This window comes from Zingiber officinale, chromosome 7B (genome assembly GCF_018446385.1).
Source record: "Zingiber officinale cultivar Zhangliang chromosome 7B, Zo_v1.1, whole genome shotgun sequence".
In the NCBI taxonomy this organism is placed as follows: domain Eukaryota; kingdom Viridiplantae; phylum Streptophyta; class Magnoliopsida; order Zingiberales; family Zingiberaceae; genus Zingiber; species Zingiber officinale.
Window position 1 is genome coordinate 56898444 of NC_055999.1, and position 72089 is coordinate 56970532.

General features: G+C 37.2%; 1 protein-coding gene and 1 long non-coding RNA gene across 2 annotated transcripts; one reads left to right on the forward strand and one right to left on the reverse strand.

Moving 5' to 3' along the window:
* The first annotated feature begins 25084 nt into the window (after positions 1-25084).
* Positions 25085-54857, forward strand: LOC122005758 (small ubiquitin-related modifier 1). The gene is made up of 3 exons (XM_042560947.1): positions 25085-25237; positions 54440-54589; positions 54678-54857. Exons 1-3 carry the CDS (start codon positions 25166-25168, stop codon positions 54744-54746), a joined length of 291 nt encoding a protein of 96 aa, XP_042416881.1. The 5' UTR covers positions 25085-25165; the 3' UTR covers positions 54747-54857.
* Positions 48544-48942, reverse strand: LOC122005760. The gene is made up of 2 exons (XR_006118510.1): positions 48871-48942; positions 48544-48669 (listed from the first exon to the last, which is right to left on the reverse strand). It is a non-coding gene; the product is annotated as an uncharacterized LOC122005760 (long non-coding RNA).
* Positions 54858-72089: the final 17232 nt, after the last annotated feature.

Genomic DNA, 72089 nt, shown 5'->3' on the forward strand with positions numbered 1-72089 from the left:
AAATACCGTAAACAAATAATAATAAAATAATAAAGTTTTATAGACGAATAACATTAAGGGAATTTTTAGGAATTTTTAGAAATTTTCTAGGAATTAATTGGAGCTCGTATGACGAGTTTACGAGGATGAATTAATAGGCTCAGAGAAAGCTTGTTTGGATATCCCATTTAAATTAGGAGTTGATTAAGATAATAAACCTATGTTTTCTATTAAAAACCTAGGTTTTCTTTCTCTTTTATTTCCTCGTTTCTTTTCTTCCCTTCGCCGATTATTTTCTTCCTGCTTCCCGATCCAGCAGCCATCGCATCCCTTACTCCTGATCTTCGCAAGCAAGACGCCGGCGACCTCCCTCTCCCTCTCATGTTGCCGCCAATCCCTCTCCGATCATCAACAAAAAGGTTACTGGTTTCCCTCTTCTTGTGAACCCTAGGCGAATCCATTCACCATTGCCGTCACCCATACTGCAAAATCAAGCTGCCACCGCTTGAGAACCCTCATCATCACGTTGTCTTGATCACCCAACGGATCGATGTCGTTGACTTGCCGCGCCACCAGTAAGTTCACTGCCGCCCTACCGTGGCCACCTCCCGATGCCCTAATGTCATCGCCGCCCCTCTACCCCGATTCACCACAGGAAACCGAATCTGAGCGCTTTCTCCACCCTTGATCTCTCCCTCTGCTCCGAAGTGAGGCTCCCGACAGAGTTGCTATTCCGGCTAGAATCCTTATGGGTGCTATTGATTTAAACATAATTTAAAGGTCAATTGAGGGTAAGATCTCTTATGTAATGGTTATGGAGTTAGATTTGGGTCTAATGCTCAGCTGTAAATGCATTGATGGTGTTTTAGGGTATTGATTTGGGAAATCAGCAACTCCACCTTGCTCTGACAACAGGTTCCGGCAGTAAGACCCCCCAGCCAAGTTCCCGACAACAAGCTTTTCTAGTTGTGAGTCCTCAACAGAGTAACTTGCTACTGACGATCACATTGGAGGTAACCACTTATTACTAGTGGATGATTCGGATGTATATCTATGGTTAATGCTGATTTTGGGGCATTGGATTGGTTGGACAGCAACTTCACTTGGTCCCAACCACTGTTACCAATAAGGGGATGCTCCGGTCGTGAGGCAACAGTAGTGTGCACTAGAATTGGGTGAGTTTTAGAGTTGATTTTATCCCTTCTTTAGATTTGCCAAATGATTCATGATGCTTAATAAATTAAGCTGTTAAGAGATAATGGATGGATTTAGTGAAGATAATTAAAGTTCCTAATTGAATTAGGAAGTTGGTTTAGATATTAGATACATGTTGGAGTAGCTAAATTATACGTTTGATTTGCAGGGCTTCGATTCGAGATGAGTGTCTCGACGTTAGATTGTTCAGCGCGATCTACAGTTAAAGACGGGTATCTCTTGACTTATCTTTTATGATATTGTTACTTTGATATGCATAGTAATTTATAGCTAGTAGCAATGATCATGCTTAGATTTGCCCTTGATATGTCACTATTTGATACCTATTGTATGTTCTGTTTGTTACCTATTATGTATCCATGTTTATATCTCTTGATTATTGCCATGTGAACCTTAGTTCCTAGAGGAAGTGACATACTAAGCTTCACTGAGTATAGGACTAGTTTTTTGGATTTTTTTTATCAGGCATATGTACTTAGATCTGTGATACCTAGGTCATAGTATGATTTATTATCCTGTTTGGTACATATTATGTGGAAGTGATTAGGGTTAGGATTTACATGCTTAGTGTCATGCACCATCTTGCATGATTGCATGCTGTGCGATTGTCGGCTCCATTATTGTTGAGCACATCGATAGTTACATTATCTACACACACAATAACTCATGGGTTAGTGGTATATCAGGCAGGGTGTGTGGTAGTTTTGCTCTGTTAGGCTCTGTTGGTCCGCTCATGGGTAGTGGTGACATAGCGTGGTAGCCGGCAGGGATCCCTCCTCTGGACTGTCTCAAGGAGATGAGAGCATTGCGCTCCCCCACTCTGTTTGGGGTAGGAGGATAGGTGTACTATGATAGCATCCTATCCACTCGATCACTCAGGAGCAGTGATGGCAGAGTACACAGTTGTCATAGCCCTACCCACTCGGTCTCACCATCGCATGTGAGATGGCTGACTGGCGTCAGGGGTGACACATGTCATTTTGCATTATATTGCATGATTGCATTTATTGATTATGATTGCTACATATTGGTTGCTGCATTTTGGTGTTTGCATATGATTGACATGCATACAAGAGACATGAGGTATTTGGTCTGACGATCGTATGTTCCGGATAGGACGCCCTGGTGAGTACAGTTTTTTTAGCCTTTTCAGTCTGCATTTCCTACTTTGTTCAAGAAACTGTACTACATGATTATTTCTGTTAGTTATATCTTACTAGGCATGTTAGCTTGATATCCGCTGAGTTCTTTGAACTCACACTATTGACTATTTTTATTTCAGGTAGCAGGTAGATTTTTGGAGTCGCTTAGAGTATCCTGTCTGTCGGTTCCCACGTCACATCCAAAAACTTATTTCTAATTTTCATTTGTACTTTATTTGGTCTATGTTTTTAGTTTTCTTAGCAATGTAAATTTAGGTTTTGGTTTTAGTTTTGGAGTGTTTTGATGTGGTGTTTTGTATTGTTTGTGGTGTTGTGTAAGTCTAGCCGGCTAGCGGTCTTATTTTTGGTTTGTAATGGTTTTTTATCATTTTCGTTATGTTTTTGCTATTTTGATCAAGCTGAGTGGGTCGTTAGATGTATATATAACTATGTGGTTATATTTATTGTTGTTACAGTCGAGTGGGCTGAATATAAACTGCGTGGTTATGCATATATTCCAACCGTATATGGCTGATGTATATCTGTAGATGTAGAAATGATTCAGATTGTCACTGGTGCAGGGGAGTTGCTGCCAGATTTTTCTCTGGCTGGGACTCCTCGGGGCATGACAATTTATTTGGTATTAGAGATACAGGTTTACAAGTCTTATTTCCTGTGTTTTGGATTTCATGTTTTGGTTTTCTCGATGTGACTTTTTTCGGTTTTTGGACCTAGCAGCAACAGGACATCTCCAAGCTATAGGAGGTATGTTAGTATATTGTTATCATACATTTCTGTTAGTATATGCATTTTCGACTATGATAGTTATGACATGTGTTAGTACTCCTTACCTGTCTAGTTGTTATAGCATATATTACATGTATTGGGTCAACCACTGATCATGGTCGACCTTAATAGAGATCAAGGATTACAGTTTCAGGTGATTTTTCATATCATACCACCGGTAGTTTTAGCTTCTTTTACTACTAGTTTGTTAGGAGTTGGAGGCACATACCAGTCCCTGCTATTATTAGCTGAGTAATAGAAGTAGAGTGCCGATTTAACTTAGTTAGTTTCATCAGTAGATAATTAATTTACTCTTGTTAGATCGATCAGTAGAAGACTGATTTACACTTGTTGACTTGGGTAGTCGTGGATCAATTTACCTTAGTCGCTTTGTGGAGGATTAATGTATTCTTGTTGGATTAGTTAGTCAATGACCGATCTAATTTTTTGTTGGTCCGATCAATAGGGCATCGACTTACTCTATTTTATAGAGATGTTGATCTTTGAGTTACTCGTGCTTAGTTAGATATTGTAAGCACATTTGAGTACATGGCTTGTATCGACGTGGAAAAGACTGAATTAGCCGTATGTCATTGTCGGCTTGGTCAGTGTATAGAGTATCGATGTATCCTATTCCATGACTTTAATCTTAGATTGTATGTACCTAGTTAGATAACTTAGAAGGTACATTTGGGCTAGGTGACCCCCACTGATGTAAGAAGGTATAGAGCTAATTGCTTAACACTTAGGAGATATAACCGTTACCAAGGTGTTACTTGATTAACACTTTTGAGATCCACTATTCCGAGTGGAAATATCATATGATGATCTACGAGGGGCAGAGTGTCAATTGACAGATATTTTAACTAGGTATTTAGTTATAGTGTTTCTCTATCTTGTGTGCATTGCTCGCCTCTAGAGGTTACTGAACCTCAGGTAGAGCAACCGTAGCATGAAGTGCTGCAACACAATGGTTAGATGGCTCAACTAATATTGCCTCTATCAAGTAGCTTAAGGCCTTGATCACTTGATCATTTACCATGGTCTTGAGGTCTATATGTCATATCAGAGAGTGTTCGACCTTTTGTCGACATTTGACGGAGGATATTTACAGTCACGACTATGAGAGTTCTAGAAATACACTCTTGATAGGTAGACTCTTAGTCAAGAGGTTGAGTGAACCATTAGATATAGTCTCTGTAGTGGTACGACATAGATGTGCAATGTTGAACCATGGCGAGTATTTCTTCCTTGGCCTATATTTGTTCGTTTGAACTTAGAGCATGGTTATTACTGGATGATTAGGTTGCCATATCTTGGATTATCTATGATTATTATTTTTTCTGCTAGATACTTATGCTTGATTTTTGAGGTATACCACTAACCCATGGGAGTAGGTAGCATAAGGTTTTGTCTGGTTGATTGGGTTAATATGCTGATTATGCATATCTATGTTTTGTGTACACATGATTGGTATATGTTGTAGGAGTCCTAGGATAGACTGTCCATTTGTAGGTAGTGTTTGTATGCATGTCCAGTTATGATTGTTGTAGGTTTCTTGTGGATTATACCTTTGTGGTTACGTGTACGTGTCTCATTATATTATTGGAAGTATCTTGTCGATTTAATCTGTGTTGTGATATGTGTACATGTGTTTGGTATATTATGGGAGATATCTTGTTGATTATATCTGTTCTGTGTGTACCCTCATGTCTATTATGATTTGTTGAAAGTATTACGTTGATTATACTCTTAGCGTATGTGTATATATGTTAGGTGAGTATTGTTTGAGGTGTATTGTCGATTATACCTACGTTGATATATGCGCACGAGTTTGGTATGTATTGTTGGAGGTATCATGCTGATTTATACCTGTGTTATGAGTATATTTGGCGTGTACTAATTGGAGGATTATGTCGATCATACTTATGTAGTGTATGCACATGTGTCAGGTGTATTATTGGTAGTATCATGATGATTCTACCTATATTGAGAGTCTACCATTATGTCTTTGGTTGTATTACCCTGTCAACTAATTCTCCTACTAGTGAGTGACCCACTATAATGTTGAGAGAGTTGGCAATGGATTTGATAGGTTTACTAGGTTGTTATAACCTTGGTTGCCCACACTGACCTGTGGTAGAGCAATCTTGTGTATTCTCTAGCTAGATAGTTAGATGTCTTAATCACGTATGGATTGTTTGTGGTGGAGCGTAGCTCCTGCTAGAGTGTATACTAAAAGCCTAGCTTTTTGTAAACATTTATTTTGAAATAAAGAATCACATTGGTTAAATGTCTACATTTATATGCTAAGTGTAGTTATTCAATTAATTTTTATTGTAGATAACATGGTGTGTGAGGTCACACACAGAAGATCATGTTATCAGTTCCTTATAAATTATAAATAGTAGCTCACAACTAAGATAGATAGGAACAAACCATTGGAATAGTCGTAGTGTAATTTGGTATCAGTTTATCTTAATTATAAAATTACACTAGTACACTCTGAGTGTATTGAGCAGGACCATTTGAGGTAGTTTTTTTTTATACTGACTATATAAAAGAACAATACCTCTGTTATTATAGAAGTGTGTACTCTTAATCATGATATAATAACAAGCACATATACTTAATACTTATTTCTTAAATTTATCAAAGGGTGTGATTTAGCTCGTTAAATCAATAGGTCCGATAAGTTGGGAAATGATATTATTTATATGGTGTGTTGTTGATTATAGAATGAATTTGTCTCCTAGTAATCTAGGTTGATGATGTCCCCTTGAGGAGTTCATAAGGATTGTCATGTAAACCCTGCAGGTGGACTTAGTCCGACATGACGATAATGTTGAGTGGTACTACTCTTGGAGCTAGATATTAATTAAGTGAGTTGTCAGTAACTCATTTAATTAGTGGGCATTCAATATCTTAAACACAGGGAGATTAATAGACTCATGATAAAAAGGAGCTCATATAGTAATATGGGATTGGTGCAGTAGTACAATAATAACTCTTTAGTGGAATGAGATATTATTGATGAACTCGAGTTGGGTGTTTGGGGCGAACATGGGAAGCTCAAGTTCATCGGGAGACCAAAATCAATTCCTCCTCTCGGTCCCTGTCATAACCTCTTATTTATAAAGTTTTATATCCATCTAAACCCACCTTCTTACCCATCCATAGGTGGTCGGCCAAGCCAAGCTTGGAGCCCAAGCAAGGGCCGGCTAAGATAAGCCTTGGATGGATCAAGTGGTGGACGACCCTAGCTTGGAGCCCAAGCTTAGGTGGTCGGCCACAATAAAAATAAAAAGGATTTTATTTTAAAATCTTTCCTAATGTGGAAGACATGATTTTAAAAGAGAGTTTTAAAATTAAATTTTACCTTTTATTGTTTCTACAAAGGATTAAGAGAAAGGTTTGATATCTTTTCTTATTTGTAGATTGAAATGAAGATTTTAATTTTGGAGAAAACTTTCCTTATTGTAATTATCTACATGTTTTAATAGAGAGATTTTAATTTATAAAAGTTTTTTTTTATAACCAACCATGAAGGGAATTTTTTAAAAGAGAAATTTTTATTTTAAAAAATTTCCGGAAACAAATTAGGAAGTTTTAATTTTGTGTTTAAAACTTTCCTACTTTGGAGGACTTGTAGGGGCCGACCATTAAAAGAATATAAGGAAATTTTAGTTAAATTTTCTTTTTGTTCATTGGTATAGGAAAATAAGAAAGTTTTAATTATGTTATAAAACTTTCCTTATTTGCCAAGACCAAAGAATATAAAAGAGAGGGTAGAGGTGTCTCATATTATAACAACATATCTATTTCTCTCCTCTCCTTTCCTTGGTGGTGGTCGGCCCTCTCCTCTCTTCTTTCTCTCTTCTCTTTTTGTTGAGGTCGACGGCACTTGGAGCTCTTATTTCATCTTGGTGGCCAGTTGCTTGTGGAGAAGAAAAAGAGAAAGAAAGCATCCCTTAGAGCTTGGTTGGTGGCCGAAGTTTTTCATCTCTAGGAGATTGTTGGTGGCCGAAACTTGCAAGGAGAATAAGGAGGCTTGGGTGGATTCTCATCTCGGTAGATCGTCGCCCACACGATGTCCAAGATAAGAAGAGGAATACGATAGAAGATCGTGAGGTTTATAAGCTACAAAGAGAGGTAGAACTAGTTGTCTTATTCCGCATCATACTAGTTTTCTTTGTATGGATTTTGAAATACCAAATACAAGACGCTAACGATTCTAGGTTTCGAATTTATGATTCGATTTTGTGTTTCTTTTATTTTTTGATCTTGTGATTCGATTGTTCTTAATGGTTAAACCTAGGGTTACTATAAGGAGATTAAATATTGAATTTCGTTGAAAGCCTTTGTTTAGGAAGTGGTGGATGATCTCATACCCAAGAAGGCCTAGTGCCTCGCCATGTTTAACCTGGAAGTCGATCTCTGAAATAAATATTTAATCGAATTTGTAACATGGGTGAATTTGGATTAATAACGTTAAGGATCGTTTGCGATCCAAGTCTAAACCTCTAAGAACAGATAAGTTGAATTTGGAATCAATAATGTTAAGTTCTGTTTGCGATTCCAAATTTAATTTCTAAAGTACATAATAGGTTGTTAGGAATGGTTCGGGACTTGTACAAAAATTTTGTACAGAGAAACCAGTACGATATTCCGATTAGCAACCAACAATTGGTATCAGAGCTAGGGTTTGCCTCTATGTGTTTGGTTTTCAGTTTAATTATGCACATGTCATACATATTTTAGGCAGGATAATAGTAGGATATGCAAATAGATTTAACTCTGTGGTTGCAAGTATCCTAGATCCAACTATTATGGCCCTAATGTGATTGTGTGTGATTGGACCCTCTGACATGTCGAGGGCATTTTATGTGTGTGCATGATTGTATGTATTAAATACAGCAGGAGCTGTATTAGTTTTAGGATTTTACATTTTTATTTCGATCTACATTACATGTGCATTCCTTCGTGGAATATAGGATCAATAAATGTAAAATTCTATTTTTGTCGCGGATCGTATCCTTGTGAGGCATGGTGATGTTTGAGGACCAGAGACGCAGCGGAAAAGGAAGCAAGATGGATGCGACGACTAGACCCGATTGCGGTGGCTAAAGATAGCAGCAGTTAGGGTTGGCAGCACACGGAGGACGGTGATGAAAAATGTTACAATAGTTGGAAAATTGTTTTTTCATATTTATTGCTTTATTTGCTGTGATGTGTGTGTGCATGATAAAATCCTCATCTTAAAAAACTAAGTGGGAGAGGGATTAGTAAAAAAAATTCCACGGTCTCCATTACTGGTTTGTAAGTAATGCAACAAACATGCGTGTTGGTTCTGAGTGCCTCCCTCCACAACGGATGAATTTGTTTGCAGATTACTAGATCAAACTTCCTAAATGGATGATTATAGGAAATTATTTAGGAGCGTGTGATCTTCTCCAATTGAAGGGGCACAATCTTATTTAATGGACTAAATATCAAGTAATGGTATACACTTAGGCATATTTAATAGTATCCTCCCCAACGGAGTCACTGTTATTATTTGTGTGACCAAAGGAATACCGACTATTAATTTTATTTGTCATAAAGTTAGGATGACAAGAATAAAATTAATGGGTAAAACTTCCTCTTACAAATGTTTGATTTTGTATACGTCCACACTAACGTGTCATGTAAAATTCACGATGTTTTGAGGTATTGGTAAATTTAAATAATATTGTTTGAGAAATCAATATTATTCTAAATTTAGAGTCTTGACCAAAAGTTTTTTTGTGATTCTTAGGATGACTTTCAACCCACTGGCTATTATACTGAAAGAGAACAAACTTACTGGTCTCAACTACATAGATTGAAACTGTTGAAGGCTATAAGTTTGTACTGTTAGAGGTCTGCCCTAATGTGCCTAATAGCGATTCTAGTGAAGAGGAGATTGAGTATCATAGGAAATGAGTCAAGGCAGATGAGATGGCGCGGTGTTACATTTTGGCTTCAATGTCAAATGTACTGCAACATCAGCATTAGGACTTGCCAACTGCCTATGACATGATGTACAATCTCAAGGAACTCTTCGGATACTAGAATCGGGCTGACAGGAAAGACTGTATGATCTCTAGGTACTGGACTAAAGGCAGGAATGAAGAAGCCGAAAGGCAAGTGCTTCATTTGCAAGTAGTCTGGACATTTGTAGGCGGACTGTCCTCGTAGGAAGAGTACAATATAGGTATATCTTATTCTCTAGCAGTTGGAACATGTTTAGTGGTGTTATCTACCGGTACCTGGTATGTAGATATGATAACCACTGATCATGTCTGCAAATCATTGCAGGAGTTCTAGGAAACCCGACAACTACACGAAGGAGAAATCACTGTTTACATGGGCAATGCTACAGAAGTAGCAGTTATTACAGTGGGAGATGTTTATAGGAATAAAATATTGGTTTTAAGAAATTGTCTTTACGTACCAAGTTTTAGAAAGAACTTGATTTCAGTTTCTAAACAATACAAGGATGGATATTCTGTCTATTTATGATAGCAAAGGTGTTATCAAGATAAATAGGGAAGTTATCTGTTCTGGTACGTTCGTTGGCAATTTGTATACTCTAAATCTAATAACTCCCACGATGCAACAAATGGAAATTAATAACACATCTTCTAAATCTAATAAGAGAAAGGAACTTTCGGAAATGAACTAAACATATTTTTGGCATCTAAGGCTTGGCCATATTAACTTGAGTAAGATTCAAAGGACTCTTGGGTTCATTAGTGTTGGAAAACTTTCCAACTTGCGAATCTTGCTTGGAAGGAAAAATGACCAAGAGACCTTTTAAGGCCAAGGGGTATAAAGCCAAAGATGTGTTGGAACTGATTCATTCTGATTTGTGTGGTCCTATGTCTATCCAGGGAAGAGGTGGTTTCAAATATTTTGTCTCTTTTATAAATGACTATTCGAGATATGGGTACATTTACTTGATGTGTCCCAGGTCTGAATGCTTTAATATAAATTAAAGAAATTAAAGAAATCATATTTTTTGATAAATTAAAGAAATAAATATTAAGTATACGTGTTTGTTATTATATCATGATTAAGAGTACGCACTGTAAGTTAGAGCCCTAGAGCCAATCATATGATAATTATTGTATGGACTCATTATATCATATTCCTATATATATAAAGACTTTTGTTTTGATTATTATACTTACTTGTATTGGTGTCAAATAACTAAGTATAATAGCGTCGTTGAGTAGAAGGTTCTTACCTATATCAATAGATTGGTTGAATCGATAGTGAGATGATATAGGGAACGCTACTCTTAATCATTCCTAGTTAAGTATTAACATTTAGGGACAATGTTAATGTGATGAGACTAGCATGTAGGTCAACTCGATGACTTGATCTCACAAGTCATGGATATAGAGATATCAAGTTGACACATGGGCATGCATTGGAGAAAGTATCATGGATCGTTATATGAGTGTCATATACTTTTTCATGTGGTTATTAGTATGACTACTAGTCCTTGGACCTGAAGTCACCATGGTTCCCTACATAAGGAGTTGCATACTTTGGCTTCGTTAAACATCACCTATAACTGGGTGGACTATAAAGGCGATTACTGGGTATGTAATAAATTATGTGGAGGGATGTGAGTGATGTAGATGGGATCTATCCCTCCTATATGACGGGAGTGACATCATTATTCTTGATAGAGTGAGACCACTAAGTGCATGGTCATGCCCAAATGAGTCAATATAAGATATTGAGCTCATTTAATTAGAGTGAGTCTACTTGGAGTTCAAGATTTAGATTGATTAGAGGATGACATAGTCTATGCCTCATATTGATCAATCTAGATGTCAAGGATAGAAGAACATTGTCATATATTGTGAAGAGTCACAATTAGTAGTCACAAGGTGATGTTGGATCTCAACATTCTTGTAACTTGGGTAATAATGATATGTTGCTAGATACCGCTCATTACTTATGCTTCTAAATGAGTTTAGGAGGATTGCCAATGTTACAAGAACTTATAGGGTCACACACAAAGGGCAATTAGATGGAGATTCGATTCATATGATGAACCAAGAGGATGGTTCATGTGATGAACCAAATTGGATTAAGAGTAATCCAAATTAGATTAATTGAGTAAGACTCGATTGAGTTAGACTCAAGTGAGGCTAGACTTGAGTTAGACTCAAGTGAGGCTTAATGATGATATTCATTGAATTTTGAATTCAATGATAAATGGAATTCAATTTGAATTCTAGATTCAAATTTCGAATAAGTTTCAAAATGGTCATTTAATGAGGAATGAATATTCATTAAATATTCATTAAGGATCATTAATGAGGCTCATTAATGGTGTTAATGAGCATTAAGTATTTTCATTAGATGAAAATACTTAAGCTATTTTTTACTCTTATTTTCATAATCGATCATTATTATTCCTCCTTTCTTCTTCTTCTCTCCCTCTCCTCCTCCTTGGCCGAAACCCTAAAAGAGTGCTAGCACACTCTAAGGTTTCTTCTCCACCTAATTGTTCGTGTGGATACACATAGAGGGGTGTTCACTTGACACCCTTGAGATCCGGCATCTTCTTGGACGAGCAGGATAAGCGAAGGACTTCGTATCAAAGGTATAAACTCTTAAACATGTAGATCTAAAGTAGATCTTGTCACGCCCCAGAGGAGTCTATGCCAGACAAAAATCCGGCAACATCTCCCCTATACGGGTGACAATCTGAATTATTACTACATACAAAATATACCTCAGCCACACTTGGCTAGAATATATATACAAAATATAAACAACATAACACGCAGTTTAATATACTCAGCCTAACCGGCTGGACAAAAATGAAATAAACACAACCACGCGGTTTAATAAGCCTACACGACTGAACGTAAACACACAACAGCGGAAGACATAAAACGATACGAACGTAAAACTAACAACGACACTAACGAAAATACCTGTCATCACAGACTTGACCCAACATTCACATCGACTTATTGAAAAACAGAATACACAAAATCAATATACCACCCTAAATGATAACAAAACCAAAACGAAAACTATCCTCGAGTGTGACGTAGGACCCAGGACTGGCAGCCGGCATCTCTCCAAGCATCCATGACTCATCTACCTGATACCTGGCGAAAGAAAATAATTTTGTGGGGTGGTGAGTATTGGAACTCAGCGGGTAAGGAAAGAGATAGTGCATGAACATAACATATAAGTAGAGAGTGTCAACAGTATACAGCCTCATAAGAAAAATAGCAGATACTATAATAGAACCAAAATAAATGCTCATACCTGAAATCATATCCTAGACTAGGTATAGTAGGTCAGAACTGGTACTAATCTGCTACAGTACTGCTCATACTACAGAGGTAATAAGCAAGGTATATACAAATTTTCAATAACTAAACATCTACAATGAGAATATATCTCGACATAAGTAGGCATATCAGCATATGTGAACAACAGCAGTGAGTAAGCAATATCAGCATATATAAACAACAGCAGTCAAACAAATATAATAACAACAGCGTATGCACGGATGGTCACTCCCACCCACCTCTCCGCACTATGACCCCTGTATGGTCGAGAGGCCGGGTCAGTGACAGACTGTACACCACTCCAGCTACCACTCACATATGTGGCCGAGGGGACAGTTTCATAGTAGCTAACTAGCTACATCTGCGACAGGATCCCTGCTGCTCGTACTCCAGCTACCACTCACACGAGTGGCCGAGTGCGGCACGACAGGACAAGCGACATCAACTCCAGCTATCACTCTCTCGAGTGGCCGAGGATGCGGCATGCATGCAATGACATGATGCGAACAATGCAACAGTCACCGTATATATATAAGCAGAAACAGGTATGCTACATGAAGCTAGCATGCTCAATACGGTACATAAACAAACAATAGTTAAAGCATACAAATATGATATTTAGTATCTGCTACTAATCATGGACAACAACAAGAGACTGTATAGATATGGAACGAATTTCTCAAAGATCACATGGAAGTATCAAGCCCAGGAAAAATAAGAGTGGAGTTAAGGTAAAATAGTCCTTATCCAAATATAGTTCATGCACTAAGTTCAAATAACTAAAAGAAACAAAGCAAGAAGTACCCGCCTTTACATGTAGATCGTGTCAACCGTCTTCAATCAACGTCCTGCAAATCACGTGATGTACAATTTAGCTAACTTCATAAACAACAACTAGCTAAACCCAAACCCGACTTAATTAGGGAAACAAAACCTTAATCCAACTATAAACCTCAATTCACCCAAATCCATCAAACCACAAACCTAGAACAACCCTCAAAATCATCGACCCATGTCAAAATAGATACACAAAACAACTACACCCAAACACCCGGTTCTGTTCAAAGAATCAACTACAACTAGAGAAAAATACACAAAGCACCAAAATCCAATCAAGATCTCCAAAGTAACCGGCAAACAATCTGTTCACACAAATCTGCAACCATCCCACAGAAACAAAAACCCCAATGAAATCACATTCCAACCTACTAATCTACTGTAGAAAAATCGATTAGAATCACACGATGAAGCAAGAACATCACCGGAATTCAAATCACAACCTATTCAAACCTTAAGAAATCCCCAATCTACCCCAAAACTTCTGGTACCACACGAAGAAGAAAAACTTCATCCTCCACGCCTAAACTGCCGAAAGAATCTGTCCAAGAACTCAATTCCTCAAGAAGAACCCAAACTAGACCGATTCCAATCGTGAACGCCCAAATCCGATTAATAAATCCAGGAACATGACAAGAGGAAGCAGAAATCGCACCCCTTAAAAAAGCAAATAAACTTCACCTAAGTACCTACCCCTTACCTCAGAAATCACATACCAACATAGGGAAAAATAATTGTCGGATCAATTAGAGCACACCTCAGAGAGGAGAGGGTCAACGGCTTTGGCTTCAGTGCTAGAGCACAAGGACGGCGGCGCCGTGGAAGAGAGGTCGGTGGCTGTGGCTCACTCGCGTGAGGAGGAGACCGACGGTGGTGCTGGCGTGAGGAGGAGAGGTCGACGGCATGGTGAGGAAGATCGCGAGAGGGAGAGGGAAGAAGGGGTAGGCGGTGTCGCGGGGGTGAAAGCTCGGGGAGAAGTTTGGCGCCGTGTGGGAAGCTAGGGCACGGAAGGGTTTTTAAAGAAAAGGAAAAAAGAAAATATTTAAAGAAATTAAGCATTTCCTCGTTTAAATACGGTAGCTTAAACAGGCTTTGTCCTGATCTAATAATTTATCCTCTTAACCTACATCATACAAGCACCGAAAAATTCTCAGAAAATTTCTAAAAATTTCTAAAAATTCTGTTAAGGCTATTAGCCTATTAAACCTTATTATTTAATTATTATCTGGTTCGGTATTTTACAGATCTAGGATTAGAAAACACGTACATGAAAATTTAATATTCGCACGGATTTGGTGGCATGGGATTTCTGGATTTCCGTAACGCAAAAAGTGGTTTTTACGATCCGAAAGACCCTACACGCACTTCCATAATAATAGAGGTCTTGTTCTTTTGTAAAGAGTCAGTATAAAAAGAAACTACCTCAAATGGTCCTACTCAATATACTCATAGTGTACTAGTGTAATTTATTAGTTAAGATAAACTAATACCTAATTACACTACAACCACTCCAATGGTTTGTCCCATTCCATCTTGGTTGTGAGCAACTGTTTATAATTTATAAGGAACTGATAACATGAATTTCTGTGTATCTCCTCACATCATGTTATCTACAATATAAATTAAACGGACAACTACACTTAGCATAAATGTAGACATTTGACAAATGTGATTCTTATTTCAAAATAATTATTTACAAAAAGCTAGACTTTTAGTATACTTTAACAATCTTTCACTTATACTAAAAGACTATGTTGTCATATTTGTTGCCATACATCTGATTCTCATCCCTTCAACATGCCCATCAAAAGCTCTTGCCTTAAGGACCTTAGTGAAAGAATCTTCCAGGTTATCATTTGATGCAATCAAGGCAACAACAATTTCTCCTTATTTATACAATATCTCGTATTAGGTGGTACTTGCGTTCAATGTGTTTACTTGCCTTATGGACTCATGGTTTCTTAGAGTTTGCTACTGCACCACTATTATCACAATAAATTATAATAATTTTTGGGCAAACCAGGAATCATATCTAAGTCCTGATGGTTGCTACTCGGAAAACCTATAGGTTCCACTGTGCAAAAATTTTGTACAAAGATCTGAACATTTTCCTAGCTACCATGTGTTCTTTTAAATTAAATTTTGGATCGCCTGCGGAACTTAACACGTTTGATCCAAAACTTAATCTATTTGTTCTTTTAGGTTTTGACTTGGATCTCCTTAAGTTATTAATTCCATTAAATATTAATTTCCATAAAAGGTTCTTCCAGATCTCGACGTGGCGAGGCACATGGCCTTCTTGGATATGGGAGCAACCACCACCGACTAGACAAAACCTTTAATAGAAAGCTAATATTTAATTTCCTAAAATAACTTTAGGTTAACCAAAGAATCAAATCACAAGGAAAAGAAAGAAACAAAGAACACAACTTCGAAAAACATATTGAAATTCTAGAGCGAAGCCTCTTGTATTTGGTATTATTTCCATAAATAACTAGCATGAGAAATAAAATTTACTAGTTATACCTTGTAGAAAAAACTCTTGATCTTCTACCGTATTTCCTCTTCTAACCTGACGTTGTGTGGGCAACGATCTTCGGAGACGAGAAACCACCAATCACCTTCTTCTCCTCTAGCTAGGCCAACAAAGAGGAAGCTTCACCAAGGAAGAAAACAAAATACTAACCAAGCTCCAAGAGATGCTAGCTTTCTCCTTCTTCTTCTTCTAGTAGGTTTAGGCCACCACAAGAGCTCCAATAGAAGGGTAGGGTTCGGCCACCACAAGAGGAAGAGAGGAGAGGTTGCCACACCAAGGAACAAAAGAGGGAGAGGAATAATAGATGTTGTGTCTTGTGAAGGCACCCTCACCCCTTCTTTTATATTCCTTAGCCTAGGCAAATTAGGAAATTTAATTACAATAAATTTTCCTTAATTTCCTTGACATGATTTAATTGAGAGAAATAAAATAAAATTTCCCCAATTAATTTCAAGTGGCCGGCCATCATTGGATAACAAAAGAGGACAAGTTTTAATCAACAATTAAAACTTCCTAATTTGTTTCCGGAAATTTAAAAAAAATAAAATTTCTCTTTAAAATCTCTTCATTGTTGATAAAAGGAAATTTCTATAATTTTAATTTTATCAACATGTGAATAATTTTTAAAGAAAAAATAAAACATCTCTCCAATAAGGAAAGAGATCTAATCTCTTTCTTTAATCTTTGTAGATCTTTTACAAGAGAGATATTTTAATTTTAATTCTCTTTAAAATATATCTTCCACATAATAATAAAAATTAAAATTAAATTTCTTTTAATTTATTTTGGCCGGCCCTACTAGCTTGGGTTCAAGTTAGGGCCGGCCACCCAATTTTATAGCTTGGCCGATCCCCTATTGGTGGGTATAGAAGGTGGGTATATGTGGGTATAGAACTCTATAAATAAGAGGCTACGATAGGGACCGAGAGGAGGAATTGGTTTTGGTCTCCCGATAAAATTAGCATCCGTGTTCGCCTCGAACACAACTTAATTTTATCAATGATAATTCATTCCACTAGAGAACTATTGAACTACCGCACTAATCCCAAATTACATTTTGGGCTCCTTCTTATTATGAGTAGTCTCCTGTTTAAGATATCGAATGTCCACTAATTAAGTGAGTTACTCAACTCATTTAATTAATGTCTAAGTCCAAGAGTAGTACCACTCAACCTTATCGTCATGTCAGTCCACCTGCAGGGTTTAACATGACAATCCTTATGAGCTCCTCTTGGGGACATTATCAACCTAGTATCTCTAGGACACAGTTTCCTTTTATAATCAACAACACCTACTATAAGTGATATCATTTCCCAATTTATCGGGCTTATTGATTCATCGAACTAAATCTCCCCATTTGATAAATTAAAGAAATAAATATCAAATATATGTGCTTGTTATTATATTAGGATTAAGAACACACTTCCATAATAACCGAGGTCTTTGTTCCTTTATAAAGTCGGTATAAAGAAACGACCTCCTACTCAATACACTCGAGTGTACTAGTGTAATTATATAGTCAAGATAAACTAATACCTAATTACACTACGACCTTCTAATGGTTTGTTCCTTTCCATTCGGGTGAGCTCATCTTATAATTTATAAGGTCGATAACATCATCTTACGTATGTGACACCACATACTATGTTATCTACAATATAAATTAAATGAACAACTACAAACAAATGTAGATAATTAGACCAAATGTGATTCTTTATTCATAATGAATGTTTACAAAGCTTAGGCTTTCAGATACACTCCAACAATCTCCCACTTATACTAATGACTGTTGCCATATCTTCTACCATACATCCGATTCTCATTCCTCCACATGCCGATCGAAAACTTTCGTAAGGGCCTTAGTGAAAGGATGCCAGGTTATCCGGATGCAATCTTGGCGATGACAACTTCTCCTCGCTTCACGATATCTCTTATCGTGTGGTACTTGCCTATATGTTTACTTGCCTTACGGGCTCGTGGTTCCTTCGTTTGCAATCAAGATCACTGTTATCACAATAAATTGTGATGATTTTGGGCAAACCAGAATCACATCTAAGTCCATTAGAGTTCCCTCTTTCATCATCTCGTAGTACATACTCGCCCATGGTTGAGTCCAAACGCATTTCAACAAATACATGAAATCACCTCCAAGTAAACATAGCCCTATGTACTATCGTTATATCTGATTGAAATCAAGTGTAACCACAGGCGATCACATCTTGGTAAACTAGCATATCTAGTCCTTCTTTACTTTAATATATGCTTACCGATGTCCTTGTCGGGTTACTCGATATCCACGACCACCACCGCAAAACAGATATATCGGTCTCGTCAATTGCATTAGGCTTCCGTAGAAGCATAAGGACTTTCATGTCCTCTATCTCTTTTGATGTCTTTGGGACATCTCTTTGATAAAGCTACTCCATGTCTAAAGGTAAGAACCTTTCTTGGAATCCATACAAAACGAGCAGTTGTATCTATATATGAAGCTTGGGATAGACACAACATTCTTTTCTTGATCCCTTAAAACTTTGATCCCAAGAATGTGTGCACATTCTAAGTCCTTCATATCAAATTGTTTGGACAACCATACCCTTACGATAATACCTTGACATTGTTGCCAATTAACAAAATATCATCTCGTACAAGAAATACCACTGCTCCGTTACACTTTATATACACAAGACTCATCCGGACTTTGAATAAATCCATATGACTGGATTACTTCATTAAACCGGATGTTCCAAGACCTTGAAAGTTGCTTCATCCCATAAATGGACCGATTGAGCTTGCACACTAGATGCTCTTTGCCTTTTTCAATGAACCCTTCATGGCTTCATATGGATGTTCTCTTCAAGACTTCCATTAGGAAAGTCTTTGACATCCATTTGCCAAATCTCATAATCCATACGAAAAAGAATGGATAAGAGTATCCGATAGACTTAAGCATGACTCGTGAAAAGGTCTCCTCATAATCGATTCCCTCTTTCTGAGTTTTTGCAACAAGCCTAGCTTTGAAGGTTTCTACCTTCCCGTCTGTCCCTCTTTTCCTTTTGTAGATCCACTTGCATCCAATGCCTTTTACACCATCAGGTGGTTCTACAAGCTCCCTGCATCTTTATTAGAGTACATAGACTCTATTTGACCATCGCTCAGTGAGCTGCTCAAACTCTGAGTAGAGTTGGAGGATCGTATCGATGCAGGTTCCCCATGATTTCTCCTCCAAGGATGCATGTTTCGTTCGGATAAGCCATCATCTTTAGGATATGATCCCTCAGGAGTACCCTCTTGCATGGTCATTATCTTTCTCATGGCTTCTTGCAGAAGCCCTATCACGATGACCAAAGAGTTCCTCGAGATTGTTCGTATCATGTTGGTAAATCTTGATCTTGATGTTGCAATACATTCGACATCAAAAAACACATCTAATACTGCTTTTACCCATTTCCTGATATTGATCTCTCTTGGTAGATTCACCAGGGTGCATCGAGATACTCGATCGATCCAATTTATAGCTTTGAAGAACAATGTCGGGTTTCTTTTCCAATCCATGTAGTTAGGTCCATGAAGTCTATTTTGTTGAAGTATGATGGACGATGGGTTGAAAGACATCCTAAGAATCACAAATAACTTTTGGTCGAACTCTAAATTTAGAATAATATTGATTCCTCAAACAATACTATTTTAAATTAACCAACACCTTAAAACACCGTGAATTTTCAGACGTTAGTGTGGATACAAATTCAACATTTAAAGGAGGTTTTAACCCATTAATTTTATTATCTTGTCAACTAACTTTTGACAAATAAAATTAATAGTTGGTATTATTTGGTCACACAAATAATAGTGACTCCGATGGGGAGGATACTATTAGATGTGTCTAAGTGTACACCATTTCTTGACACTAAGTCCATTAATAAGATTATGCCCCTTCCGTTGGGGAAAATCACACGCTCTTCTATAGTCATCCAAAATGGAAGTCTACTCTAGTGATCATGAACAAGCTCATCCATTATGGAGGAAGGCACTCGCCAACGCAAGCTTGTTTCGTGATCACTTGATGGGACCATGGGATTTACTTAAAATCCTCTCTCCCATAGTTATTTATAAATGAGGAATTTTAACTATGCTAGCCTACTAAACTTGTAACTAACATGCACACACAGACGATATAAAGCAATAAATAGAAATCTAATTTTCAACTATTATGGTTTTATTTTAATTGTCCTCAGTGTGTTTGTCATATTTTGCCGATTTAGCCACTCTAATCGCATCCATCTTGCTCAGTTCAGCTGCTCGGGTCCTTAGAAGGTTCCACGCTTGCAAGATTCGATCCGGACATAAAGAATTTACATTTTGATCCTATATTCCATAAAAGGAATGTACATGTATCTAGATCAAAATAAAATCCTAATAAAACTAAATACACTCCTCAGTGTTTTAATAATCATGCACTCGCATATAAATTGCCTTGACATGTCGGTCCGATCCATCACACATAATTAACTAAAAGCCATAATAGTTGGATCCTGATCCGTCAAAGTTAAGACATCCTATTATCGCCTAAATTATGCATAATTAAACTAAATACCAAATACAAGAGGCAAACCCTAGCTACGATTGATGGTTGCTACTCGGAAACCTATAGGTTCCACTGTACAAAATTTTTGTACAAAGATCTGAACTTTTCCTAGCTACCATGTGTTCTTTTAAATTAAATTTGGATCGCCTGAACTTAACACGTTTGATCCAAAACTTAATCTATTTGTTCTTTAGGTTTTGACTTGGATCTCCTTAAGTTATTAATTCCATTAAATATTAATTTCCAAAGGTTTCGAGGGCGAGGCACAGCCTTCTTGGATATGGGCAACCACCACCAGACGACAAAACCTTTAGAAAGCTAATATTTAATTTCCTAAAATAACTTTAGGTTAACCAAAGAGAACAATCAAATCACAAGGAAAAGAAAGAAACAAAGAACACAACTTGAAAAAACATATTCGAAATTCTAGAACGTAAGCCTCTTGTATTTGGTATTATTTCCATAAATAACTAGCATGATACTAGAAAAAACTCTTGATCTTCTACCGTATTCCTCTTCTATCCTCGGACGTTGTGTGGGCAACGATCTTCCGAGACGAGAAACCACCAATCACCTTCTTCTCCTCCTAGCTAGGTTCGGCCAACAAAGAGGAAGCTTCACCAAGGAAGAAAAACAAAATACTAACCAAGCTCCAAGAGATGCTAGCTTTCTCTCCTTCTTCTTCTTCTTCTCCCAGTAGTATCCGCCACCACAAGAGCTCCAATAGAAGGGTAGGGTTCGGCCACCACAAGAGGAAGAGAGGGAGAGGTTGGCCGGCCACACCAAGGAACAAAAGAGGGAGAGATGTTGTGTCTTGTGAAGGCACCCTCACCCCTTCTTTTATATTCCTTAGCCTAGGCAAATTAGGAAATTTAATTACAATAAATTTTCCTTAATTTCCTTGACATGATTTAATTGAGAGAAATAAAATAAAATTTCCCAATTAATTTCAAGTGGTCGCCATCATTGGATAACAAAGAGGACAAGTTTTAATCAACAATTAAAACTTCCTAATTTGTTTCCGGAAATTTAAAAAATAAAATTTCTCTTTAAAATCTCTTCATTGTTGATAAAGGAAATTTCTATAATTTTAATTTTATCAACATGTGAATAATTTTAAAGAAAAATAAAACATCTCTCCAATCTACAAATAAGGAAAGATCTAATCTCTTTCTTTAATCTTTGATAGATCTTTAAGAGAGATATTTTAATTTTAATTCTCTTTAAAATATATCTTCCACATATAATAAAAATTAAAATTAAATTTCTTTTTAATTTATTTTGGCCTACTAGCTTGGGTTCAAGTATGCCGTATTCTAAATAGCCAGACTAGCCGGTCGCTTGGCTCAGCGGCCGGTGGGTATAGAAGGTGGGTATAGAACTATAAATAAGAGGCTACGATAGGGACCGAGAGGAGGAATTGGTTTGGTCTCCGATAAAATTACATCCCGTGTTCGCCCAACTTAATTTTATCAATGATAATTCATTCCACTAGAGAACTATCATTGAACTACCGCACCAATCCCAAATTACATTTTGGGCTCCTTCTTATTATGAGTGTGTTAGTCTCCTCGTGTTTAAGATATCGAATGTCCACTAATTAAGTGATTGACAACTCATTTAATTAATGTCTAAGTCCAGTAGTACCACTCAACCTTATCGCCATGTCGGACTAAGTCCACTGCAGGGTTTAACATGACAATCCTTATGAGCTCCTCTTGGGGACATTATCAACCTAGTATCTCTAGGACACAGTTTCCTTCTATAATCAACAACACACACTATAAGTGATATCATTTCCCAATTTATCGGGCTTATTGATTCATCGAACTAAATCTCACCCATTGATAAATTAAAGAAATAAATATCAAATATATGTGCTTGTTATTATATTAGGATTAAGAGCACACCCTTCATAACTAAGGTCTTTGTTCCTTTATAAAGTCGATATAAAAGAAACTCCTACTCAATACACTCTGAGTGTACTAGTGTAATTATATAGTCAAGATAAACTAATACCTAATTACACTACGACCTTCTAATGGTTTGTTCCTTTCCATTCTGGTCGTGAGCTACTGTTTATAATTTATAAGGTACTGATAACATCATCTTCTGTATGTGACACCACATACTATGTTATCTACAATATAAATTAAATGAACAACTACAAACAAATGTAGATAATTAGACCAAATGTGATTCTTTATTCATAATGAATGTTTACAAAGCTTAGGCTTTCAGTATACACTCCAACAAGTCCATCATGAAGTTTCTGAGTCATTTAGCTTCTATGGCTGCCTCAGAGGCTGTCATATACTCAGCTTCCATAGTGGAGTCCGTAAAAATACCTATACTTAACACTCCTCCATAGTTATGGCTTCACCTCCTAAAGTAAACACAAAATCCCGAGGTTTACTTACTATTATCCCTATAAGATTGGAAATCTGAATCCGTGTAACCCATAGGGAGCAAATCATCTGCCTTGTAAGTTAGCATATAATCTCTAGTTTCTCTCAGGTACTTTAATATATGCTTTACGGCAGTCTAATATCCTTGTCTTGAGTTACTTTGATATCTGCTAATCATGCCACGATAAAACAGATATCCGGTCTCGTACATAGCATCGCATACATTAGGCTTCCTACATCATAAGGAATTGCCTCCATTTTCTTTATCTCTTTTGATATCTTCGGTGACATCTCTTTAGCTAAAGATACTCCATGCCTAAAAGGTAGAAAACTTTTCTTGGAGTCTTGCATGCTAAAATGAGCTAGAATTGTATCAATATATGAAGCTTGGGATAAACACAACATTCTTTTCTTGTGATCCCTTATTACTTTGATCCCAAGAATATATACACATTCTCCCAAGTCCTCCATATCGAATTACTTGGACAACCATACCCTTACTTCCGACAACACTTTGATATTGTTTCCAACTAACAAAATGTTATCTACGTATAGTACAAGAAATATCACCACGTTTCCATCACACTTCTTGTATACATAAGACTCTTCCGGACACTGAATAAATCTATACAACTGGATTACTTCATTAAACCGGATGTCCCAAGACCTTGAAGCTTGCTTTAGTCCATAAATAGACCGATTGAGCTTACATACTAGATGCTCTTTGCTCTTTGCAATAAACCCCTCTGGTTACTTCATATGGATGTTTTCTTCAAGATTTTCATTAAGGAAAGTTATCTTGACATCCATTTGCCAAACCTCATAATCCATACAATAAAGATCGGATAAACTTAAGCATAACTCTTGACTGAAAAGTTTCCTTTATAATCGATTCCTCTTCTCGATACCCATTCAGCAACTTGCTTTGAAGGTTTCCACCTTCCCGTCTATCTCTCTTTTTCTTTTGTAGATACATTTACATCCAATAGCTTTTACACTATTTGATGGTTCTACTAGCTCCCAGATTTTGTTAGAATACATAGATTCTATTTCTAAATTCATTGCTCTTTGGCAAGATACTGCATCTTTATCTTGGAGTGCTTCATACGTATATCACGAGGATCGGTTCTATTTACCAGGATCAAGTCCGACTCTCCAAAACATGAATCTTCGGTTGCTAACAACCCTCTCACTACGTGCTCTTGTGCATTTGTGTATCATTTGTGATACATGTTGTAATTTCTTGTGATATTTCATCTTGCACTGTTATTACTAAAGTAGGCGTGCCCTCTCTCATTTTCTAGAATAATTTCACTCATGGGCTTATGGTTCATTACATAGTCTTCTTCTAAAAATCGGGCATTCGTGCTAACAATGACCTTATAATCTTTAGGACTATAAAATAAACTACCTTTCGTTCTTCTGGGATAACCTATAAATAGACAAACTCCATGATAGGTGAACTATCACAAGTAATAAGTGCACTATCACACGTACTTTCAGTTTTATTTGATAGGTGAATCAAGAAAAAGACCATTCACTTTCAGGATTAATTGGCTCTGTAAAGATCTAAGGATATGCATATCTAGATTAAAAAAAAAATAATCTAGATCGAATTCAATGACTTTAATAGAAGAAATGCAAGAACTCATCATTGCTATTGCTGTTGGATTGAGACCATTAATTAAGTGGGACTCGTGCTGCCTCATTTTGGCCCCTCCCCAAACTTCCAAAACACCTATTTAGTTTTTATTTAATTGTTTATTTATAGAATATTTATATTTGTTTTATAATCGTAACAACACATGAAAATTTGTGATGTATGTGTATATATATATGATCAATATTGTTTTTAAAAATTTATGATCATCAATTTTACTATAAAATTTTATTATTGATAGTAACTATATACATAATTTCTATTAGATTGAACAATTCAAGTATAACGAAAGAGAGTAAATAGACGATGCTCATAATTTCTATTTTCTATTGGATCAAGTGATCCGGCTAGTAAATTTATTCATTTTAATTATTTTTTAAGAGATCGAGACTATTTAGAAACTTTTTATAAAATAGGGGAAATGATAATAATCAATTTTAGATTTTTTTTAACAGTTGCCCTAATAAATTTGTAAGTGTAAAATATGCATTAGTTCTAATAATATTCTTTAAAAGTAAAAGGATTTTTCATCATCATAATTTTATCATTTATTCCGAAAATAACAATACTGCGAAAAAGTCATCATCGTGAATTACTAAATACCTCAGTCTTGGACAAGATCAACCCTAGAAAACCGCCTGATCGGAGAGAACCAGAGGAAAGAGCCATGTCGGGACAGGAGGAGGAGAAGAAGCCGGCCGATCAGGGCGCCCACATCAATCTTAAGGTCAAGGGACAGGTTCGATTTTTTCTCACTACTACTCCATCACTGATTCTTCGTGTCGTAGGGTTTGGATCTATTGTCCTCTTTGTTCTTTCATGTAAAAGCTCTTTTTTTTTATTTTTCCACTGCGGGTAAGGGTATAATCCTAGATCGATGGTTTTGGCTCAATTCCCTCTCTTTTATGAATGTTTTGCATTTTAGAGTTAGCATTTTTGTTCCTCTTTTTTTTTTTTTGAGCTTGATCGAGATAATTTGGAAAATAGTGGTTTTATTGACCTTTCTTTAGTTGGATTCATGTTTACTAAAACGAAGTCGAGTAGATTACCAGATACTTTGGATTTGATAAAGGGTGAAAGTATTTGCATTCTTCTTCAGCTAATTGGCCAACATATCATTTTCTTACCAAAACGGAAATAACACCTAAGCTCAATCATATTTATATTGCCTACAGAACTCGTCAAGCAAAATATTGGATGCATGAAACGAAATAATTGTGTTATACCTGTAATAAATATAGTATACTATACATGCATTCGCAGTCTCATAAATTGTTAGCATCTGAGAGATGTCCTGGATGTAGTATTTCCCTTCTCTTAATTTATAAGTAGAATTGCTAGTTTACTCACACTTGTTTCTTTCCTGCTTCCTTGTATTCAAGATATGTATAAACAAGGTTGATTATCCCAGAGTAATACAATCAGCATCTTGTTGTTTTACATGGTATCGAAGTTGTCTCTTTTTTGCTCCTTAGTCAGAAACACTATTTTTGGCACTGCAGTCACATCCTTCCATTTTGACATCGTCTTCCTTCCATTTCTTCTCCTGCAAGTCGCTTCACCGAGCACAAGGCCAAGTCCCACCCCTCTACTAGATCAGTCTCAAACTGCAGCTAGCCAACCTCTCCAACTATGACCATTCCTCCATGCCGATGAAGCCACCCAAACTTCTGCAGCTGTCTACATTTGCAATGCTGAGATATACTGTTTGTCACCATATCTCTAGCTGCCACCAAATCTCCCCTTCCTCCACTCATATCTTAAATCATGTACCAAAGACACCATGCAAAGCAAACTTCAATACTCATACCAACTACGAGTCCTATCGTTGTTAGGTGTTTAGTTCTGCTTAGTGCATCGGTTAATGCTGCTGTCCTCTTTTATCTTTTCCTGTCCCCTCTTCCTCCAGATCTTGTCACTACAACCTTTTTTTCTGTTGGAACAGTGCAACCTTTTTCTCTAGATGTTGCAACTGCAGAACTGCATCATCAAATGTGACCTTCTCTTTGATGTGATTCCACAACTAAGATCTGGTCTTCCTCATCTTCCTTTCTCCTTGCAAACCTTCTTTAGTCATTATTTCCATCACATGCAATCTGTGTTGGCCATCACCTATTGCATCCCACCAAATTCTCCTTCTCTAGATGCAACGGAATCAGAATCTTATTAAGATGGAGAGGATTCTCTTATTTGGGTGCTCATCTCTTGAGTATGAGAGATCATGGCATGCATTGATCTTCATCGTTGTTTTGGTCCTCTCAATGCATGTGCAAAGTCTGTGAACTGATTGAAGAAAACTAGAATGCCCTCACTTTGGTCTTTGGTATACCAAATTTGGCTGCAATTTATACCCCTCAAATTAATTAATTTCAATGGTGAGGTCTCTTATGATACACTAGTTAATCAAAATTGTTTAGATGTTGTTTGCTATTGTCTCCATCTTACCAGCTATGTTATCATTCCTTGCCTCAAATTGAACTATCACTTGTTATCAATGGCATTATTTGATTTTATGTTTGTCCTCCTATTATCCTATGGAATTGTGAATATCATCCTATAGCTCAATGGGTTGACTGATATGACATTAGGTGTTAATATGAAAATCCTTATATTGGCGGGTGTATTGTAGATATCTCTTCATTCTAAGTTTGTGTAAATCATCCTTTGGGCTAGATGTGCTGTCTGATTAGACTTCAATTATCCAGAAACATTTGTGATGACAGATCATCGATCATCTTTGATCATGTGCAATACAAACTGAAGATGCTTGCATCACCTTCAATTTAAATGATCGGTGAGGGTGGAGTCATTAGTTGCGGTATATTTTAGGACATTTTATTGCCCCTAACTTATACCTATAACCACTAGAATTACATTTTCAAGGTATAATTTCATTTGCAGGCAACCAAATGACATAATCACTTTGAACCAGTGTTCAAAATATCACCCTAGGCGGCCGCCTAGGCGTTGTGTGGCGGCAGGCCACGCTGGAAGCCAGCGAGGCGGAAGACCTAGGCGGCTGGGCCGCCTAGGCGGTCCTCGGCGGGCTTCGGCGGCCATCGCGGGCTTCGGCGAGCTCGGCGGGCCTAGGTATTTTAGGCATAGTTTAGGTATTTACCGAGGCGCTTTGTTTCTTTCATCGCCGACTCTTCGTCTTCTCTGATCGCGGCGGAAGCTTCTTTGATCGCGGTGTGCTTCCGGTAAGTTTTTATTTTTTGTTTCTGTTAATTTATTTTTTTTGTTTCTCGATTCGTCGTCGCTTCAACTCTTCGGCAACGCCGGACGCATCGCAGGGCGTTAGACGCCGCGCCGGATGTGCGGTACATCTCCGGCGAAGTCCGACATTGCTTCGAGCAACGCCGGTAGCAACGCCGGTAGCGTCGCAACGCCGGTAGCGTCGTGATGCTTCTGGTAGCGTCACATTTTTTTTAGATTTAATAAATTAAAATAATTCCTAATTGGGATAATTTTCAATAATAGGGTTCATAAGCTTAATTAAATTATGATCCCAATTAAATATATTTAAAATTTAAATTTTTTATAATAAATATTATTAATTTATATAAAACAAATTTAAATATATAAAATTATATATAAAATTCTAATAAACATAATTACTTTACATAATCAGATTTAAATATATAAATAATATATATATATATTTTTTAAATAAATAATATTAAATATTAATTTAGATAACAGATTTAAAAAATTATAATTAATATTATCATTTATCAGATTTAAAAATATAAAAAATATTTAAAATTTTAAAAAATATAATACATATTATTAATTTATATAAATCATATTTATAAATTTTATATATTATTAATTTATATTAATCAGATTTATAAATATTAAAATTATATTAAAATTTTAAAAATTCTAATAAATATTATTAATTTGTATAAATCAGTTTTAAAAATATGAAAATTAAATTACAATTTTAAAAATTCCAATAAATATTATTAATTTATAATTTTATATATAAAACAGATTTAAAAATATAAAAAATATATTTAAAATATATTTTTTTAAACAAATATCTAATAAATTTTATTAATTAGGTTAAGATATATAAAAAAATATTCTCAGACTTGTTAATGATTTAATGTTATATTTCATTATTTTGTATTGTATGGTATAATTACATTTTATTATCATGTTATGTTTTGTTATATATAATTTTTTCAGATTATCTGTTATCAATGGCAAGCAATCCATCTTCGACAGCATCTGTCACTCAACCCGAATCCGGGATTCTTAGAAGAAAGTCAAATGACATCGGATGGGAGTTTGGGATATTGATTGATCCTAAGAATCTTGACAAAATTAAATGCAAGTTATGTAGAAAAACAATATCAGGGGGAGTGTATAGGATAAAGGAGCACATTGGAAATATACCTGGAAATGTATCTGGTTGTCGAAAAGCATCTCAAGAAGACAAAAATAAGTGCAAACAAGCTATTTTAGAAGGGAGGAACAGAAAGAAGAACAAAATAATGGAAGAACAAAGTTGTAGAGCAGAGGTGACTATTTCTCTAGACGAAGAAGAAGGTCTTGAAATTGAAGGGATGGATGGAATTAAAAAACTTCTTCCACTTGGCCTCATGGATAGATATGCATCGGCAATTGCTCCAGAAAATGCAGGCTCCAGTGGAAGTAAAGTGCTTCGTTAAAAAAATATAAATTAGGCTATTTTCAAAGAGAGAACTCAACAAGTTCAACAATATGTTGGGAGATGGGTTTATGAAAATGGAATCTCATTCAATGCTGTTGATAATGATAGCTTCAAGCAACTAATGGAGGCAGTGGGTCAATTTGGACTAGGATTCAAGCCTCAAACTCAATATCAACTTAGGGAGCCACTATTGAAAGCCAAAGTTGAAAGAACAAAACAATTGCTGAAGAAACATGAAGAAGAATGGGCAAAGAATGGATGATCGATCATGACAGATGCATGGAATGATAGAAAAAGAAGAAGCATCTTAAATTTGTGTGTTAATTGCAAGGAGGGTACTACATTTTTAGAGTTTAAGGAGTCTTCAGAAGAGGCGCATACAGATGAACTTATTTTTGAGTATGTTGACAAGTGTGTTGAACAAGTAGGAGCTCAGAATATTGTTCAGATTGTAACAGACAATGCCACCAACAATATGACTGTAGCTAAATTGATGAGAGAAAAGCGACCTGAGATTTTTTGGAGTTCATGTGCAACTCACACGGTTAATCTCATGCTTGAAAGTATTGATAAACTTTCATGATATGAAAAGGTTATTGAGCAATCCAAGTCTTTTACCATTTTCATCTATGCTCACCATAAGACTTTGTCATTGATGAGAAGTTTCACGAAGAAGAGAGACATAGTCCGACCAGGAGTTACTAGATTTGCATCAAATTTCCTCACATTAGAAAGTTTGATTGTAAAAAAAGCTAGTTTAAGGGCCATGTTTACAAGTGATATGTGGGAGAATTGTAAATGGTCAAAAACAAACAAAGGAAAATTAGCTTACTCTACAGTGATGAGCATGAGTTTTTGGAATGGTGTGACACTTTGTTTGAAAATATTTGCTCCTTTGGTAAGAGTTCTTCGATTGGTAAATGGAGATAGAAAGCCATCGATGGGGTTTCTATATGGTGAGCTTCTTCAAGCTAAAGGAGATATTAAGGTGGCTCTGAACAACGTGGAATCAAATTATCAGCCTATCATAGCCATTATTGAGTCAAAAATGAAGGATAGACTTGATACATCATTTGCATACCACGGTTTTTTTGTTGAATCCTTATTTTTACTATAAAGATAGTTCTATTGCTCTTTACGAGGAGGTCGTGACGGGGATTTTTGAATGCATGGAAACTTTGTATGCCAATGAGTTAGATCTACAAGATACAATTATTAACAAAGAATTTTCAAAATATAGAGATAAGACTGGGTTATTTGGAAAAACATTGACAACAAAAGCATGCGAAAAAAATGATGATACATTTGATCCATGTGTATGGTGGAGTACATACGGTGCTCACACACCTGACTTGCTATGGGTGACATTGAGGATACTTTCATTAACTACAAGTTCATCTGGGTGTGAAAGAAATTGGAGTGCATTTGAAGAAGTAAGTTTTAAACTTTCAGTCTTTAATTAAATTAGCTATAATTTTTAACGTCTATACTCTATATTCATGTACTAACTATAATATTTACTTTCTCTGTTTTTTTTAGATTCATATAAAGAAAAGAAATAGGTTGGATGCCAACAGGTTGAACAATTTAGTATTTGGCCAATTTAATGCTAGATTGTTGAACAAACAAAAAAGAGAAAAAGAAAGAAATGTCGATGTCCTTCTTGCAAAAGATGCTTCAAATGCACAAGGTTGGATTGTGGATGGTGGGGAAGATGATGAAGTTGAACTAGGTTCCGGGCTCACTTGGCAAATGGTTGATGAAGCAAGTGGAGTAGATGAAAATCTACAACTCCGAAGAAGCTCTAGAGTGAGAGAACTTCATGCAGATGATTTTGCATCCGAAGAAGAAGAGGAGGATCACAATAATGATATTGAGTTTGTGTCCGATGAAGAACAACTTATTGAAAATTATAGAGAAGAAGAATTAGAATAAATATGAGTCTATGAGATATTATTAGTTGTGTAATTTTGAACTCATTTTGTTAAGACATGATTTATGTTATTCAACAATTATATTTTGCTTAGTGGTTACTGGTTCACAATACATTGTAATCTTGAATTGAACTATTGCTACTATTTTCTAATGTTTTCCACCACTAAAGTTGTTTTAGCTTATAGCAAGGTTTTAAAATTCGAGTTGGATATATGTTCTCTGTTTACTACATGATTATGATAACTTACTGTATGTTTTACTATTCAACTGTTTCTTTTACTCGTATTTACTGAGTCTAATATATTTTCTTTGCACAAAACTATTAGTTTTCTTTTATAGTTTTTCATTTTTTGTATTGGAAAGTATGCATTTATTTCAGCGTACATAGTTAGATCTCCATTGCTATGAAATTGTTTAAGACAACATTTAGATTTGCATATGACATTATCCACAGTCCACATGAAACAAGGGATATCGAGGAATCCGTCTAACGACGCCTAGTCCCAGCCTAGGCGGCCTAGGCGCTGGTCTGTCGCCCGACTAGCATCTAGCGAATTTTAAAACCTTTCTTTGAACATTTCCGGACCTACTTTACCAATTGAAGATAAGAAAGCACGGACACCTCATAATATATTACATGCAACCCTAGGAGCTTGTAAGTTAATGTCCTCTTGGGATAAAGCCATAGGGCTAGCTTACGTCGCCATTAGGTTTATCAAGATACAAGACCTTTCTGATTCTTGCAATCTGTAATCTGAACCTATCACATTCCTATCAACTATCTGATGAAAACAGAATTTCTTGTAAAGACAGATTCTTCAACTGTTATATAAGATATGAAAAATGGTAAAGATTTGCTAAATTACATTTCTTTTTGCAATTATCTCAGACAACAACTAAAACAGATACAAGATTTGCTTTTCTTTCCATTTAAGACATTCACCATCATCATCAAGCCATATTACTTCAACCATTTGGAGTTTGCTTTTGTATTTTACACAATGTTGTATTATTAGTTGTTGGTGCTGAAAACACTAAGCTAATCAAACATATATTTTGATATTGACAAATGCTCAAAGTTTTAGGGTTATTGTGATTTAACAAGCTTACCTGAGCATGCAAGCAGGTCCTAGTTGAGGCTAGACAAAGAAGTTCAGGTTAGGAGGATTGGGCATGAAGTCTTGGTTAAGGAGATTGGGCACGAAGTCTTAGTCGAGTGGACTAGGCAGAAGTCTTGGCTGATCGAGAACATCGGGCAGAAACTTTGGGAGTCGCAAACACTAGGCGGAAGTCTAGGTTGGTCGAGGATCGGACGTCTAATAGGAAGTCTCGAAGTCAAGATTGGATGTTGAGCAAAAGTTCAAACAGCTCAGGAGGACTGAATGTTTGGCAAAAGGTAAATTCTCTTAAGAGAAGTAGGTAAGAACATGTTCCTCATTGAGGGAGCGTCGATTCGACCTAAGATTTTAGCGAAATCCAAAGTCAGAATTGGATAGTCCTGACCGTCCAAATCATAATATTATGCATGCTTTTCTGAAATCAAAGTTGGAAGTTGGCTAGAAAAGGTACTTCTAGGCGCCTGGGAAGGATCTAAGTGCACGGATTCCAGGCGCCTCGAAGATGCTCCAGGCGCTCGGACCAAGATAAACTTTGGCGGATAGAGTTTTGCCGAGGAGACGCCACATCAACTTGATGGGGTGGCCGAGGCTGCTTCAGCCGCCCAGACATGGCTATAAAAAAAAGGTTCGACCAACAACTTGAACACATCATTTCAAGCAACTTTCATATTTGTGCGTTGTTCCGAAAAGTTCTCCATTGCATCGCCGCCTAAGCTTCTTCTAAATCGTCGGTATAATTGTTGCTTTTAATTGTACGTTCAATTATAAATTATTTGTAATCATTCGAGTGATTATTATTAGATTGCCCAATGAAAGCACATAACGAGTGCGGGCCTTAGAGTAGAAATCGTCAAAGATTTTGAACCAAGTAAAAATCAAAAGTGTTAGTGATTGTTTTTCTTACTGTATTTTCGCTGCGTTCTCTTGTATTTTAAAAACAAGTGAAAAAGCGATTCATGCTATTCACCCTCCTCTAGCGTACTTTTTGATCCTTAATTGATATCAGATTGGGGTCACTATGAATTGGTGTAACCACCTTTTCGAGCATTTTTTTTTTCCAGTTTTTCATAATTAATCAGAATCGGTGTAATCACTCCTTCTGATATTTTTTTTTATTCGAGAATTTCTTCGGTGCTCGAAATTGGTACAACACCACTCGTGTATTTTTTTCCCTTCTTCCCACACTACTAATCCATGACCAAATTTTGACATCATTTTCTTGTTTGTTTTCTTTTCTGAGATATTCTTTCCTACATGACCCATCAAGAAGGTTACAGTACTGCTCGCCCGTCTCTTTTCTCCGGCGAGAACTTCGACTATTGGAAGGGTCAAATGAAGTACTACTTGAAAACATAGTGGAAATATAGATTATAATCCAAACTAGATTCACATTCCCCACTGAATACGGAGTGCCCATCTCTTATGACAAGTGGGACGCACCATCAAAGAAATAGATCGAGCTCGATGTCAAGGCAACTCAGACTCTCTAATGCGGCCTAACCAAAGAAGAAATGAATCGGGTTGGTCCTTTCAATAGCGCCAAGGATCTATAGGAGAAGTTGATCGAGCTACACGAAGAATCCTGCGACATGAAGATAAGTAAGCGTGGTTTATATTTAAATAAACTGTATAATATCAAAATGTAGGATGGAGAATCAGCCAGCAACTTCACGCTAGAATTTAAGATATTCTCAATGGATTACACAAAATCAGATAACAAGTTAAAAACCGAGACATAATCCGGTATGCTTTAAAAGTATTTCCGAGAAATATTTTGTGGGTATTTATGGTAGATGTTTATAAAGTTTCAAGGGATCTTTTAAAGGTTAAGTTAGACGAACTTTTTTCAGAATTTGAATTGCATGAACAGTCCAACGCTACTTCGTCCAAGAAAGGAATTGCCTTGCTTGCAGAAAAAATTAAGTCAAAAGAACCAAAGCACAAGTCTTGATTCCAGCTCGAGTCCGAAGATGAGTTAGATTTCCAAGACGACGAGATCACTACTGAGCTTGTCACGCCCCCAGAAGAGTTCGTATCGATAAAATTTCGACAGCATCTCTCCTGTTCCGGTGACAATATGAAGCATAAGTACATATAACCACAGACATACTCATCAGCAGTATACAACAACCTGGATAAATAACACAACCACGCAGTTTTAATAGCAGCCCACACGGCTGAAACATAACACAGCGAAAATCTTAAATAAGGAACATAAAACAACAGAACAACTAACTGCGAGCCGGCTCGGTTTGACACAATATTAACAAACCAAATACAAGATACCACAACCGATACTCCAAATAATAGAATACACAAATATAAGAACAAGTACAAAATCAAAATACAAATAGCGTAAGGAATACCAAAATCATAAGATCGTTCTCGAATGTGACGTGGGACTGTATAGATACATAAACGAGTAGCTCAAAGATTGAGTGGAAGTATCAAACGCGAGAAAAATACGAGTGGAGTCAAGGTAAATACAGGAACTATCCGAAAATATAGCTCATGCACTAAGATCAATGTACTAAAGAGATAAAGCAAGAGGTACCCGTCTTATGTGTAGATCGCGCTGAAACTATCCTTACGTCGAAATACTAGTCTCGAACTAAAGTCCTGCATCACATGATATACAGATTCAGCTAGTTACATAGGAATTAAATAGCTAAATCAAATCCCCAAACCTATTTAGGGTAATCCTAATCGAAATCCGATCATTGATTAACCACTTAAACTAGAGTTAAACTAGTTTAACCCTAGTTAATGATTAATTCCAACTAATATCAATTCCTTGATTAATCCATGTAGCAATAGATTTACCAACAAGCCAACTCAACATGAATCCAACGTACCTAATTAAATTAGGGTTTACAACTATGGCATACCTAAAAAAATCTCATCCAAGTCCAAGGTGACCGCTGGTGAAACATGACTAGAGGAATTCACTACCGAAACAGGATCGTCGGAATTTGTGGATAACTAGCGAATAATCCTTGAGTGCTACAAAATCCAGACAAACATCATATCTCCACATCCCAAACAAAATATGCAATCAAACCATACCAATCCAACACTGAGCAAGACTTACAGTAAACTAGATCCAAGATCCCTCAGAAAGAAATTTGGATGCTGCGATGGCAGTGAGCCAGGGCAAGGTTAGGGCAACGATTGCTTGATCTATTGGCACAGCACAAGCAGAGGAACAAAGCAGTGATTCGTGAGTTGGTTGTTGGACTCGACACCAAGCAAGATCATCCGAGAGAGATCGATGACGAACAACACAGCACTGGAGGTGGTGCACTGAGCTTAGGTAGTTGCGATGCTAACAGCTGGTCTGCTCCGGCGAAGAGATGACTCGGCACTATGATGGGAAATGGAATAGCAAGAGCTTGACAGACCTGTGTCGGTGATGAAATGGGTTGCAGCGTACCATGGCAAAGAGGGGATGGAGCCGATGACCTCTAATGGTAGCGACTCCGCCCAAATCCACAAGTGTGCGACCTTGCTGCCCTCCCTGGTGATCACTCCTCCCTTCCGACATCTTCGACATAGGGCTATGGATGGCGTCTGATTGGAATCGGCAATGACAATGAGAAGTCAAGAAGAAAGGGATTGGATCTAGGGCACGACCTCGACAACGAAGGGAGCTCTGTAGCTCTTGCGACAGCCGCCAGTGTCGTGGATTGGTCCCGCGAGGTTGTGCCGCACGAGAGAGGATGATACCTCCCTGCTCTTGGTTGAAGGCAGCCCGTGCAAGGGAGGGAAACTCCGAGAGCTCAGCGGCAGATCCATCTTCGGCGATCGAAGGTTAGGAGGAGTTGACATTTACGGCGGTTCGAGCGAGAGGGGAGGAAAGAAGAATCGGATGGGGAAATTAAGGAACTTAGGTTTTTTTTTCAATAACACTTAAATACTTAGGTTTAAGTTAATTAAATCTAAGTAAATTCCTCAATCAACTCCTAACTAAAATAGGTATTTCAAACAGGCTTTCTCATGGTCCATTAATTGATCCCCTCAAAATTGTCATACGAGCTCTGAAAAATTTTCAGAAAATTTCTAAAAACTTCAAAAAAAATCCAATAAGATTATTTGCCAATTAACCTTATTATTTAATTATTATTTGGGCACCGTATTTTACATTCTCCCCCACTAATAAAAATTTGATCCCTAAATTTACCGTTCAACTCAGGGATCTTTATCCAAGAATAACCACCAAACAACAAACCCATATACCACTCTATCCAAGTATCATGAACATATCTCCAATCATGACAACCCACCTCTAAGTGAATAGTGACTTTGTGGGTTATGCGCTCACTCTGCTTCCGCTACTCCCACACTTCTATCTAGACAACTGTGGGTAATTCAACTGCCTCCAAAATCCATAACCCACACTATCAGCAAAACCTCTAATATCTGTATAGTGCTCTCAAACTACCCGTCAGTCTGAGGGTGGAAAGCTGTACTAAATCGAGACTCCCTATCCATGGTCCGCTATAAAATCTGTAGTACTGTGATGTGAATCACAGATCTCCATCCGATACAATACTAAGAGATATATTATCCAGTCAGGTAATCTCTCTAAAGTAAAATTCTGCTACTCGATCCAAAGAATCCATCCTACAGATCGATAGAAAGGGAACAAATCTAGTCAACCAAACAATGATTGCCCAAAACATCGGATCCTCTCCGTGTCTTGGGTAATCCCACAACAAAAATTCATCATAACATGCGCTCACTCCAATCCAGTATCCGAATCTACTGAAATAATCCTGCTAGCCACTGATGTTCAGCCTTCACATGCTGACACACTAGACATCAAGCTACAAAATCCGTGATGTCTTTCTTTCTGTTGTTCCACCCGTAGGAACTTTTCAAGACTCACTATATCTGGTATCACCCGCATGTATCGTAAATCTGGGTCGATGTGCTTCCTGAAGTAACTCCTCCTGAACCGGATCTAACTCAGGAATACACATAATTTCTCACAAAATAATGAATCCCGTATAAAAGATGTCACCACATTTTCAACATGAAAATGGTAGCTACTAATTCCAGATCATGAGTCGGAAAATTTTTCTTATGATCTTTCAATTGTCCAGAAAAATATGGTACTACTCAACCATGCTGCTCCAGAATTGCACCTAACCCCTAGTACGATACTTCTGTATAGAGTATAAATCCCTTTACATAAGAAGGTGAAACTAAAGCAGTGCAGTTATCAACTTTTCGTTTCAACTCATGAAACTGGTCCCAAATGCATATGCCCAGGAAAATTCCACACTCTTCCTAGACGACTCAAGTCAACGACACAACAACGCTAGAGAAACCCTCGACCAATCTCTAGTAATACCTAGCCAGACGAAGGAAGTTGTAAGTCTCCTGTACAGACTTCAACTACTCCCAATTGGTAACAGCTTTTATCTTCTGTGGATCCACTAATATACCCCTGCTAAAGATAATATATCCCAAACAATCCATAGAAGACAATCGAAATGCGCATAACCGAACTCCGCGTAAAGATGTTCCCGTCAAACATCTCCGGAACTATGCGAAGAGGGTGCTCGTGATCCATCTCGGATCAGGAATATATCACAATATTGTCAATGAAGATAATATCAACTGATCCAAATATCCTAAGAATACTAAATTCATCGAGTCTATGACAATATCTAGTGCAATGTCAAGGACTCCTAATGTCCGTACAACAAGCATAACCAAAATCAGATCATTGACAATAAGTCTGTAATCGGCTCACCAACTAAAATCACCAATTTGAAATCATCCACAACACCAATCAAACCTAATAGTTTCCTGTACCATGATAGAGAAGAGGAATGCATCCATCCTTCAACACCCATTGCAAATAAACTTCAATATATCCACTATGGTTCAACATTGCACGTCATGTTATTCCACTACGGGAACTATATCTAGTGGGAAAATCCATTCACGTATATCTTTAGTGAGACAGACCAGTTATGTACTCACCTATCTAATTTCCCACTGATCCGCTCTCATCATGAGCTACAATCAAAATGTAGAATTATATCACCATCTTACCAATAGTGTAACACAACTGAAATCCAAGGGCGTCCTTTGATTTCCTGGTCGATGCCCAACAACTCTTCAAATGGTAGAGATACGATCAATCCATGAGATATGAGTATACAAAACCCTACTAATCATATCCAAAAATATCCAAAGAGTACGTCTAATCTCATCTATTCTGATACTCAAAAATCCACCGTAAGGGAATCATGATCTAAAGTCCAAAGGGTTACTCAACCTCCTGACTAAAAGTCTACCCATCAAGAAAGTATCTCCACAACTCTCATAGTCGTGCCATAAATATCCTCCGTCCCATGTCGACAAAAGGTCGAACACCCTGATCCGACTTATAGACTTCAAGACTTTCAGTAAATGATTAGGTGATCAAGATCTTGAGCTACTTATAAAGATAATGATTGTTGAGACGACTAACCATTATCTTGTAACCTATACTACGATTGCTCCACCTGAGGTTCAGTAACCTTTAGTGACGAGCAATGAACACAAGGGTAGAGGAACACCCTCAACAAGTAGCTAATCGACATAACTGTTAATGGTCACTCTGCTCCTCGAAGGTTATCATCTGACATTTCCATTCGGTGATGGTAGAACCTCGTAGGTGTTAGGCAACTAACACCACATACTCTGCATCACTACAGATCATATATCAATATGTACCATCGAGGATATCTACCCATATCCAATCAGTCCATGGTTTAGGATCTCTCATGGAAAAGCGCTAGACAAGTCAATTGATAATCACGTTATAAACCATTACGCTTCCAAGGAAGTAGAGAAGTACTCTCTCAAAACACCTCAAAATAATCACCGAGATGTTTTGTTCTCAGAAATCGTCTTCTGTATCTTCCTTTACATGATGTCTGGTCATGTAAAGGATACGCAGCCAACATTATCTGTTCCGCATCAGTACAAGTCATGCATCTGAATATACTTACCAATTGATACACCTATATAATAAATGTATCACGTAAGTGTTAAGCAGCTAGCTCTATACTTTTCCACATCAGTGGGGGCATCTATCCAAATGTACCCTCTAGGTCATCCTAACAGGTACATACAGTCCATGGTCAAAACCCCTATGAAATAGGATGCATCGATCCTCTACAGACTAGTCAAGCCAACAATGATATGCGGCTAACTCAGTCAATTCTACGTCTATACAAATCATGAACTCAAATGTGCCTTTTAGGTTATCTAACCGAACACAAGTAACCCAAATGTCAGAATCTTCATGAAATAGAGTAAGTCAGTCTCCTACTGACTGAACTACTGATCGAGCTAATAACATAAGAATGGATCAGTCCTCTAACCAAGTCAACAAAGGTAAATCGAACCTCTACAGGCTGAAGCAAGTAGGATAAATCAATCCTCTACTAAGCAAGTCAACAAGGGTACATCGATCCTCTACTAACTGAAGCAACAAGAGTAGATTAATACTCTACTAAGCAAGTCAATCAGGGTAAATCGGTCATCTACTAACCGAAGCAATAAGAGTAACTTGGTCCTCTATTGACCAAACTGCCAAATATAAATTGGTCCTCTGCTGACCGAACCAACACGAGTAATTTGATACTCAACTGACAAGCCAACATGATATTCAGCAGATACTATCCACTACTAAGCTAGTGATAACAGAAACTAATAATACTGGTGGTATGGTAAAAGAAATCCCATGAGACTGTAATCCTTAATCTCTAGTAGGGTCAACCGTGATCAGTGATTAACCCAACACATGTAATGTATGCTACAAAATAACTAGACAGGTACTAACAAAAGAGTACTAATACTGGACATAACTATCAGAACAACTATGCATGTACTAACAGAAATGTATGATAACGATATGCAAACATACCTCCTATAGCTTGGACTGTATAGATACATAAACGAGTAGCTCAAAGATTGAGTGGAAATATCAAACGCGGGAAAAATATGAGTGGAGTCAAGGTAAATACAGGAACTATCCGAAAATATAGCTCATGCACTAAGATCAATGTACTAAAGAGATAAAGCAAGAAGTACCCGCCTTATGTGTAGATCGCGCTGAAACTATCCTTACGTCGAAATACTAGTCTCGAACTAAAGTCCTGCATCACATGATATACAGATTCAGCTAGTTACATAGGAATTAAATAGTTAAATCAAATCCCCAAACCTATTTAGGGTAATCCTAATTGAAATCCGATCATTGATTAACCACTTAAACTAGAGTTAAACTAGTAACTCTAGTTTAACCCTAGTTAATGATTAATTCCAACTAATATCAATTCCTTGATTAATCCATGTAGCAATAGATTTACCAACAAGCCAACTCAACATGAATCCAACATACCAAATTAAATTAGGGTTTACAACTATGGCATACCTCAAAAAATCTCATCCAAGTCCAAGGTGACCGCTGGTGAAACATGACTAGAGGAATTCACTACCGAAACAGGATCGTCGGAATTTGTGGATAACTAGCGAATAATCCTTGAGTGCTCCAAAATCCAGACAAACATCATATCTCCACATCCCAAACAAAATATGCAATCAAACCATACCAATCCAACACCGAGCAAGACGTACACTAAACTAGATCCAAGATCCCTCATAAAGAAATCTGGATGCTGAGATGGCAGTGAGCCAGGGCAAGGTTAGGGCAACGATTGCTTAATCTATTGGCACAGCACAAGCAGAGGAACAAAGCAGTGATTCGTGAGTTGGTTGCTGGACTCGACACCAAGCAAGATCATCCGAGAGAGATCGATGACGAACAACACAGCACTGGAGGTGGTGCACCGAGCTTAGGTAGCAGCGACGCTAACAGCTGGTCTGCTCTAGCGAAGGGATGACTCGGCACTGGTGCTCACGGTGATGATGATGATGGGAAATGGAACAACAAGAGCTCGACAGACCTGTGTCGGCGATGAAATAGGTTACAGCTTACCGTCGCAAAGAGGGGATGGAGCCGATGACCTCTAATGGTAGCGACTCTGCCCAAATCCGCAAGTGTGCGGCCTTGCTGCCCTCCCTAGTGATCACTCCTCCCTTCGGGCATCTTTGACATAGGGCTGTGTGGATGGCGTCTGATTGGAATCGGCGATGACAGTGAGAAGTCGAGAAGAAAGGGATTGGATCTAGGGCACGACTTCGACAACGGAGGGAGCTCTATAACTCTTGCGATAGTCGCCAATGTCGCCGACTGGTCCCGCGAGGTTGTGCCGCATGAGAGAGGATGATACCTCCCTGCTCTTGGTCGAAGGGCTAACAAATTGTAGGTGAAAAATCAAAGAAAGGTTATTCACCCCCCCTCTAGCCATACTCATGGTCCTATCACTCAGGTGTAGTGTTAAATATACAAGAGTTCGCGTTATAGGGTTCGACTGTAATGTATTAACAATGACTGCTATTTTTCTATGAGAACTTGGGTGTAGTGTTAAATAGGCAAGAGTTCTTACAACATATGTTGGATAAGAATACATATAATAGGAAAATTAATAATTTAAGATTTGGAACATGAAACATAGGAACCTTTACTGGTAAATCAATAGAGGTAGTAGATACGATGATATGAGAAAAATTAATATTTTGTGTGTATAAGAGATAAAATGGGTAGGCGAGAAGGCAAAACTGATAAAGAACTCAGGTTTTAAGTTATAGTACATAGGAAAGAGTAAGACAAAAAATAGAGTGAGTATTATTATAGATAGTTTGTTAAAAGATAAAGTTGTAGGAGTAGTTAGAAAAGAGGATAGAATTATAACCCTTAAGATAATAGTGACGAAAGAAATTATGAATATAATTAGGGCATATGCACTGCAAGTAGGATTAGATGAAGTTATCAAATTAAAGATTTTGAGATGACTTAAATGAAATATTACAAAACATTCTGCTAAATGAAATGATTTTAATAGGAGACGATCTAAATGGGCATGTTAGAGTGAAAAATGAGGAATATGAGGGTACATGGGGTTATGAGTTTGGAACGAGAAATGAGGAAGAAAAAATTATATTAAATTTTGCGATAACATATAACCTTATATTAGCTAATACGTTTTTTAAGAAAAGAGAACACTTAGTCATGTTTGGGAATAATAAATTGCAAATTGACGTTCTTATGGTTAGGAAGAAGGATAGAAAGATTTGTAAAGATTTCAAGGTCATCCCTGGAGAAAGCTTAACTACTTAACATAGGTTAATAGCAGTGGATATACGCCTCAAATATAATATCAATAGAAATAAAATATATATAACTCCTAAAATTAAATGGTGGAAGTTAAAGGATGAGAAGCAAAATATATTTAAGGAGAAGGTAAGAGTACAAGAATTAGGTGAAATATACGGTGATTCTAATACTACATGAGATAAGATGGTATCAAAGTTGACAATAATAGCTAAGAGTATACTCGGTGAGTTAAAGCGACATGCACCACTAAATAAAGAATCCTGGTGGTGGAATGAGAAAGTACACAAGAAGTAAAGGAAAAACGAATAGCTTATAAGGAATTATATATTTGTAAGAACGAGGAAAATTTAAAAAATATATAATAGCCAAGAAAAAAGATAAAAAAAGTAGTGAATGAAGTAAAATGAAACTTTTGAATGATTTTATCAAAAATTGGATATAAAAGAAGGGAAAAGAGACATTTATAGAATAACTAAAGTGAGAGAAAGGAAGACAAGAGATCTTATCCAAATAAAATATATTAAAGATAAATATAATAGGGTACTAGTAAACGACGAAAAAAATAAAAGAACGGTGGAAGATATATTTTCATCAACTTTTAATGAAGGTTTAGATGACCATAACTTAGATAATTTAAGTAGGTCAAATGAGCATAGAAATTTAAATTTTTATCGTAGAATTCAAACTTCAGAGTAGAACAAGCTTTAAATGAGATGTATAATGAAAAAGCCGTTGGACTAGATGATATTCTGATAGATGTATAGAAGTGCATAGGGAAATAAGGTATTGAATGACTTACAAAATTATTTAACATGATATTGAAAAAAAAATACCTAATAAATAGAGGATAAGTATTCTAGTTTCCTTATATAAGAATAAAAAGACATACAAAATTATACAAACTATAGGGGTATTAACATGACATTATTTTCTTTTCCTTTTTATAAATATTTTCTGTAGTTCTCGTTTTGCATTTACCTTGCATTTTTTATATTTTTATTCATGTAAAATCCTTTCTACACTGATTTTTGTTTCCAATTTCTACGTTCTACTTTTCTGCAATTTAATTTCTGCATTTTTCAATTTTTGCAAATTTGGATTTGAATTTAGTCTTGTTCTTGTATGCAAAGATCTAACCCTGTATGAGAATTATTGCCCCTTGGTCCTGAAATTGATAGAACCTTTCGGAGAAGAAGAAATATATAGAAGCAACAAGAAGAACAAGCAACATTTTAAATGACAAACAAACCTTTTAAGTATTATGCAGTACCTTATGCTCGAGGACTCCGGTCTAGCATCATCAGACCATCTATCGAAGCTAATAATTTTGAGATAAAACCTGCGTTAATAACTATGGTACAACAACATTAGTTTGGGGGAGGACCACACGAGAATCCTAACCAACACTTATAGGTTTTCTATGAAATCTATGAGATAATGAAGATGAATGGAGTACTAGCCAAAGCAATCAGATTACAACTATTTGGCTTTTTTTTCAGGGATAGGGCAAAACAATGACTCACATCTTTACCAGCAAGCAGTATTACATCTTGGGAATAGTGTGAGCGACTATTTCTTAATAAGTTCTACCCACCTAGTAAAGCAACACATATGAGGAATTTCATTGCGAGCTTTCTGACATTGAATCTCTATATGAAGCGTGGGATAGATTTAAAAATATGCTCATATCATGCTCTCACTATGATTTAGAAAAATGGTTAGTGATCCACATATTCTATAATGAGATCAATTATCATACGAAGGTATCACTCTGCAGCTGGAGGAGCACTCATGAACTAGAATCTCGACGAAGCCGAAGAAATAATAGAAAATGTGGCTCTTAACCATCATCAGAGGGCATTAGAAAAAAACGGAAGCTCTTTTCCTATAAATCCGATTATGGTGTCCGGAAAATATGAGGCTGATGCAATATGTCTTTTGTCAGCAAAAATGGATGCCTTAACAAAGAAGTTTGAGTTTATGGGGACCAACACGATGAACGCAATTATAGGAGTATGTCAATCATGTGGAAGCACATAACATGCCCAGGAAACTTGGCCACTTGGGGCTATCATTGCTCAAATAGCTCAAATTAAGCAGTGTGATGCTATTGACAATTTCAACATGCGGCATAATAATCCATATTCCAATACGTATAATCCGAGTTGGAGGAACTATCCCAACTTCTCCTATAAAAACAATTAAGATCAAGGGCAACTCATTGGCAACGTCAAAGTTATCAACCGGGGCAACAAACAAGCTATCCATCATAACAAGCACCAAACTATCAACAATCCAGAACAGTTAAATTGCTTGACGAGATTTTAGCTGCACAATCAGAGATGAAGAATGACATCAAGCAATAAACTCAAAGGATCGAAAATTCTGAAAAGCACTTGAAAATTCTTGATAGTTGGGTGGCATAGATAATTTCATCATCCTTGAGAGCACCGGGGAATTTTCTAGAAAATTGGACGTAAATCATGTGAAGTATTGTAACAGAATTGAACTTCGGAGCAGACGAACCTTGAGAGATCCCTAAATGACTATTCCCAACAAAGAAATTGACACTCTTGGAAAACCCTCTCCTTCATCTCACTTAAGTGACACACAAGAAGAGGAGAGTATAGATAAGGTTGAAGAGCTTCCTCCACCAGTTACTCAAAGTCAAGTAATTCCTTTTCCCTAAAGATTAACCAATATCAAAAAGGATGAAGAATTTAGTAAATTTATGGAAAAAGTTCAAAAATTCTACATGGAAGTCCCTTTAATTGATGCTCTGAACTAAATGCTAAATACTAAATTTCTGAAAGAGATTATGTCCACCAGAAGGAAGAAGGAAGACTATGGCACTAATTGAGGAGTGCAACACTTTATTTCTGAATACCATACCCCCAAAGCTTCAAGATCAGGGAGTTTCTTGATTCTTTGCAAGATAGTAACCACAATCATTGATAACGTTTTTTATGATTTGGGGGCAAGTGTTAGTCTCATTTCTTTTTCAATTTGTAATAAGTCAAGTCTCAAAAGCTTTAAGCTGACTATTATTGGCACTAAAACTCACAGACCGTTTATACATATACCCAATGGGTATCATTGAAGATGTGCCAATGGAGGTGGGGGCTACATTATCCCACTGACTTTATCGTGTTAGATATAGAAGAGGATCCAAAGATCCCAATAATTATGGGGAGGTCATTCCTCGCCACTGGAGGAACTTTGATTGATATGAAAAATCATAAACTGTTTTTAGTGATAGGCGAGGAAATACTAGACTTTGATTTATCTAAATATTCTAATCATGCTTCTTTTCTTAAAAACTTTTGTAGCAGGTTGGATGAATTCTAGCAAGACACATATGTTTTACCCTCATGAGTGACCACGAGTCCGGCAAATAAAGGAGGCCCCCACTAAAAAATGAAAAATATATTTGTCCAGCGAGAACAAAGATGAAGGAAGAATAAGAAATACAAACCTTCAGAGGGAAAAGTCGTTCCTCTATAGATTTAACTTTGACTTGATCTAAGACGGGGTTGAGCTTTATTCATTTTGGGTGATGCTAAATAAAATTGAATTTATTCATTTTGGACGATGCTAAATACAAACCTTTAGTAGAGGAGAAAGCGACGGGGTAGTTCGGAAAGTGAAACTTTATTCATTTTGGACGATGCTAAATAAAGTTGACTTTAATATTAGGTTCTATTTTCTGCAAACACTTGTAGAGTCCGAGAAGACAACTTCGGAATCAATTGTTTTTGGTGGGATGATAACCCAGATTGCTTTAAATTTGGATTGCGAACTTGATGGTTTGGAAGTTACTCATAGTAATTACAAAATCGATATTGATACATGCTTTGTCATGAGAAGAATGATTTGTCTGTATGAGAACAGTTTTGCTGTTCTTAAGAGGGATGTATTTTCATTACCTTTATCGCCACCCCGCCAATTGGGTGATTATTGACATGACTCCCGAATTTGTCTCCATTCCTTTAGAGTATCATGAACCCTCGTCGTCTAGACACCTGCAGCCGTCCGGACACCCGTAATCGGTTATGCGTTCTTTTGCCTATGACGGGTTCCTCCAGATTCGATTTCTTAGATTTTCGTACTTCTTTGGATCCGCTTCATATGAAGCAAAGTGCTCAGCAACAAATGTTGGAGGGTCACTTCAAATTATCTGATGATCAATTCCATGAGGTACGTGATCATTTCCAGTTTATGAGGAACTTCTATGGCCAGGTGGTTGATTTTATCCTTGACTATGACATTGATCAGGAGAAGATAGGAGAAGATGAAATATTTTAAACGTTACATGGACATAACTAGACAACATGTGGTTACTTTTTCCAGTACCATGGGTATATTGGCCATTTGCTTGAAATGCCTAGATTCCCTCCTGGACCTACTCGACATAGAGATTTGCCTCACTCCTACCCTTCCCCATCTCCTCGAGGCCTTGCATACCCTTCTCCATCTTCGTATTGATTTCATCGGGACGATGAAAGATTTAAGTTTGGGGAGTTATACATAGTGTTATTTTCCCTTACATTATAGTTCATTTTAGTTGCATTTTGCTTGTCTTCAGACTAGTTTTTACTTGTGTGTAGTTTTTCTTTAGTTTTCTTCTTGCGGGTTGTTTTTGTGGGATTTTGAGAATATCAATCTTCACCTTGCTGTTGACTTGCCCAATAGCAAAATTGTTAGTACGTTTATTTATTGATTCATGTTGTTGTGAGATATAGTGCTAGTATGTTTGATGAACTTCTTTTTTCTCTCTAGTAGCGCGAATTAAGTATTGTATTATAATGAGATAAATTTAAGTGTTGGCTTAATCTTAAGGATCTTATTTTCAATTTGCTTAAGTTTAAACAGTAGATAACTCTAGAATAGTCATGATTCATCCAATTTGTTTAGTACCTGAGTTTCCATGGTAATTTCTTAGACTACATCTCGGTTACTGGATGATGCTCGTATCATATAAGTTTGTTTAGAAAAATCAAAATATCCCTACATTTGTTAGTGCTACATCTAAAGCATCAAAAAAATTTTGTGATAAATTTAAGTGTTGCACATTGCAATCACTTTAAGGAAAAAAATAAGAGATATAAAAAACAGTTTCGCAAGTGGAAACTAGCAAATTACCCCTTTGAGACCGATTTATGTTACTGGAAAATAAATGTTATATTTCTCTTGATTTCGGTACACTTTTGAGATCTTGGGTAGACTAAGAAATATGAACCAAGTGCAGCAGGTAAGTGTCTATCATTGGAACGCAAGAATTCATTTAGATAACGATTTGAGTATGATTAGGGATTGAAACTTGAAGAGCTTAGGTTGCTTATTGTACTGTGCATGAAAACTTATGTTTAGGCCAGACTTAGGTTACTCTACGTTCATGCTCATTAATGAAACTAGTTGATAGAGTTGGATTTATACACTAGAGATTATGATGTATTATATGAGCACATGAATCTAGATTGCGGCATTTTGTATGAGGACAAGCAAAGGTTCAAGTCTGGAGTGTGATGTGCATAGATTATATATACTTTTATGCATGTTTTCACGCACATTCACTTGCTTTCTTTGTATATGTTCTATGCAATTTTAGTCTTCTTTATCATATTTTCAGCATAATTATTCTCTTTGTTGGAGGTCTGTTATTTGTTCACTTTTCTGTTGACAGGATGTATTTTCGGAATGAAAATGATGTTAAGACGTGGTTTGGAGAGATTAAAGAAGAGCAGAGCCTAGCCGTGTGTTTCCACATAGCCGTGGTTCCACACCATGGGCATGTAGACCACGACCGTGCCACTCCACTAGAGCGCAAGCAAGTCCAGGTCGGGTGGTTTCACACGACCATGTCAGATTTCCAGAGTCGAAGCAGAGTCGGGCCGTGCCTTTGTGCCGAACATTCAGAGCTAAATCAAGGTGTGACCGTGCCAATTAACACGACCGTGCCATTCCACCCAAATGACTTCACACTCAAAAGGCATGGTCGTGACACGGGTCGTGCTCATTGCCGTGCCTTGTTCTATAAAAGGGGAGTTCTTTTCCTTTTCAAGAGGAGAAAGGTTCTCCCTCTTGGGAGATTCATCTTAGTCCAGATCTATATCCTTTTTTCTGCCCCAATTGAAGATCTGAAGTTGTATTCGTCGTCTCTTACGACTCTGGAAGCTTAGATTGGATCCGAAGACCTCTCGTCGTTTTGCCGTGCTCATTGCCGTGCCTTGTTCTATAAAAGGGGAGTTCTTTTCCTTTTCAAGAGGAGAAAGGTTCTCCCTCTTGGGAGATTCATCTTAGTCCAGATCTATATCCTTTTTTCTGCCCCAATTGAAGATCTGAAGTTGTATTCGTCGTCTCTTACGACTCTGGAAGCTTAGATTGGATCCGAAGACCTCTCGTCGTTTTGGATAAGCTTTTCTCCCACTTTTCTTTAAATTGAGTTTTAAGCTTGTAATTTCAATATCTTTGGATTCTTCTCCTCTTGTCATGGAGTAGATCTCTTTATTTTAGGATTAAGGGAGTAGTTGTGATGTGTGATTAATGCATACTCATTGAATTTGTCAATTTCCTATTCATATGACATGTTTATGCCTTATATTCATTTGATCTTATGTGTGTGGTGTGTTTGTGCTTAAATCTTATGTTTAATTGAATGATTGTATTGATTTGTTCACCCCATGGAGGGGATGCTTTAGATCGTATGACCGGGGGGCCCTATTGACAAGGGTGCCCCTTTAACCGGACATCTATAGTATCGTCTCGAAAGGGAGGATAATTCTCTACAAGGAAGTATTGAATTAGACTTAATGAATTATTTCTAGATCTATGTTATTAAGTCTTTAGTGTATCATTGTGAATGTATGATTGGGGGCCTTAGTGATAAAGGTAACCCTTTAATCGGATTTCATTAGTGACCACTTGTACTCGGTAGCATTAGATACTAACAGAGGTTGCACTCCGTCACAACCGTCGCGGGGTAGTGTTGGTATTGAATTAGACTTCCTATATGCGCAAAAGGATAGAGGAAGGGTAATAGGTAATTCTAATTACATCAATTAGCATCACAACGAAACCGAACTCCTAGAATATTTCTCTCGATCAAGTTTTCTCAATCAACTTTTTTTTTTCTTGCTCTTTCTTTCTTCCTATTTTACTTCTCTCTACTTTAAGTGCACAAATTCTCAAATATCAATAGTTTAGTTAATTTGCTGTGATTGGTTTCTAGTGCTTATATCTAATTCTTATGGGTTGATATCTTTTATTACTTGACAACCACCGTGCACTTACGGATTGTACACATCAAAGTTAAATTTTGAAATGTATGTTTAACTGACTGACGGTTAAACCTGAATCTAACTAAAATGTCAATCAATTCTTAGATTTCAAATTAAATTAATAAAGATTAAATTAATTAACATCTCACAATACTTATAAATTTTTCTACTTGAAAACTTAGAAATGGGTAAGATGTTAAGATCAATAATTTTATTCTAATTGAATCAACCTAATTAATTAATGTACATAATATAACTTAATTAATTAAATTTAATTAAATAAACTTAATTGAAATCAACTTAATTTTAACTTGATTCAACTTAATTAGATACAACTCGAATAGCTTAATCAAATTAACTTTTCTACTTAACCAAACTTAATTGATACTATTAATTAAATTAATTAATCAAATTAAAACCTTTAAATTCTTACCATGCTTAATTAATTTAACTTAATTAATTCCTAATGAAATTAGTAAACTTACTTAGTCTACTTAATCAATTTAACCTAACGAACTAATTTAATTTAATCTAAAACCTAGTAAATTAATTAAAACTTAAATTCAAATTAATTAAAACCTTACCGCCACCTTGCTTGGATCAGGTGCTTGGATTAAATCTAGGCGCCTCGAGTATTAAATCCAGGTAGCCCACAGTTTCAAAAAACTACCCACAGACTTGGGATCAGTGCGCATGTATAGGCCTATAGGCATCCAGCAAAAATAAAAATCGCGGCGCCTGGATCCGTCTCTAAGCGCCTGAACCTCGTCTATATAAGGCACCCGAAGCTTCAGCTCCAGGTGCCCTAATTCAAAGATCAAGTTGGTTTTTCTCCCCATTCTCAAGCCCAATCCAGTGCCAATCAACCAGGATTGTCATTTCTTATATAATCTTCCGAAAAATGCCTCGGTAATACTCTAAAATTGAAGTTTTGTTTTTTTTAAGAAAAGGCTTAATTAATGACATTTATTTTAGGAATAAGAGAAAGTATATTGAGGCTCGTACCTTAGATTCCCTACCCTTGAACATAGGTTTAGGTTCTTATCTACTAGATTCATCCCTCTTCCCTCTAGATATGTGACGTTCTTTATGAGATTATGCATTCCATTAGCTGAGGTAATCAACTATTGTCAGCTGCAAAACTTTGTCTATTGTTCTAGTCCGATTAACACAGGAATGTCTGCCGAACTATACAATAACTTAGTTAAAGTTGATGACTTCACCTACACTAGAGTAGACGGTAAGGAAATTAGACGGTCACCTACTCTCATTAGAGATCATTTTGGACTCAGACCCTCAGTATCTACATTCCTATGTTACCATCTTAGGGATCTATCATTTGGTGATTTTTGTTCCCACATTACCTTAGATATGATATATTTGTATTTTTTAAGGACAGAGGGTACCCACTGTGACTCAGTTTCGATCAATCACACTTAGGATTTAGGACTACATTCTATATAGAGTTTTAGTACTTTGCATTTTGCCCGAGATGTCACCATGATGCGGCCATTTTATGCATTTCTACTCTATGCATTTTATCATAGGCTTGACTTAGATATTAATCTCCACATATTCCATGGCATTATATTTTCTGCCAGTATTAGCACTATGGGAGTGTTATGCCTTATTGCCACAGTCTGACATCACTGTTGGCATCCCTAGGGATTGATATTACCTCGGATACCTAAATGAGTTTGACATAGCAAGAGATAGAAACCTATCATTAGCTGATGCTCATATAGATGATAATGGAGTCATGTCATGGAGGAGAGAGGATCAACATCAGCCTGACCTAGAGGTCCAGCCTTAGCCTGACCTAAATCCAACCTCAGCAGTGGAGGACCTGCATGATATACTTGCTGATCATCGTCACCTACCTACACCTTCAACCTCTCCTATCCTAGAAGATAGAGTCATTAGACTTGAGGAGTCCTCCACTAGACTTGAAGAGTCTGGGACCGGTCTTAGACAAGAGATATATAGTTTTAGAGAGAAGTAGACTATACACCTCTAGCTGATATATGCTCAGATCGTGGAGCTCAGACCCCCCCCCCCCCACCATCTTCTCCGTATACTTTCAGATTTAATGTCTTGATAGTGATTTGTATTTATAGATACACTGACTTGGTTGTGATGTGTGACTGTAATTGACATTTTGGTTTCTACTTAAGTTTGACTTTGACTTTGACTTATGCATTCCTCCTCATGATTCATTATTAAATACTAAGTAAGATAGGAAGTGATTATAACTTATGTTTAAACTTATTTCTTATACCTATTTTTTTCAAAAAAAAAATTCAAGTTACTTTCAAAATTGAATTCTAGGTTGTATCCTTGTTTTTAAAACATTGGCGTAAACTAGGTTTCTTCCTAGAAAGCATGATCCTATAGTTTTAGCCAGCCAACAGCTCACAAGCACACTAGAAATACTTTATTTGTGTATTGAAAAACATTTAGAATATTGTAAGATGCTTAGGGTTTTATCTGGATTTTCAAATGCTTATTGATGTGCATCAACATAAAATCTAGGCGGAAAAATACCAATTAACATCGATCAAGTTAAGTAATCCTTCTAAGTAAACCTAACTAGACAATTTTTATTTAGCTTGACTAACTAAGCGAAAACTACTATCTTCTGATAGTTAGTAACTAAAATTAGATATTTTTTTAAGGAAGATAGATGTATAAATATTTTTTCAAACATGCTTGCACTATAGAATTAATACTTGAATTGTTGGACAAGTATTCTTCTTTTCAAAAACTTGGTTTATTTTTAAGAGAATTTAGTTTTGATATATGTCAAAGGGGAGAGAAGAGTTAAGTTAAAAGTTAAAGTAAAAATCCTTGGTTGTAGGGGATGAGCCTTAACTAAGGGGAAACATTTTTTCTAAAAAAACTTGGAAATTTTTAAAAAAGCATGGCATTAACTAAGGGGGAGCATTTTTCTAAACTTGAAAATATTTTTCAAATAAATAAAATACTTACTTTGAAAATGCTTACTACTCATTAAAATTGTTGCTAACTTTGAAAATGTTTATCAAAATAATGTTTACTTTAAAAACATTTTCAAAAGAATGTTTTACTTGAAGATATTTTTACTTATTTTACTTAACTTTGAACTAGGTTGTCATAAATAAAAAAGTGGGAGATTGTTGGTGCTGAAAATACTAAGCTAATCGAACCTCTATGTTTTGATATTAGCAAAGGTTTAAAGTTAAGAGTTATTGTGATCTAACAAGCTTACTTGAGTATGCAGTCAGTCCTAGTTGAGGCTAAACAAAGAAGTCCTGGTTAAGAGGATTGAACATGAAGTCCTAGTCAAGAGGATTGAGCACGAAGTCCTAGTTAAGTAAACTGGATAGAAGTTTTGGCAAATTGAGGACATCTGGCAAAAGCCCTGGGGTCACGAACATCAAGCAGAAGTTTAGGTCGGCCGAGGATCGGACGTCTAGTGGGAAGTCTCGAAGTCAAGATCGGATGCTGAGCAAAAGTCCAAATAAGTCAGGATGAATGTTTGGCAAAAGATAAATTCTTTTGAGAGAAATAGGTAAAGACGCGTTCCTCGTTGAGGGAACAATAGACGTCGATTCGACCTAAGATTTCAGCAAAGTCCAAAGTCAGAATCGGACAACCCCGAGACTGTCCAAATCATTATATTATGCATGTTTTTCTAACTGTGATGTAGGAAATCTAAGCTGGAAGTTGTCCGAAAAAGGGACTTCCAGGTGCTCGAGAAGGGTCTAGACGCTCGGATTCTAGGCGCCCGTATGAGTAAGCATTCAACTAAGCGAGCAGATGAGGTGGCACGCTCTTGTTGGCCGGCACATGCCAGAGTCCAGGTGCGTAGAAGTGGTCCATGCGCCTGGATCAAGATAAACTTTGACGGATAGAGTTTCGCCGAGGGGTGCCATGTCAACCTCATTCCAAGCAACTTTTGTATTCTGATAGATTTTAACGATGCCAATATGCTGCTTCGACGATGGCACTTAAGCTTTTTCTTCTAAATTGTTGGTATAATTGTTGCTTTTAATTGTATGTCTAATTATAAATTATTTGTAATCATTTGAGCGATTATTGGATTGCCTAACAAAAACATTCAACGAGTGCATGCCTTAGAGTAGAAGTTGTTAAAAACTTTGAACCAAGTAAAAATAAAAAATATTAGCGATTGTTTTTCTTTACTGTATTATTCGCTGCGTTCTTTTGTGTTTTAAGAAAAAGTGAAAAAGCGACTCGCGCTATTCACCAGTACACTTTTCGATCCTACATTAGTATGGTTTAAATTTCTTAAAAAGTTTTAATTATATCAACTATAGTTTTCTTATATCAACTAGAGCGATTGTTGGTCTTCCTATACACCTCACATTTTAATCTTCAATCTGTTCAATTCGTCCGACTAAGCTCTGGCCATTAATTGGTTCTGAGAGTGTAATTTTTGAAAAGCACAGTTTACTTTTGCGCCAGAATGATAATGTAAAATGCTATGTCAAGGGAACTTCCTAATGATTTTTCCAGTCAGATCTTCTAGTAGTCTGTGGAAATTGATGCCTAATATTATGATTTAAATTTTGCTTATTAATCTTACAACAGATCGTAAATAATAAAATGTCTTTTTTTTTAAATGTTCGAGTGTTTATTGCCTGTATCCTTTTGCTACAATTTTTCTATTGTTTGTGTTTTGTAGGATGGGAATGAGGTGTTCTTTAGGATCAAGCGCAGCACTCAGCTGCGGAAGCTAATGAATGCCTACTGCGATCGTCAGTCGGTGGATATCAATTCTATTGCTTTCCTGTTTGATGGCCGTCGGCTGCGAGGGGAGCAAACTCCAGACGAAGTAACCAAGCATTATTTTATTTTATTTTATTTTTTTTAAAGTTTGTTTGCGATCTAGATTGTTTTTCTGTTGTTTTGTTTGTTTCCAGCTTGAGATGGAAGAAGGGGACGAGATTGATGCGATGCTGCACCAAACAGGGGGTGGACTTGAGGCTTAAAGATTCTGTCAAGTATTTGTAACGAATTATGGATCGATCAGTTGTATCGCCACAAGATGCTTTGCCTGTGAATTGACTATTTAAGACTATTTTAGTTGGTAGATGGTAGTTATGAAAAATTGGAAGTCCATGTCTGAATTCCTAAAATCAATTATTAGAAACTCATAAATTTTTAAAAAGGACAATAAATTCGATCATAGATGCAATTATCTTTTTGTATTTTTTGTTATGCTTGGACGTTAAATTTGAAAGTCTCTGCTATTATTAATTAAAGAAAAGGGAAACTTCTATAGCATGAAGAACTTGATTTGCTCGAACAAAGAAAAAAAACACGATATTTTCTAACTCCAAATGCATCTTTTAATTCAATTATTTTCTTCCCATAATGGTTGAAGAAGCTTGTTCGCGAGTTCAAATAAATGGCACATTAAAAACAATGGACAAGTAATTTCAAAATAAAATTAGAGCAATCCAGGTTATTATGCCAAGCAGCAGTTACTTTCATAAAAATTAACTGTGGAATCAATGTAGATATAAAAGTTTAAGTCAAGATTGTAAGGGCGAACATACTAGTATTGATTGAGACTAATATGATCGAAAAAGTATATTACGAGGTTATCTCTCAAGTACATTAGCTCCATCCTTTCCTAGATTGAAAGGATAATTAATCTAATTATGATAAAATTTGACACGTTTAGTGATATTTATATATATATATATATATATATATATACTCTCAAGTACATTAGCTCCATCCTTTCCTAGATTGAAAGGATAATTAATCTAATTATGATAAAATTTGACACGTTTAGTGATATTTATATATATATATATATATATATATATATATATATATATATATAATTTTGATATTATCCTACACATCATGTGCCCACTCAATTTTTTTCATTTTTAAACTTTTTGTGTACTTAATATTATTATCTAACTTTTAAATTCTAAAGATAAAAACTTCCGAGGGGTTATATATATATATATATAACTTCAAATTTTATCTTGAAAATTTTAGTCTGTGTCAACAAAAATTTAATTCATAAGTGGATCAAAATTTGACACGGTAGGATAGAGTCTAAAGTATTCAAGCTTGGGATTTTGACACATGCTAGGGAGTTGGTCCACTTATCTCAAATTTTGTATTTTGTATAATGTTAGATGATGATGTTTAGATTAAATTACCATGTCATTTTTATTTCTATTTATCATGTCTTGCATGTCATGATAATTGCCATGCCATCGCAATTGATACCATGATAGTACTTTTTGTTTTTGAAGCTCATTCGGAGCATGTTCATGCTCATTTACATGCATGAATTTAAGTTTCTTACAATTAAGGATAAATGTGATTATTTAACATCTTACGTGGGACTATTAATGTAGGATTACAGAAAGCGTGTTAGAGATATGTAATCGTTGATCGTTTTTTTTATTAAGTAATTTACTATCAATTTGAATAATACAGAATTTGAATATGAAGATACAAAATTTTGTGTTAAATAAAATATATCAAAAAATAAATTATCTAGAATAAGAGTTGTCGAAGCAACATTGCAGCATTATGGACCATAATTTATGGTCGAAGTTCGAAGTAGCACAGAATTTGTTCGTATTGAAAGTTACATATCTGCCACCGCTCGAGACCTCATTTTATAGGTCGATACAGGTGTCTCTATGCCTTTTAGACTGTAAGGTCTTTCTAGCGTTTAATGTTTAAATTGGGAATTTAAATTTTTCTTTGATTAGTTTAATGTTTCCTAGGATGAGGGTAATGCAATGACGAAGGGAAGCGAGATTGGGCCATGAACAAGGTTAAAATATAAATAATATCCGTTCATTAAGCTGAAATTATTTGGTAGAATTTTTAGAAATTTTTAAAAAAATTTTAAGGATAAATCTATTAAATTTTGAGGGAACATGTTTTAAATATCAATTAATTTAAGAGTTAATAGATTCAATTAATCTAAATGGAGGTTAATTAACATAAATATATAAGTCTAAACTAATTCCTATGCATTCCCTCATTTCTTCTCCTCCTGATTCTTTTTTCCCCCTCTCATTGTTGCCGCCTCAACTCGGGCCCTCCGCCGTGCCCTAAGCCGGCCAACAGTCGCCACCACGTCGGCGAACTTCTCGATGAGCACTGCCACTGGCCATAGATTTCCGAGACCACTTTTCACTGCCGGCGCGTTATCTTGTGGGCTAGAGCTCCAGTCAGTGGCAAGAGGAAGGCAAGTATAACCCCAACTGTAGGTACTGGTTTCCGGGAGATGGTTTGGGCGTAGGGGTGCAAGATGATTTCGATGATGTTTTTGTTACTTCAGGAAGTTTTTCTTTTCCGGTTTTCTGCTCCGGATTTGGAAGATTTACATATAGCGATTTGATTCTTGTATGTTTTCCTTGATGGATTTTGAACTTGTGGAGCAGATTTGGATGATTGCGAGTGTCTTCTATGCCGTCTTGTTAATTCTTGCGAATGCCGGGTATTTAGCGCAGATTGGTGGAGTGGAATTTGAGTATTGATGTGCTCCTATTTTCCTTCCATAGCTTTGGATTTCTTGGGACAGATTTCCTGGAAGTTTTTGAGTTGAATCCGAAGTTGTGTTGATGCAGAGATGCTCATGAGGCCGAAAGGTAATAAGGAAGAAGATGGAGGGAATTTTGGTCTTTATACTTGTTAAGGGTTTGGAGGTTATAAGGAGAGGCATTGTTCATCACATGGGGGGAGGGGGCTGCTGCGGGAGATTTTTCGCCGCCACTACCAGGAAGAGAGAGGCCACTTCTTCCATCTCCGGTGCCGGCCACATCCGACGCCGGCAACCCTTTCTTTCTCTCTTTCTCCATCTTCTCTTCTTCACGCCTGCTGCTCAACGCGCCGTCGCCGCCTCTTTCTTCTCCATCCCGACGACACCGACTGGACTACCCCTCTCCTCTTTTCCTCTCCCAGCCGGCGCCCAGCATCCGGTGGCTGCCACCGTAGCGGGTCACCAGGATGCGCCTCATCGTCGTCTCCCACCACGTAGGCAACGACCCCCTTTGCCCTCATGCACGCCATCGACTCCCCTTTGTGGACGCCGCTCGGGTTGTCGATGCTACCGGGTTGACTCCCACCTCCGACGCCACCACCGCTCCTTCTCCGACGAGCTGCTGCCATCTTTTGCCACCGCTATCGGGTCTAGTCGCCGCATCTATCTTGCTTCTTTTTCCATTGTGTCTCTGGTCCTCAAACAGTACCACGCCTCGCAAGGATACGATCCACGACAAAAATAGAATTTTACATATATCGATCCTATATTCCACAAAGGAATGCACATAGCGTCTAGATCGAAACTAAAATGCAAAATCCTAAAACTAATACAGCTCCTGCTGTATTTAATACATACAATCATGCACATACATAAAATGCCCTCGACATGTTCGAGGGTCCAATCAGACTCAATCACATTAGGGCCATAATAGTTGGATCTAGGATGCCTGCAACCACAGAGTTAATCTATTTGCACATCCTACTATTATCCTGCCTAAAATATGTATGACATGTGCATAATTAAACTGAAAACCAAACACACAGAGGCAAACCCTAGCTCTGATACCAATTGTTGGTTGTTACTCGGAATATCGTACTGGTTCCCCTGTATAAAATTTTTGTATAAGTCCTGAACCATTCCTAACAACCTATTGTGTTCTTTAGAAATTAAATTTGGAATCACAAACAGAACTTAACATTATTGATTCCAAATTCAACTTATCTGTTTTTAGAGGTTTAGACTTGGATTGCAAACGATGTTTAACATTATTAATCCAAATCCACCCATGTTACAAATTCGATTAAATATTTATTTCAGAGATCGGCTTCCAGGTTAAACATGGCGAGACACTAGGCCTTCTTGGGTATCATCTACCACTTCCTAGACAAAGCCTTTTAACGAAATTCAATATTTAATCTCCTTATAGTAACCCTAGGTTTAACCATTAAGAATAATCGAATCACAAGATCGAAAAACAAAAGAAACACAAAATCAAATCACAAATTCGAAACCTAGAATCGTTAGCCTCTTGTGTTTAGTATTTCAAAATCTATACTAAGAAAACTAGTATGATGCGGAACAAGACAACTAGTTATACCTTTCTTTGTAGCTTATAGATCTCACGATCTTCTATCGTATTCATCTTCTTATCTCAGACGTCGTGTGGGCGATGATCTACCGAGATGAGAATCCACCAAAGCCTCCTTCTCCTTGCAAGTTTTGGCCACCAACTATTCTTCAAGGGAAGCTTTCTTTCTCTTCTTCTTCTCCACAAGCAACCAGCCACCAAGATGAAACAAACCCTCCAAGTGCCGCCAGCCTCAACAAAAGGAGAAGAGAGAAAGAAGAGAGGATAGGGCCGACCACCAAGGAATTAGAAGAGAGGAATAATAGATGTATTGTTGTCAGGTGAGACACCTCTACCCTCTCTTTTATATTCCTTGGTCTTGGCAAATAAGGAAAGTTTTAAAAATAATTAAAACTTCCTTATTTTCCTTGCCAATGGCTAATAAGGAAAATTTAATTAAAATTTCCTTTTAACCTATCTTGTGCCCGACCCCTACAAGTCCTCCAAAAAAGGAAAGTTTTAAACACAAAATTAAAACTTCCTAATTTATTTTCAGAAATTTTTAAAATAAAAATTTCTGTTTTAAAAATTCCCTTCATGGTTGGTTATAAAAGAAAACTTTTATAAATTAAAATCTCTCTATTAAAACATGTGGATGATTACAATAAGGAAAGTTTTCTCCAAAATTAAAATCTTCCTTTCAATCTACAAATAAGGAAAGATATCAAACATTTCTCTTAATCCTTTGTAGAAACTATAAAAGGTAAAATTTAATTTTAAAACTCTCTTTTAAATCATGGCTTCCACATAAGGAAAGATTTTAAAATTAAAATCCCTTTTATTTTATTGTGGCCGACCACCTAAGCTTGGGCTCCAAGCTAGGGCCAACCATCACTTGAACCCATATCTCCTTGGTTTGGCCGACCCTAGCTTTAGCTCCAAGCTAGGCTTGGCCGACCACCTTAAGGTGGGTAAGAAGTTGGGTTTAGGTAGGTATAAAACTTTATAAATAAGAGGCTACGACATGGACCAAGAGGAGGAATTGGTTTTGGTCTCCCAATGAACTTGAGCTTCCCGTGTTCGCCCCGAACACCCAACTCGAGTTCATCAATAATATCTCATTCCACTAAAAAGTTATTATTGCACTACCGCACCAATCCTATATTACAATATGGGTTCCTTCTTATCATGAGTGTGTTAGTCTCCCTGTGTTTAAGATATTGAATGCCCATTAATTAAATGAATTACTGACAACTCACTTAATTAATATCTAGCTCCAAGAGTAGTACCACTCAACCTTATCGTCATGTCGGACTAAGTCTACCTGCAGGGTTTACATGACAATTTTTATGAGCTCCTCAAGGAGACATCATCAACCTAGATTACTAGGACACAGTTTCATTCTATAATCAACAATACACCATATAAATAATATCATTTTCCAACTTATCGGGCCTATTGATTTAACGAGCTAAATCACACCCTTTGATAAATTAAAGAAATAAGTATTAAGTATATGTGCTTGTTATTATATCATAATTAAGAGTACACACTTCCATAATAACAGAGGTATTGTTCTTTTATATAGTCAGTATAAGAAGAAACTACCTCAAGTGGTCCTACTCAATACACTCAGAGTGTACTAGTGTAATTTTATAGTCAAGATAAACTAATACCAAATTACACTACGACTATTCCAATGGGTTGTTCCTTTCCATCTTAGTCGTGAGCTACTTTTTATAACTTATAAGGAACTAATAACATGATCTTCTGTGTGTGACACCACACACCATGTTATCAACAATATAAATTAATTGAACAACTACACTTAGCATATAAATGTAGACATTTGACCAACGTGATTCTTTATTTCAAAATAAATGTTAAAAAAATCTAGGCTTTTAGTATACACTCTGACAACCAGGTCACTGGCTACAGGTATTGTTGATCAGAGGATTTCTGACGACTTGGTCAACACAGAAGACAACTCACCCTTCGAGTCATGGAGATGCGGTCAACATGCTAGCCGCGTCACCCTGGCAGTTTCATCTTCTCAGATTCTCGACAAGATCATATTGGCGCCGTCTGTGGGAACTTCGCCTGATTTAGAATGTGAAGATGGACGACGCTAGAAAATTCTACCATACTCATGACCTTGGTGGGTTTCGACGAGCATATCATATTCTCCTCACTCCATGGGTATTTAGGAGTCGAGAAATTGAGTCAAATCCACTGCTGGTCGGTAGGCCAATTTTTTCGTCATATTTTCTCTTTCGGCCATAGGATTTGCCATAGGTTCCCGATCAAAAACTCCCGTGCCGATCAGCCGGGATTATATTATATTAGAGTCGCGGGCTCAATGTCGAAGACTCCCGTGCCTATCGGCCGAGATTATATTATATTAGAGCCGCGGACTCAATGTCAAAGACTCCCGTGCCGATCGGCCAGAATTATATTATATTAGAGCTGCGGGCTCAATGTCGAAGACTCCCGTGCCGATCAACCGGGATTATATTATATTAGAGTCATAGACTCTAGAAGTCGAGCGACAACGTTAAACCCCTGTGAAGACCGTCGAGTGATGACGTTAAACCCCTATGAAGACCATCGAGCGGCGACGTTAAACCCCTGTGAAGGTCGTCACTGGTCTCGGGCTAGTCTCATCAAATGTCCTACACCCACCCGTTCGGGGTTGAGTGGTCGTCACTGGTTACGTACCAGTATATCGGATATTCTATCTCCCCCGTTCGGGGTCGAGCGGTCTTCACTGGTCACGAACTAATATATCGGATATTCTATCTCCCCCGTTTGGGGCCGAGCCGTCTGCACTGGTCACGAACTAATATATCGGATATTCTATCTCCCCCGTTCGGGGTCGAGCCGTCTTCACTAGTCACAGACCAACATATCATATTTCTTATCTCCCCCATTCGGGGTCGAGTGGTCTTCACTGGTCACGGACCAACATATCATATTTCTTATCTCCCCCGTTCGGGGTCGAGTCGCCTTCACTGGTCGCGGACCAGTATATAGCGATAGCCACTGGTCTCGAACCAGCATGTCATATTTCCTGTCTCCCCCGTTCGAGGTCGAGCAGTCTTCACTAGTCACGGACCAGCTTAGTAGATTCTCTTATCTCCCCGGTTTGGGGTTGAGTGGCCTTCACTAGTCGCCGACTAGTATATAGCGATCGTCACTGGTCTCGGCCCAGTATGTCATATTTCCTATCTCCCCTGTTTAGGGTCGAGCGGTCTTCACTGGTCATGGACCAACTTAGTAGATTTTCTTATCTCCCCCGTTCAGGGTCGAGTGGTCTTCACTGGTCATATACCAGCATATCATATTTCTTATCTCCCTCGTTCGGGGTCGAGTGGCCTTCACAGGTCGCGGACTAGTATATAGCGATCGTTATTGGTCTCAGCCTAGCATGTCATATTTGCCATCTCCCCCGTTCAGGGTCGAGCGATCTTCACTGGTCACAGACCAACTTAGTAGATTCTCTTATCTCCCCGTTCGGGGTTGAGCGGTCTTCACTGGTCACGGACTAGCATATCATATTTCTTATCTCCCCCGTTCGGGGTCGAGTGGCCTTCACTGGTCGTGGACTAGTATGTAGCGATCGTCACTGGTCTCGGACTAAGATGTCATATTTTCTATCGCTCCCGTTCGGGGTCGAGCGATCTTCACTGGTCATGGACCAGCATATCATATTTCCTATCTCCCCCGTTTGGGGTCGAGTGGTCTTCACTGGTCATGGACCAGCATATCATATTTCTTATCTCCCCCGTTCGGGGTTGAGTGGCCTTCACGGTCGCCGACCAGTATATAACGATTGCCATTGATCTCGGACCAGCATGTCATATTTCATATCTCCCCCGTTCGGGGTCGAGCGGTCTTCACTGGTCACGGACCAGCTTAGTAGATTCTCTTATCTCCCCCGTTCGGGGTCGAGCGGTCTTCACTAGTCACGAACCAGCATATCATATTTCTTATCTCCCCATTCAGGGTTGAGTGACCTTCACTGGTCGCAGACCAGTATAGAGTGATCGTCACTGGTCTCGGACCAGTATGTAATATTTCCTATCTCCCTCGTTCAGGATTGAGCGGTCTTCACTGGTCACGGACCAACATATCATATTTCCTATCTCCCCCGTTTGGGGTCAAGCGGTCTTCACTGGTCACGAACTAACATATTATATTTCTTATCTCCCCCGTTCGGGGTCGAGTGGCCTTCACTGGTCGCGGACCAGTATATAGCGATCATCACTGGTCTTGAACCAGCATGTCATATTTCCTGTTTCTCCGAACTTCACTGGTCACAGACTAGCTTAGTGGATTCTCTTATCTCCCCTGTTCGGGGGTTGAGTGGTCTTCACTGGCCACGGACCAGCATATCATATTTCTTATCTCCCCCGTTCGGGGTCGAGTGACCTTCACTGGTTGTGGACCAATATATAGCGATCGTCACTGGTCTCGGACCAGCATGTCATACTTCCTATCTCCCCCGTTCGGGGTCGAGCAGTCTTCACTGGTCACGGACCAACATATCATATTTCCTATCTCCCCCGTTCGGGGTCGAGTGGTCTTCACTGGTCGTGGATCAACATATCGGATCTCCTATCTCCCCCGTTCGGGGTTGAGCAGTCTTCACTGGTCGGGGACCAGCTTAATAGATTCTCTTATCTCCCCCATTCAGGGCCGAGCGGTTTTCACTAGTCGTGGACCAGTATATCGGATCTCCTATCTCCCTCGTTCAGGGTCGAGCAGTCTCCACTAGTCACAGACCATCTTGTCAGAGCATTCATCTCCCCCTGTTTAGGGTCGAGTTATCTTTAATGATCTCGGACAGGAGTATCCCCACTGATCTCGGACCATCGTATCGCCACTGGTCTAGGACTGAAGTATCTTCATTTGTCTCAGACCAGGCTATCCTGCAGGTTCCATGCGCTTCGGTCGCATGAGCCTCACACCCACTCGGGACACTGATGTCGTGCTTTTCACTCTCGCGATCCTCCCACTCGGCATCATCCCACTCAGTACTCCTCGATTGTCGGGCCTACATTTTACAATCGCCCGGTCAGCATTCTTTGGTTCGCTTATTCAGCACTCTCATAGTCGTCCGACCGGTATCGCTCAGCCGTTCGTGCGACCACACACTTAAACTACTTGGTCGAACACTCGACATTCTCTAGATTTGGTCAGGATTTTATGTTCGACTGGTAGATACTTGCTCGGTCGCCAATTCAGCATCACCTACTCGTTCGCCCGGTCAGCATTTTACGATCACCTGGTCGACATTTTTGGGTTGCCCGATCACATTTTACGGTCATCCGATTGGTATTTTTTGGTGGCCCGGTCGGCATTCTCTTGATCCCTCAGACATTCTTTGGTGGACATTACGGTATTTTTTGGTGGCCCGATCACATTCTTGGTATTTTTTATATCTGTGGCATATGTCACAAAGCTGGACATTACACCTAATAGAATAATTATGGGATATAGTGTTTCCTTACCCTCGGGAGAAGAACTTGTTGGTCCCTTGTGGTCAGCAAGAGAGGGTGAATTGCCCTGCACAATATAAAACAAACAAAACCCCTTTCTCAAAACTTATGACTTGATAAATAGAAACACTTGTACAAAAAGAAACTAATTAAAAAGAAAGAAGAGGCACAGAGGTTTACTTGGTTTGCAATCAGAGGATTGCTAATCCAAGGCAAGTGAAGCGCACTATTAAATCTCCTTCAGGCAGAGAAGTCTCTTACAGAGTTGACAACTCACACAGTAGTAGAACAGACAAAGAACTCTTTTACAAGTATTGTTATTGAACTTCTGAAATCAAGGTTGTATTTATAGCCCTGATCCAGGTGCCTAGAAGGGTTCCGAGTGCCTGAGCGTGGCTAAGATTTTATCCTTGTCGCAACGGATCGTGACAACTGGCTAAGCGATAAGGTTTCTGGTCCGAGCTCCTGGAACAGGTCTGGGCCCCCGGACTGGGTTGAATCACCCCGCGGACAGGGCGGGAGCCCGGGGCGCCCTGGCTACCCCGGGGGGTCTAGGTGCCCGGACCAGTCTGGCAAGTCAACAGCCTTGTTGACTGCCTCCAGTTCTAGCTCTGTTCGCTCCAACTCCGTTCGTTTCAACTCTATTCGCTTGGGTTATTTCGGCCATCCGGAATAGGGCTCACCCAAACCCATTTTCTAATTTTCTCGAGCAACCTTACGCTCTGACTTCTCATCCCTCGGAACCACCGCACGCTTCCTTCTCATTCGCCAGCGTACACTTCCGTAGCACCCTCGGACGCACTAAACCCGTCAACACTCTTTCATGTTGTCATTCTCGCTGACTACGTCTTTTGCTCGATTTTCTGTGCTCCTAAGTTCCTGCACACTTAGACACAAGGTGTCAGAACATAACATGACCTAACATGACTAGGTTGATCACATCAAAATTATCATAGGATACTTACAATCTCTCCTTTTTTAATGTGAACAACCTAAGTTAAGGTAAAATAAAAACAAATAAAAGAAATGTTACCCTCCCCCTAGATTTAACCTCTACTTTTTCTCCTTTGATCACATAAAAAATTGGGATAAGATATGGACAAAAAAATAAATTTAAAGAAGAGTCTAATATATAAAACTATAATGATCTGTCATGCCCCCAAAGGAGTCCTTGCCCAGCAAACGGACAACATCTCCCCTGTAACTGTGACAATATGAATCATGAATACAACCACAAGCTACTCACAAGCTATATTCAACAGCTCACACGACTGGAACATACACAATCACGCAATTATATACATAGTCCACTCGGTTGGAACAAAATGATCACATCCACGCAGTTATATAATAAACAACCCACACGACTGTACTAAAAACACAGCGGAAAACAAAAGGAAAGTCCAAACAAACCAAAATGATACAATGCGTGCCGGCACGACTTAAACACAACAAAATATTAAAAACGGTAAAGAAGCCACATGACTAAACACCAATACAATGCCAATACCATAAAGAAAATATGTAAGAAAACAATAACGAAATAAAGACCGTCTTTTGATGTGACGTGGGATCGGCAGACAGAATACTTCAAGCGACTCCACAATCACTACCTGCTACCTGAGGAAAAAAAATACATAAATGCGGTGGTGAGTGCGGGTCACTCAGCGAATAATAGACAAGATAGTGCATGTTCTATATAAAACATGGAGATCAAATAATATAGTCTCAGTAGGGAAATAAAAACATCATCATATACGACATAATAAATGCATCTAAACATAACTGCATAATGAATACACACACTCAATCTAGATCTAACACATAGGGTCAAGATCAAAAATGACATAATAAATGCACATACTCGAATCAGTCGAATACACATGGTGTAATAAATGATGAACTCACCAGAGATCAACAACAGGTTTGCTAGGAACACCTGAGCAATATAACCGACAACATATACATGTATAATAAATGACATATATGAAGCATGACAATTATATGCAACAATCATATCTTAAATAAGTGCAACATATTACAGTCACATGTAGCTAGTATCTACTAGACATGTATGCAATATATCTCCACAAGATGCACTACGCATCATATACATATACAACAATCATAAATAATAAGTACAATAAGTAATCACACCAGACACGTACACACCAAACACGTACGCACCCTACCACGTAGGTATAATCAATAAAAAACCAACAATAGTCATACCAGATACATATACACACAATCACATAGGTATAATCATGATACCTCCAATATTACACCAAACACATATAATCACTAACATAGGTATTATCGACATGATCCTCTAATAATACACATCAGACACATGTACACACAACATAGATACAATCAACATGAAACCTCCAATAGATAACACTGGACATGTGTACACATACAACATATAAATGCACGGTCAACATGATAACTCTTATGGAACATACCAAACATGTGTACACATATCACCATTTGCATAATCAATATGTTAACTCAATCAACAAAATATCCCCTACTATATATACTCTACATGTATATACATAACAGAATATAGATATTCAAAAGCTAAGACTGTATTTAAAATAAATAGATTATCTTAAAGGTTAAGCACAAATATCAAGAAGGATAACAATACAGATATATTTAAGGTAAAGCAACCTAATCCATCAATCAAAAACAACCATGCACTAAGTTCAAAGAACTAAAGAGGCCAAGGAATATATATCCGCCTTTAACTGTCGATCGTGCTAAATAATCTCACGTCGAGATTCTTGTCTCGAATCAAAATCCTCCATTAATATATTTTACTTAGCTAATTTTATAAGAATTAAATAACTAAATAAAATCTTCAAAACTAATTAGGGTAACTCTAATCAAACTCGATCCTTAATCAACCACAATAATCCTTAATCATACAACCTAATTAAATTAGGTTTATACATGAATCATCAATTAACCCAATTATTCAATCCTTGAGTTATTCAACTTCTTAATCATCATGAATAAATTAATTCATTACTTATCAATATCAACTCATCCACTAATCCTTTTTTCTTAATCCAATAACAAATCCATCTCTTGATTACCAATCCGCTACATAATGAAATCAAAGCATAATAACCTACTTTGCTAATTCCATTAATCCATCATGAATCAAACACTGCATAACCTAACCAACTCCGTAATCAAATAACCAATCTGAAATAGAAATGGAAAAAACACTCTGATAATCACACACTAATTAGATCTTACCTCAATCTGCTCTATCATTGCTTGGTGAAAGAATCCAGAAGCAGCTGCGAGGATATACAATAGTGAGCTTAGATCATAGGTATATAAACAAGATCTAATTAGCATAGGTAACAATTAGATCTGGTTTACCCCATCCGGTCGAACAGAACACAATCCCTCCTACTATTCGGTTGGTGCTTGGTTAGAGGCAAAAGCAACAATCTGATCATCGTGCAGCAACGCTTGCTGAAGCTCCAGCGTCTCTAATGAAGGTGATGGTCAGGACACTAGGTATTTAATGGCGAAGATTCCTCAGATGGCAGCAATCACAGCGTTGTTCGGGTTCTCACGCAAGAGGGAGAGTAGCCCTAGCCCACTTGCGTCATTTTCCCCTTCTGATGTTGTTGTCCAACCAGCGATGGAGCCGCAATATAGTGGAAATGGCAACAATCGCGCGGAGGCGCTGGCGATGAAGGAAAAGATTTGGTGGCTGAAGATAGGGAACGACATCAGGCAATCGGCCGATAAGAAGAGGCGATGTGAAGAGGGCGATGGTGGTGTTGCCCAAAAACTAGGGCATGATTCAGATATCTTGCGAGTTGCTGTCATGTGGATCAACTCCTATTCGGGGCTAACATCCAAGAAGGAGGGGCTAGCAGAGGGAACTAGCGAAGCTCGGCACTGGGAGATTAGTGTTGTGAGAGGGGAGACAACATCGATGGCGCTAAAATGGAGAGCAGAGCAAACGCGAGGAAGAGAATCAGTAGTGGAAATGAGAGGAGAAGAGAGGATGACACCGGCTTGCGACAATCGGTGTCGAGGTCGCGGTGGTGGTCGGCGATCGAGTGAAGGGGAGAAGATGGACAGCATGAGTAGGGTTGTAAATGAACCAAGCATTTGTGAATAAGCTTGGTGTTCGTCTTGGTAAGAGCTTGTTTATGTTCGTTCAATATACATTAGATTACTTAAACAAACAAGCTTGAACAGCTCGTTAAGCTAAACAAACAATCTTGAACACATATATGTTCAGCTTGTTAACGTTCGTGAACAATGTTCGTGAATAATGTTCATGAACAATATTCACAAATCATATTCATTAATAAAACTCTTTTCAATATGCTAAATAAACAATAAAATAAATAAATAAATTTAAATTATTAAGCTTAATAACCAATCAAACAACTAAAAGTTTTAAACAATCAAATAAGTTTGAATTGAGAGCTTGATAACATCTAAACGAACCAAGCTTGAACCAAGCTTAAGCCAAGCTCGAACCAAGCTTGGATTGAGAGCTTGATAACATCTAAAGCTTCAAACAAGCTCAAGCTCATAAAAAATAAACCAAGCCAAGCTTGAACACTCATTTCAAAAGCTTGGTTCATTTTAAGCTTGACTCAACTCGGCTTGGTTGCCTTATCAAACAAGCTTAAACACCCTAAAGCTCGGCTTGACTCAGCTTGTTTACAACCTTAGGCGTGGGAAAGGGATCGGGTAGGAGAAGAGGAGATTAGGTATACATACATATATTATATATATAACTTAGGTTTAAATAATTAAATCTTAAGTTAAAGTCTCAATTAACTCCCACTTTAATTGGGGATTCTAAATAGGCTTTCTCCCAGTCCAACTGATTCATCCCCTCAAAATGAGTCATACAGACTCTATTTAAATCTTAGAAAAATTTTAAAATTTTTTGAAAAATTCAATAAGGTTATTTATCCAATAACACTTATTATTTAATTTTGTCGTATCTTACATGATCATCATCCAAAAAATCATGAAGTTTAAATTACGAAAAATTTGGATCTTTACAATTTATAAACCAATTTTAGAAAAAATAATTAAAAAATATTTTTAATTATGAAAAATTTTGAAAATTTTTATAGCAGTAACATCGACATAATCAAAGCTGTGAAAAAATTTACTAAATTCTGAAATTAATTTAAACAAAAATAAAATATTTTCTAAAAAAGTTGTATTTTCAAAAATAAAAAATAAAAAATAGTTTCGAAGCTCAAAAAATCGTAACAAATTTTTTAAAAATGTAATAGAGCAAGTATTTTTTATAGAAAAATTATTTTTTTGAAAATTGAATGAAAATTAAATTTTTAATATTTAAAATATGATTTTTGTAGATAAACTCATAGAAAAATAATATAGCAGTAAAAAAATTCAAATTTTTTTTCTTTTATCGATAACATGATAAGAGTTCATAGAAAAATAAAGTTTACAAAAAATTACGTTGAGAATTATTTTTAAATTGAAAAATATAATTTTTATTAAAAAATTTATAGAAAAATAATTTAACAGTAATTTTGATTTTTTTTATAGATAGGTGATGAAATTTTCTCTCTTAAAAAAATTAATTTCTAATTAATTTCTAATCGAAATCATGCAAAGTAATTTATTTAGTTGATTTTAAACAAACAATAAAAGTTAAATCAATTAAAAGTACGATATGCATCAAAATTTAATCTAAGCACAATTTTGGAATCCATTATAGGTTCGTTCCAACTTTGTTAATCAAAATTTTTTTAAGGACATATTTCAGTGATAATTTTTTAGTTTGGCTCTTGTAATATCTAAGATGTCAATTAAGTCCTTGAAAATTTTTAAAATTTGAAAGAATAACATTCAAACATGCAATATTTTTCAATTTTTATATTTGTTCTTTTAAAATTTTATTTTCTATTTTTAGTTTGTCGAAATCTTCTAATCGACAAGATGTTGCTAAGGTCTCTTTTAATTCATTATTTTCTTTTAATAACTTTTTATTATCTATTTTTAATTTATAGCAATTTTTTGATAAAATTTTAATAAATTTAAATAACTGGTCAGGAGGTAGAAACCGTACCTGACTTACCTTGTCGATCTCTGATGCACCTCCTGTAGAGCTACTTTCTTCTTACATTGCTCCCCCTTCTTCAATGCTTTTGATGCTCATTTCAAATGAGCTCGTTTCGTCTTCTTCTTCTTGGTGACTTGTCATCAACAAAAGTCTGGCGTGGGCTTCAATCTTCGACTCTGACGACGTTTCGTCCCACGTCGCCTTTAAGTTTCTTTGCTTTGTTTGGGTTAACTTCTTGTCCTTCTCCGTGTTCTTTAATTTTGGACAGTTGTCTTTGACGTGCCCTTCTTCACTATAGTGATAGTATCTTACCTTTCTTTTCCTTCTTTTACCCTGCACTTGATTCAACTTATTAGCCTTAATTTTTTGTTTTTAATTTCCTTACCATGAATGTCACTTCGTCATCGTCAAGGAATGTTTCAAACTTTGGTTCGTCTATTTTTAACTTTAAGGCAATGTTCTGAATCATTTTTGTCTTTAGATCTACATATCTAGATTCGTGAATTTCAAGTGTCGAAAATAATTTCTTTAAACTACTTACCTCCAAGTCCATAAAGATGAAATATGGATCTACTAAGGATGACCATTCAGGAGTCCTAGGAAATGTGTTAAGCACGTACTTTAGTAAATCTCGGTTGGTTACCTTTTCTCCGAGATTCATGAGTCTGGTGATGAGTTCTTTGATTCTTGAGAGGAGGTGTGCGACAGTTTTTTCTTCTTCTAACCGGAGGTTACAGATCTGGTTCCGAAGCAACTCCCATCTTACAAATTTGGCTTTAGATGTACCTTCATATAGTTCTAGGAACTTCTCCCAAAGTTTCTTTGCTGATTTGTACATGCCGATTTTTTTGACTTCTTGTGGAGGTAGCATGCTCAGTAGATGGAATTCGGCTCGTCCATTTGCTATGAAGTATGCTTGCTCATTTTTGGTCCATTGATATTCTTCTTTGTCCTTCGCTGCTATAAAACCATATTTCAATATTAATAATGAATCAAAATCCGTTTTGAAGAATACCTCTATCTTTCTCTTCCAAATTGCGAACACCCCCTTGAACTTAGGCGAGTAGATACTTGGACTGGCTATCATCTTTTATGCTTTGGTTGGCGGTTAGTCCTTCCGAAGCGGTTGGGTTCTGATACCACTTGTTGGTCCCTTACGGCCGGTAAGAGGGGGGTGAATTACCTTACACAATATAAAACAAACAAAATCCTTTCTCGAAACTTATGACTTCATTAATAGAAACACTTGTACAAAAAGAAACTAATTAAAAAGAACGAAGAGGCACAGAGGTTTACTTGGTTTGTAATAAGAGGATTGCTAATCCAAGGCAAGTGAAACACACTATTAAATCACTTTTAGATGGAGAAGCTTCTTACAGCGTTGACAGCTCACACAGTAGTAGAATAAAAAAGGAACTCTTTTATAAGTGTTGTTATTGAACTACTGAAATTAGGGTTGTATTTATAGCCCTAATTAGGGCACCTAGAAGGGTTCTAGGTGCCTAGGTGTGGATAAAATTTTATCCTAATCGCAACGGATCGCGACGACTAGCTAAGCGATAAGGTTTCTGCTCTAGGTGCCTGGACTAGGTTCGGGCGCTCGGACCAGGCTGAATCAACATGTGGACAGGGCGT

Excerpts from the sequence above, each read along its gene's own strand:
- LOC122005758 (XM_042560947.1), top strand. The coding sequence starts at position 25,166 with ATGTCGGGACAGGAGGAGGAGAAGAAGCCGGCCGATCAGGGCGCCCAC. Across the intron at positions 25,238-54,439 it reads ATCTTAAGGTCAAGGGACAG|GATGGGAATGAGGTGTTCTT; the intron begins GTTCGATTTTTT and ends TGTGTTTTGTAG. Across the intron at positions 54,590-54,677 it reads GGGAGCAAACTCCAGACGAA|CTTGAGATGGAAGAAGGGGA; the intron begins GTAACCAAGCAT and ends GTTTGTTTCCAG.